This window comes from Zingiber officinale, chromosome 5A (assembly GCF_018446385.1).
Source record: "Zingiber officinale cultivar Zhangliang chromosome 5A, Zo_v1.1, whole genome shotgun sequence".
In the NCBI taxonomy this organism is placed as follows: domain Eukaryota; kingdom Viridiplantae; phylum Streptophyta; class Magnoliopsida; order Zingiberales; family Zingiberaceae; genus Zingiber; species Zingiber officinale.
Window position 1 is genome coordinate 46609486 of NC_055994.1, and position 72089 is coordinate 46681574.

Genomic DNA, 72089 nt, shown 5'->3' on the forward strand with positions numbered 1-72089 from the left:
ATTACATTCTCCCCCACTAATAAAAATTTGGTCCCCAAATTTACTACTAACTCAGGAATCCTCATCTAAGGATAACAACCAAATAACACACCCATATACTAGTCCATCATAGTGTCATGATCAAATCCTTAACCGAAATGGATGTTCCTGTGGGTTATGGACTCATCCTGCTTCCACTACGCCACTCTGATATTCTGCCATCACTTGTTGACACATAGAGAATCAGACTTCAAAGTTCACAATATCATCCTCTGCATTTTGCCTTTCCATAATTGCTACATATACAGGGAGCCTTAGACCTATGAAAGAGTAAGTCGGTCTCCTACCGATCAAACCAACGCGAGTAAATCGATACTCTATACATCGGGTCCATAAAAATATCTAGGACACTGTATACCTAAATAGTCATATCAAGGACTCCTCATGTCCGTACAACAAACATACCCAAAAATAAGATCACTGGCACAAAGTCTGTAATCTAATCTTCAACTAAAACCACCAACTCCATAAATATCAAGGCATTATACTCCTTAAGTTACTATCAACATCAAAGACTAAATAATAGACCATCAAGTCTAATATCCACTAATAGATCATCAAAAGACAACATATCACCATATCTGATCTAACCAATGACTGACACCACACAAATCATATATGGTATAAACACATGGTACAAACAACTAAACGAGTACACATGGTATAAACAACTACCCAAGTACTAATAAATTAAATATGTATGGTAACAATTTACAAACATACCTCCTATAGCTTGGAGATGTCCTGTCGTTGCCTGGTCCCAAAAGTCAAAAATCACATCGCGAAACCAACTCACGAAAATCCATAACACGAGAAACAAGGAACAGACATCGTGACCTGCTCTGATACCACTAAATTGGTATCAGATTAACTCGAAAATCGTAAATCAAAACAAGATCAAAAATCCCCAAAACACAAAACCCAACATTTGACTCGAACCATGCTTTGATACCATAAATTGTCATGCCCCAGAGGAGTCCCTGCCAGACAAAAAAATCCGACAGCATCTCCCATGTACGGGTGACAATATGAAGCAATAAATACACACAATACATCTATATAACCATCAACCCACACAGTTGGAACATACATAAAATAAAAACAGCATAACCACGCAGTTAATATACGCAGCCTACCCGGCTGGACATAAATGAATAAAACAACCACGCAGTTAATATTTAGCCCACACGGCTGTATCAAAAACGCAGTGAAAAATCGAAGAGAAAACCCACAATCCACAACTAACATTTACTAGCCAATTAGGCTTACACAACCCCAAGAACACGAAAGCAAAACACTACGAAATCAAACTCCAAACATAGGTAAATACATACAATACCAAAATTACTATATAAAAAAAATACAAATAAAGCGGAAATAAAACAGATATAACGCAGGACCCAGGACTGGCTGCTGGCATCTCTCCAAGTGTAACGACCCAATTTTCCCCATTTCAAGTTCTAAAAGTCCATAAAAATATTTGGAAATGCTTTTAAAATATTCTAGAGATTTTTAGGAATTTTTAGAGTATTTTTGCGTAATTTCTGGAGGTCGTTTAGTATTTTTACAAAACCAAAGAAGTTTAGCCAAAAAGCGTTGGAAGCGAGGTTTGAACCCGGGACCTCGGGTCAGACTGACCCAAGCCAAAACCGGCCTGACCAACTAAGCTAGGAGATTTCTGTTAACCCTATATAGAAAGAATTAAGGATATAGTATAGTTTGAAATAAAACCCTTATATATAAAAGGGAATTAGGTTTTGGATTTTCCAAAAAAACCAAACATTTTCTCCCGAATCTCCTCTCCTCTCACGCGCGGCGCGGCGATTTGCTCCTGCTCGGGCGACGGCGAAGAAAAGTCTGGGTTCCAATTTTCGGCGCCGGCGAAGCTTCCTCCCGGCTAGTTTTCATCCGCGGGTGGTTGTCTCGACAGAGGAGAACTTGGGAGCACGAAGGGATCGTCGGGAAAAGTAGCTACCCGAACCCTAGAAGCTTCCTTTCCTTCTTTCCGGTTGTAAGTGCAAGAAACCCTAAGTAAGTACTACTCACCTGCGGTAGGAGTTGCTCCGAGCTTTCGGTTTTCATTCCCTTGCTTCCGGATCTTGTTGTGCCGAGTAGAAGAATATGCTAGGGTTTTCTTCCTTGTTGAGACGCCATTCTCGGATTTAAGCCTGAGCAGTATTGAATTTTATTGTTATTTCTTTGCTGTAGATTTAAGCACGAGCAGTAGTTGAATTTGTTTCACTTTCATAGCTCGAACTTCACAGTATGCTTAGTTTTGCTATCACAGCATGTTTAAGTTGTTTTATTCCTTGCAGCATAGCCTAAGGAGCATGGTTGTGTTATGAAACCTTAGAAATTGTAGGTAGATGGAATGGTAAAGTGCCCCATTTGATCTGTTTAGGGGTTTATGAGAATGTTAGTACTATTATGTTGATTCGTTCCTTTAGTACAGATTAAAAATGTTAGTTGTAAGTGTTAGCAATATCATTCAGTTGCCTTAGGGTGCTTTGGTAATACGGCATGCTTTAAAATTAGAAATGCATGTTATATTTACTTACGTGATGTATGATTAGTAAGATTAGTTAGCTTTCTTTTGCTCTATTTTACAGCATGTTTAGAAAGTCCCAATTAGCTTTCTTTTGCTCTATTTTACAGCATGTTTAGAAAGTTCAAAGTTGCATTCTTTTGCCCTATTTTTATAGCATGATTAGTAAGCTTAAAGTAGTTCTCTTTTGCTCCATTTTGTAGCATGATTAGCAAGATCGAATTAGTTTTCTTTTGCCCTATTTTATAGCATGATTAGTGAGATTAGATTAGCTTTCTTTGCTCTTATCACAGCATGTTTTAAAAGTTCAAATTAGCTCTTTTTGCTCTATTCTATAGTATGATTAGTAAATTCAGATGTGCTTTCTTTTCCTTTATTTTACAGCATGTTTAGAAAGTCCAGATTTGCTCTTTTGTTACTTTGTTTTATAACATGCTTAGAGAGAGTTAGATTTGTTTCCCTTGTATTGTTTTTATATAGCATGCTTAGTTAATTGTAATCCTACACTTGTTAGGTATATCTAAAGGATTCCAATAAACTCTAATAAAGGATTATGAGAAAACTGAGTAAAAAGGAAAAGACCAAGGTCTAGTTAAAAAGAGATAACAAGTAAACTAAAGTAAGAGGCTAGTACCCGACTTCCGAGGTTGTCGTTAAACAAATCCAGGTGATCAATTCTGAGGTCTTGGCCCTGGTAAGACCGAGGTCTTTATCCTCATAGGGCTGGAGGCTCGCTACCCCAGTCACTATTAGAGAGCGCGCAAAACAAAGAAGAGAAGAAGAACAAGAAGAAGAAAGTGAAAGAGAAATTAAAAGATTAATTTCTAGCATAAGAAAAGAAAAAGAAAAGAAGAAGAAAGGAAAGGAGAAATTAAAAGATTAATTTCTGGTATAAAGATATAAGAAAATGAAACAAGTTTTATGCTTAGAATCAATAAAAGTTTAGTTCTTTAATTCTAAGCTTACAGTAGTTGTTTCATTACTTTCCTATCAGTTAGTGAGCATGTTTAGTATTCAGTATTATTTCTGTATACCATGAGTACATGCAGCTTTGCTTTTAGCATTTCAGTTTTAGTATTGTTGCATTCTTTTTATGCACTTCGATGTTTTTGTGAGATAGATTAGTACTTACTAAGCGTTTTCGCTTATAGATCTTTTGTTTTTTTTCCTCCTACCGCAGATAAAGGAAAAGCTAAGATATGAAAGGAAGGCGACAGGATGGTGGTGGTGATGAAGGTGTGTGATGTCTGGACTGTGGAGAGATCCAGAAGTAGCTGGCAAAATTGTCTAGACTTTCTTTTAGTCCTCTGTTAATGTTTTATTACATTTGGGATTGTAGTTGAGTTTATTTTCGCATGTCTAGCTAGTCTCTTTTATTATTTGTGGAGTGCTGTAGTCATTTCTATTGCTAGAGTAGTTTCTTTGTTTTTATTGTGATTTTTATTACTGTGTGGTTGTGGAAAATATGTTCCAGCCGTTTGTGGCTGCGTATACTATGTTTGTATTATAGATTTGGTCACCGGTACAGGGGAGACTCTGCTGAAATTTTTCGGTAGGGTTTCCATGTGATATTTAATCATACCGGTTAAGTAGAGTTAGTAGTTAAGTAACAGTCACTCTTAGAGAGTAGTAGTAGCAGTAGGAAGGGTGAGTTGTTACACCAAGCATCCATGAATCATTTACTGCTACTTGGCGAAAGAAAATCATTTTACGGGGTGGTGAGTATTGGAACTCAGCGGGTAAGGAAAGATAGTGCATGAACATAAAATAAACAAATAGAGAATGCAAAAAGGTATACAGTCTCATAAGGGAAGTAGCAGATACAAAATAAAATCATAATCAATGCTCATACCTGAAACCATATCCTAGGCTAGGTAATAGAAGGTCAGGAGTAGAACTAATCTGCTACAGTACTGCTCATAACTACAGAGAAAATGCGTAAGGTATGTAAACATTTCCAATAAATAACCCAAGGTCTAACCACCTACAACGAGAGCACATCTCAACATACGGCAGCATATCAACATAAGTGAATAACAACAAGAGGCAACGATAGCCTAAATATACCACGGCAATAGAAGTAAGCAATAACAACATATGTAAACTGTAGCAGCCAAAGCCAGTATAATAACAACATATGCATGGATGGTCACCCCGCCCACCTCTCTGCACCACGACTCCTGTATGGTCGAGAGGGCGGATCAATGACAATTGTACCACCCAAAGGCTGCTACTGCTCTCGAGTGACCGGATGGACAGGTGCTGAATAGCTAACTAGCTACACAGTGAAGGGGGTCCTTGCTGCTCGCAACTCCAGCTACCACCAACTGCAAGTGGCCGAGTGCAGCACGACAGGACAAGCGACATCAACTCCAGCTACCACTCTGTCGAGTGACCAAGGATGCGGCCCTGGTCAACGACTCTCTCGACTGTAAGGGAGAATTGGTCGTTGACATGTCTGTCATGATATGATGCATCAAATGCAACAGTTATCATATATATATAAATATAAACAAGAATCAGGTATGCTATATGAAGCCAGCATGCTCAACACAGAACAGAACTAAACAACAATCAAAACATGCAAACATGGTATCAAGTATCTGCTAAATATCATATATGACAACAAGAGACTATATGGATATAGAAACGAATAACTCAAAGGTTTGAGTGGAAGTATCAAGCGCAAGAAAATAAGAGTGGAGTCAAGGTAAAACGGTCCTTATCCAAAAATAGCTCATGCACCAAGTTCAAAGAACTAAAGAGACAAAGTAAGAAGTACCCGCCTTAATATGTAGATCGTGCTAATCGTCTGCAACAAGTCCAAAAGATCACATCCAACTCGAATCCTACAAATACAAGATACAAAGCAAAACTAAGGATCTATAATATACATACTAATCAATCTACCTATCTTCCATGACTCTACTAATTAATTAGTAGGTAACCTTTAATTGCTCCTACACCTAAGTAAATCAAATAATTCAGTTAAACTATCAAATTAATTAGGCCAACTACTTAGTTTACCTTTAGCTGATCCCCAAATCAATTAATCAATTAAACATGTTATTCAAACATTAATCCATAAATCAATATACTTACATTTACTTATATGAGTAGTTAATCAATTATTATTCAATTAACTCATCTACTGTTAATCAATTTCATCAATTCCTTATTATCATAATTAACCATATGATGAATTTATATCTCAATTAATCACTCAATTAATTAACCAATTAAACCAATTAGTTAATAACTTGCTAATTAACCGAAACATGACAACCTCTACTCCTCAACAGATCCTACATTAATAAAGCATACTTTTAATTTGACTAGTATTTCTGTTACCGTGGATTCCGATGGCAAGAGCAACGCAAGCACAAGCATTGCCTTGAACTCCTCGAAACTAATGGGTTTGTCGTCGTCGTGGTTGGATCATTCGGCGGCGCTGGGCACTGAAGGCACAGCAACACTCCATGGAGGTGGAGCACATCGGCGGCGAGGCTACTTTGACGCGAGCACGCGAGGACTACAGGATATCTGACCGCGATTGCTTGCGGCAAAGGCGTGCGTGGCAACAGCGGTGGTTGTGAGATGGCAGCAATCGCTTGCTAACAAGATGGTGTCGGGTCCTGCGGACGCGGACATCGCACAACTCGGCGGTCGTGAGGACGCGACTGTCGCGCGTAGGCAGCGACCGCGAGGAGGCGACGGTCGTGCGGAGGCGGCAGTCACACGGCTTGGTAGTCGCGAGGTTGCGGCAGTGGTCGACCGCTATCGAGCGCACATCATTGTGCGCGTCGCGAGAAGGAGGCGGCGTTGCGTGAGGACTCGGGGAGGAGTCGACTGAGGCACGTTGGAGGAGAAAACCTCCATCGGCGATGGACTCGCGAGCGACCGGTGATTGGGTGAGAAGAATCACGAGAGAGGGCTAGGGAGAGGAGATCGGCGGGGATGAGAGGAGAATTGGGAATTAGGGCATGACAATTACAAGTTTATAACTTAGGAAACTTTAAATTAAACCCTAGATTGGTTTCTCAATCAACTCCTCCTTTAAATAGGGTATTTTAAAACAGGCTTTAAATCCTACCCGTTGATCCCTATAAAATCAAAAACGTCTCATTTAAAATCTATAAAAAATTCCATAAATTTTCTAAAATTCACACGAACTTATTTCCGGATAAATTATCTAACCAATATATTTATTTTCCTTATAATAATTCAATATTGTCAACTTCCAAGTACTTACATCCTCATTTACATTTTTTTTTTTGTATATTACATCCTGCACCGTGCAACAACGAATGAAACACATTGAGTTGCTTAACCAGGTTGCACCGTGGTGTTTAAGTTTAAGTTTAGGTTTGACGAAGAAGATGCACCACCCGTCGATGTTGGTTTAGACGCACATCGAGAAGAGAAATCGATCGTCACACAGTGCTACAACGTCGGAAACACGTTGAATTGCTGCATTGTGCCTTTGAAGAAGAAGATGAACAATGCTGTGTTTAGGTTTAGGTTTGAAGAAGAAGATACACCATCATCGACCGTCGGTGTTGGTTCGGACGTACTTCGGGAAGACAAATCGCATGGTTCAGATGCACACAACAGCCAGCGTGGAAAAAGGCAGACAGAGGCAGAGCGTAAAATTGATATCAGATACATGATTTTGTCATTTTAGAAGATATGTATGTCAAATGGGTATTTGATAAACCTATATGTGCGGTTCAATAAAATGCTGAATAATTTAAAGAAACAAATACTAATTTTGCAAATTCACTTTACATAACAAAATATAAGTTGTCATCTTAGCAATTTTTCTAGGATGACACTATATATTCTAGAAGAAGATAAAATTTGAAATTTATTTAGCCTCAGTCAAATGATCTTTTTAGATATGGAGATGAAATAACTCGAAACAATATGCACACTTGGATTGTAAAAGATAGTGTTTGGTTAATGAGTTTGAGAATGAGGGAATGAAATGATAGTAAAAGATAGTGTTTGGATTGTGGGTTTGAGAATGACATTTTGGGAATGATTACTAAATTTATGGGAATCAACCAAACCCATATAACTTGATGAGTTTCATTTCCATTCCTATTCTCATTCCACCCTACTATCAAACCTATATCCATAATCATTCTCATCATTTAACCAAACATCTCCTTAAAATCATATCTCTCGACAAACTCGACCAAACTATCAACTTTACTTTATCGACAGGAACAAATTTGAAAATTCATTTTCATCAGCCAACTCAATATTTCCAAAATAAATCTATCTATCTGGAAAGAAAATCTAAAATCCATCCTACCACCCACCCCCGATTAAATATGTTATTTCACTAATAAATGCTTGGTTTGTATAATACTTCCACCTCTTTTGTCGCTATTCCGTGCCTTTTCTAGCCCCCTTTCTGAATCGGGGGAACCTCCAGTTGAACAGCGGCAAGGGCGATCCCTTTCTCCCTGTTGAACTCCGCGCTCCCACTTCCTTCGTTCCCGTCCGAACAGGCGAGAGAGGCTTAGAATCATGTCGCGAGTGAGGGCAAGACGAGGGGACCTGGCGCCGCCGCAGGAGGTTTGACGGATAATTTTCCTCTTTTTCCTGCCTTAAGAAATTTTTGATGTTTTTTTTTCCCGTATGCGCTTGATATCGAAAGAATAATCAGATTGTTTATTTCTATTTTCGCCCAAGTGCATGAATTTCATCCGCCAATCACCCGTTTGTGAAAACTCTGCAAACTAGAAACAGATCAAAGGAGAAAAAACCATAGCGTGTAGGATATATTTTAGTCTCCTTCATTATGCAACTCTGGAGATATTTTCAAGTTACTTGATCGAAAAGTTATTGTTGGTAAACTGGACGTCTCAGGACTCTAGGATTGAAAAGTTAATACTTGCTTGATGACGTCGACGGTTGATTTGTAAGGTTGAGACAGTAACATTCCAAGGTAAAATAGTTGGAGACTATGGAATCACCAACTTTATTATATGTTTTCATTTATTTGCATATTTTACTATTCTTTGCGCCCTTGTCCTACACAAGTGAGCTTATCTTTTGAACACATCTTTTATTTGTTTTCTATAAGATCTGTCATGCTTTTTTTTCCCCAGCGATAGGAGAGAGATCTCTATTTGATATCATGTTTGCATGTACTTGCAGACCATAGAGAAGCTGGAGCAAATGGTAAATGATGGTAATTTCTATGAAGCTCAGCAGATGTATAAGTCCATGAGCGCTAGGTGTGGATACATCTTATTTTTATCAGACGTTTAGTCTATCCTTTAAAGTCATTGGTGAAGTAGCTCTTGTGATTACAATGCTTGTAAAGTTCAAAGCCATTTCATTTTCATTTTGAGAGATTTCATTGATATACTTATTCATTTATGCTACTTTTGTGAAATAGTTTTTTTTTTTTTAAATAACACTTTGGCAATGCCTTCAAAGCGAAAAAGGAACTCGAGTATTAGAAACGGACTTTTAGAACTTGTCATACTACAAGGTGCAACATCTAGCATGATCAGTATATTTTCTATCTAGAGCTTGCAAACTAGTTTCACAATGTTTTCCCATATTCAACAAGTTATGGATGGTTTAGTAGTAGTTACTCCAAAACGAGTCAATTTGAAAAGCCTTGTTGGGTACATTGATTATATTATCCCAATAGTGCTTTGTTGGGTATTGGTGTTCCTAGAAATAATCATTTTCATTCTTAGTGTACATTAGACGCATATTAGATCTACAATCTATATCAGTTAATTAGTGTTCTAAATGGTGGTTGAGGCGGCCGCCTAAGCACCGCCTAAGTGGGAGGCGGACATCAATCGCACCGCCTTTGCCTGAGGCAATGCTTTAGGCGATAACTCACCTTCTTCCGTCACCACTGCGCCTAGAACCGCTGCCACAGTCGGCACCGCTGTTTCACCGCTACGACGCGTCGCCTGGGCCGCTAGGAAGCGCCGCACGAGCTCGTACATGTCGCCCGAGCTCGGTGACCGGCTCAGACGCGTCGCCCGAGCCCGACAACGCTCGAACGTGTTACCCAAGCCCGACGATGGGCTTGGACCCGTTGCTAGAGCTCTGCAATTGGCTCAGACGCGTCGTGCGAACTTAGACATGCAGCCTGAACTCGGCGACAGGCTCGTACATGTCGCCTGAGCCCGACGATAGGCTCGAACATGTTGCCTGAGCCCGACGACACATTCGGACGCTTTGCGTAGTCCCGATGACACGTCCGAACTCGTCGTGCGGTCTCGACAATGCATTAGACTCGTCGCCAAACAGGGTACGTGGGTAAGTTGTAAGTTAGGATTTAATTAAATAATTTTAGGTTAATAATTTTATTAACTCCTAGATATGATTAAGATAATTTAAATAAACTTAATTAAAGCTTAATAAAATTATCCGATTAATTTAATATATGTATATATTTTAAAAAATTATATTTTTATATTTTTAAATATTTAGATTGAAAATTTAATTTTTAATTAAAATATTTTATTAAAAATAATATTATAAAGAATAATAATTATTTATAATATTATCTATAAAAAATAGTTAAAAAAAATTCAACTGCCTAGGCGGTCGAGGTAGTAGGCGGTCATTGACCGCCCCGCCATCGCTTATCGCCTTATATAACACTGCAATTAATGCTCCTAGTCTATATAGCAATCACTATCTATTTTAGCCATCACCATCATTTTACATTTTATAAGACACAAAAGCAACAACAAGTTTTTAAAAGGTGATTTTAGATGATAGATAATCAACACAATGTGCAATAGACTGGGACATTGGAGGTAGAGTTTAAAATAATATTAAAATAAAACACACTTATAAACATTAAAAATGACTAATCTATACACACACACAAATACAACAACCAAGTTTTTATCCCACTAAGTATGGTTTGCTATGTGGATCTATGATGGATTCATATATAAAATTTGCTCATGTTTTACACTGGTTGACAACCTAATGACCCTCTTTTTTCTAGATTTGGGATCAACCATGGTGGAGTTTATTTGCCATAGGTGGAGTTTATATATATATATATACAATCACAGTCAAACATGTTGTCAATTGATAAGTAAACACATAATAATAGAACACATCATATTTTACTTTGCAACTTACAAAAAAAAAACGAAATTTAACAAAACACATAAGTACATAACAATTGATATTCAAAGGGCCTACCAATGCGGGGTCTCGGGAAGGGTCGAACCATATTAGGTCAATTGTACACAACCTTATCTTGCATTTTACAAGAGGTTTTCACAACTCAAATCCATGACACATGACAATAACTTTACCATTGAGTAACGATATTCAATCTAACATATTTTAAATAATCATAAAATCCATCTATCTTATTGATACAATTAGCACATTGGAAGAAAACATATAATAATATAATATAACAATTAATTTCATTATTTGTGTCGTACTAAAATATTAAAATTTAAATCAGTGAATCACAATAGTTATTCTAGTACTCTCTAACATTTAAATTTCATTCTAAGTCACAGTTTTGGTTTCTAGATGGAATGGAACTGAATCGATATTGTGCTGATAGCGTTGACACGTTGTGTTGGTGGCATCAGGAAAAAGAAAGAGCCAACAAAAAATTAAGAAGGACAAGCAACACCAACATTGAAGAAGGAGCTAATGTAGGTGTGTAGGCTTAAGGCATTGGAGAATTAAGAAGGGCAAGCAACAAAAATCTAGCAAGAGTTGATTGGAGAGAAACTAAGAGAGAGAATGTTGAGTGGACTATAGGGTAAGGGTGACATTATATAGACAAACTGCTGAAACTAGCCTAAAAAGCAAAATAGTTATTATTGGGGGTGCTTGTGCGCATGCAATTAATGAGCCTGATGTAGGCAGTTTGATTGTCAAAACCACCATTTAGAAATATGGCTGTCTCTCAAAATGCTTTCTCAAGCGCCATAACACTTTGGAGAGCAAATAGTGTGATAAATATGTCTAAAGTGCTTTTCCTATATGAGTGTATTTAGGAAGCTGCTTTTCTAATGCATGGGCAGCTGCAAAGATACGTACCTTAAGAAGAGATTTTTGAATATTCCAAAAGTTATTATAAAATTAAAAAAAAAATATTGTTCTTAAATATTATTATTACTATAAATTATAATATAAAGTAAAGTATATTTCCACATTATACTATAAAATATATATAACATCATCAATATTAACTAACAATTAAATTATAAAACATAAGAATATTAGTAAAAATTAGAAAATATTTTGAAATAGTGTTTGAGTTTTTTTTATAAATTAATTATCATTTATATCAAATAAATAAAAGTTAATAGTCATTTCAAAATAGTATACAGTAATCTAAACTCTAAATATTTTTTTAAGTAATTAAATAAGATCGTTAAGGTTAATTCAAATGAAGTGCATAATAAAGCAATATCAAATTTAAGTTCATAATTAAAATTAATATTTAACAACATGACTATGGATTATAACGATATCATTTTTGTATTTATTAAAATTAATTAAATTATTGAAATGCATTATTAATCAATTAGATATGTTAAAATTACTATTCCTTAATATAATCCATGTTAGTTACATATTTTGAACTTCTAAAAAATTCTGTAAATAATTAAATGAATTATCCATTAATTGTACTAGAATTGCAATAATATATAACATGATATTATTTTTAGTTAATAAATTAATATTCTTCATTATTTAAGTGGCTAGTAATTTGATAAAACTTGTTTTGGTGCAAAGGGGAAAATTTTTAAATGCACTTTTCAAATGCAAATGCAAAACCAAACACAGCCTTTAAACCTCAATAGAGTAGCTTGAAGTGTTGCTTCTCTAATCCCAAGCAAACTACACAAATATTATCCTTGTCAGAATTGTCTTTTACGCCCACATGTATAGCTTAGTGTGAGCATCATGGAGGCACCATTCTAGTTTTTGATTTTGCTATATTTTTAATACGCCTTTTGACATGATTGTTTTTCTTTTCACCACTGCTTTGTTGAACACTTTTTTTATAACTAACATTGCTGATTTAAAACAGATACACAGCCGCTGAGAAATATTCTCAAGCCTTGGATATTCTTCAGTCAGGTGCTTTAGTACAGTTGAAGCATGGGCAGGTTATTTTCTTGATTTGCCATGTTTTATTTCTCTAGGAAAAGAGAAAAAACTTTAACTTACTACCAATTGAATGCTTTAATAATTTGATAGATAAGATGAGTTACTTCATGCTTATCTGGTTGATTACCTAATCTTGTGAGAAACATGTTATTGTGTTGAATATAATGTCTAGGCATTATCTAGTATCTGCAAAAAGTTAATATATGTTCTTTTTTGAGAAAAGAAAGAATATAAACTCTAAAGTTGTAAGCATAGTACTAATTCAAACCAGCATCACATAATTTTGTCTAGACTAGTAATTTCCATTTTTATTTCTCATGTGGGTAGAAGACAATTGATGCAATTTATGTACAAGGAAACAAATAAGCATTCTGATGTAGTGACCTTTTTGCCTTTAATTTCTTTCTCTGAATGCTGAAAATATATTTAAAACAGGTCATCCACTCAGATTGCCTTGTATTGTATTCTTAAGCTCATTGGACTATTATCAATACAATTACATATTCCTTTTATAGCCCCCATGGGCTGGTGTAAATGGTTCATGCAAGTGTTGCCATGTATAAGCCCGGGGTCGATTCCCAGTAAGTGCGGAATGCTCCGCTGGTTGCCTCATTCCTCCCTACATACACTATTGTTGTTGGGCGAAATCCCTCGTGATTTACCCCATTCGAGGAAATGTGGGGCCACCCTGAAGGCCACTAAGGTGACGGTTTCACCTTTTGCCACATACATATCTCTTTTGCAGATTGTGTTCATTTGGTAATTGATAATGTTGCTAAGGAGGTTCACTAGCCTCTTAATTTTTACAATATTTTGGTCCTTCAAAATCTCTTTAATGTGATCAATGGTACTTAATTTCTACTAATCCTGAATCTTGTGATATCTTCTACCTTAAACAATTTAATTTTTGGTGTCGTCATTTAGAATGGAATATTGAAAAAAAATCTATTTTCCTTCTTGTAAAAGCTTGTCTTTCTTTCAATGAAGTAGATTGCCTCATATGCCCGGTGTTGAAGGTATATATAAGATCGACAGTGGAAAACTACTAAGTTTTTTGATAAGTTATACAATGTTCAAATGCTAAGTCTGTTCATTTTGGCATTTACTTTCTGTATTTTGGTTAAATAGCATAAGAAACGTCCGTTGCCAGATGCCATTTCTTATTTGCCTTGTGGATGCTTGGTTTCCACTTTGAAATCTACATTTATTCTCAGTTTAGTTACTATAATATGGAATACCTTTTGTTTAGCTATTATACTAGTGAAAAGCTTCACTTTGTGGCTGATTTGGAAGAAATTGAGAAGGCTCAATAAAATGTTTGGGTTAAATTGAAAGTTTAAAATGAGGGTCTCAATTGAGGTTCAAAAATAAAATTTGTGGCTGAGTTATTAACGTAATACTAATTACTAAAAATGTTTCTTTTCAGATGAGATGGTTATTTACCTTGCATTTACAATCTGCATTGTGCATTTTGTCTCCATCAGTTCAAAGTTTTTTTTGCAAGAACTTGTTTATGTCACATAATTGATCGTCATTTTTCCTCCTACCAATATCCTGATAAAATAATGCAGGTTACATGTGGAGCTGAGCTGGCAGTTTTGTATGTAGAAACACTAATCAAAGGAAGTTACCCTTATAACAACGAAACTCTTGGTTTGTCCTTTTCTTTCACTGCACTTTATAATATGATTGCTTCTCCTAATTCAATTACTAATATTTTCGAATAAATGCAACAATTTACAATCATATTTGTCAAATCCTTTGATACCCATACAATTTAATTGAGTTGGTCTGGGCATGTTGGTTGGTTTGGTTCAGCTAGGTAGGCTGATTGGTTGACCTTAGCTTGAGAAAGAAAAAAATATTTTCAACAATAAAAAATAGTTTATTTTTTTTTAAAATAAAAATAGGTTATTTTTTTTTAAAAATATTTTTCAAAAAAACTATTTTCCACAATTAAATTATTTTCCAATAGGCAATGGAGCCTATGTGTAAAAGTCCATTCCATAGGTAAATGTGTATCCCAACACACACACACACACTTAGACTTTATCCCCTCTTTAAACTTGGTTTCCCCTTTCCAACCTTTAAATCATCAATTTAATGCCCTTTTTTGAGACAAGATAGCATCATACAGCTATTAATTAAATTATTCCAAGACAATCTCATATAATCATTTAATTAAAATATTCTCCAATTATTAATCATACACAAAGAATGTATAGAAGAAATAGACAACCATCTCATTGAAGAATTCCCAATTCTCCATTACATTACCCCTAAGAACAACCCTACACTCCAAATATGAGATCTATAAAATAAGGAAAGTCTAATGGTTGACTATGATTCTGCATAATCTAACATAGATTGCAACAATAAGGAAGTTGCTCTCGAATAATAATGAGCAAAGAGGACAGATCAATTTCTTAGTCTTCCTTGACTAAACCCTAATATCCTATCAAAGAAGAGCTATCTAAGGATTTCGATGCTGATCCATGTCTCCTGAAATGATTTTTACCATTTTTCCATGGTTGATATCCTATTAGACATGAATGTCTCAACAGTTATGTGAGAATTCTATGCCAACCATTCTCTCATGCTTGTCGACATAGAGCGCGATAGTTTATGATGGGAAATCATATAGAATGAATGATTAAGGTTTTAAAATTTTGAAAACTTATAAATGTCAATCAATGAGAGAAAATGGCAATGCCGAGGACGGACGACGACTCTTGGGTTCACAACAATGATGACAACTTAGGTTGAAATGTAGTTGGTGGAAAGGAGAGATAATTGCCGACCTTAGAGGAAGTGATCACTGGTAATTGCTCCCAAATCGTGATCGCTCGACTAAATCATGATTGATAGCAGCAAGGAGGGGAATAGTGAAGAAATTAATATTTATTATATGTTATATAGATTATGTATAAATTGTAATATTTAATATATATATATTATCTAAAATATATCATATACATAAATGTAAATTGTAACTATATAAATATATATTATATAAATTACTAATTAACATGATAATTAATTAACATAATTATGATATATAAAATTATATTTTTTTATATCAAATAAAAATAGAAATAAGTTAAAAAAATAAAAATATTTGAATTGATTTTTTTTTTAAATCAATAGATGTAGTCAATTTAGTATATTTTTAATTAATTCAAATTCATCTAAATTAATTAAATTTAAAATTAATTTTAAATTAAAATTTTAAATATTTTTTTATTATGACTATGTTGTTATGTGCGATAATAATAAAAATATAAATTTATAAAATTTAATAGACATCGACATTTCATGAGAAATTATTGAAATATGAACTCAACAGTAAATAGCTAAAATATAAAATCAATAGTGAGCATTTATAACAATCAAATATTAATAATTTTTTTTTAATTAATATATGCTAATATTTAAAAAAGGAAAATTGTGTTGAAATTGTACTAGCAAGGCACAATATAATAACAATCAAATCTTTATCCCACTAAGTTGGGTCGATTATTTCCTTCTCCTACGCTATCAGGCTTGATCCTTTATTATATTCTCATCTATATTTAAATGAATTTTATTTTATTTTATAGTTGTTAACCAAGCCTTCTTTAGTCTCTATTTTTCTCGATTAATGTGCGCATTTGTATAGTCTTACATCACTTAACTGGAGTATCTATTGGTCATCTACGTATATGTTCATGCCATTTTAAACGCGTCTCTCGAAGTTTTCTCTCAATGAGGCAATCTTAGTTTTATGTTCTAATTTCTTTCTTGTCCTTCCCATCTTTGTATGTTCTCACCATGGTTTAAAATCTCATACCGTACCATGCTACACGGGCAGCATGTGTGAAACATTTTGTTCCGCCCACCAACTAGTACGACATAGAGATCGACATGCCCTACAGTCTCCACAGTCAAGTTTGATAGTATGACTTATTAATTTAATATCTCTATAGTTTGCACAATTTTAGAAGGGGAGCCTTGGAGCAACGGTAAAGTTGCCGCCTTGTGACCTAAAGGGTTTAAGTCTCTAAAACAACCGCTTGCGACTTCGTACAATTGACCATTCCTGAGACCCCGCATTGGTAAGGGTTTTGTGCAGCAGATTGTCCCTTTTTTATATATTTTTTTTCATTTTTAATATTAGGTTAAATAACTTTGTAAGCCATTCAATACCTTATTTTCTTAGGCACTTCCATACCTCTATCGAAATATTATTTGGTCCGACTACTTTTCTATTGTTTATCCCATTTAAAGCTTATTCTACTTCTGAAGTTTGAATTTTACTATAAAAATTTAAATTTTTATACTTATTTGATCTAATTAAATTACCTAAGCTAAGTTGATCATGTAAATACTCATTAAAAAGTTGATAAAATTGCCACTTTCATCGCTCTTTTATTTCCTCATCATTTAATAATACCCTATTATATCATCTTTAATGCATCTTATTTAGATAAGATCTTGTCTTCCTCTCTCTCTCATTTTAGCTATTCTGTAAATGCATTTTTCTCCTTTTATATCTAATTTTTGATAAAAGCATTTAAAAATTTCATTTTTGGCTTTATTCTATACTTTCTTTGCTACTATATACTTTTTAAAGTGTTTCTCATTCTTACAAGTGTATAATATTTTATGGGTTCTTCATTTTTCTTCACTTTCTATTGTACTTTCTTATTCTATCACCAAGATTTTTTTACTTGATGGTGCACGTCCCTTTGACACACTAAGTATACTTTTAGCTAATATTTTCAACATTAATGTCATCTTATCCCATGCTGTATTCGAGTCGCCATGTATTTCTTCTAATACTTGTACTCCTTCCATCCTCTCCTTAAATATATTTTATTTCCCATCCTTTAACTTCTAGTCGTGCACATTTTCCTTCATGCTATACTTAAGGCATATATCCAAAACTACTAATCTATGTTGGGTAGTTAAGTTTTCCCACGGGATGACGTTATAATCTTTAGAAATCTTTTTTATCCTTCTTTCTAACTATAAAAAAAATCAATTTGCAATTTATTATTCTCACTTTTGAACGTGATCAGGTATTTTTCTCTTTTCTTGAAAAACGTATTAGCTACTATAAGGTCATATGCTATCACAAAATCCAGATATAGTTTTTCCTTATTCATTTCTTATTCGAAATCCATAACCCATGTAGCCTATCACATTCCTTATTTTTTGCTCTTACATGCCCGTTTAGATCTCTGGCTATTAAAATCATATCGGTTGATAGAATGTTTTGCAATACCCCATCTAGGTCATTCCAAAATCTAAATTTGGTGTTTTCATTTAATCCTACTAGAGGTGTCTATATGCTAATTACATTAATAATTTCTTTTGCCACTAGAACTATAATCCTATCCCTCTTTCTAACTATCCTTACTAGTTCATCCTTTAGTGAACTATCTACAACAATACCTATTCCATTTCTTATTTTATTCCTTCTCGTGTACCATAGCTAAAAACTCAATTCTCTATCATCTTTGCCTTCTCTCCTATCCATTTTGTCTCTTGTATATATAAAATATTAATTCTTCTCCTAATCATCGTATCCATTACCTCATTGCTTTACCCGTTTACGTTTCTATGTTTCATGTTTCAAATCCTAGGCAATTAGTTTTCCATTTTTGCATATTTAATACTACACTCAAGTTCTCATGGAGATGTAGTGGTCCTTGCCGAGATGTTACAGTCGAACCCTGCAATATGTTTTTTCTAGGAAACAACCTAGCATTAATACAATAGTTTGATGGATCTATTCATTGAACATTTGCTGAAAGTCAATGTTGGCTGACAATCTTACGCGCAATCCTCACCATTTTTCATCCGGGTTTGGGAATGACATTGGCGGGCTTCTCTTGTTCATACAATATAATGATAAAATTGTATCATTCCAAATGGGATATAAAGTTTCAAGTTAGATATATAGTTGTGATCTTTTTTGATTTTTCATCTCCTTGGTCCTTCCTCCATCCCCTTTAATTCTCCATTGGCACTAAACATCAAAACATTAGTACGATACCAAAATAGTATCGTTCTAATCAAAGACCGAAACTCCGGCAGGGCTTGACATTTTGAACCTTTCACATAAGCCCTTTGCTTTCTTCTCACTGCTTTTGGCTATTAAGATTGCTTCTGAAGTTTCCAAATTTATGATAAAGGCAGCAGCCACAGCTGCTTCATATTCCGTGTTGAATGGGATTCCTACTGCTGTTGTAGCTGATGTTGGGATGACTTTTTGATTGTTTGTTATAATATTGCTTGGAAATTTGAGGTAGTGGTTTTCAAACCTGGTTTGGGAGATGTATAGACCTTGGTAATCTAATGGGGGACAACTTGATTTGTTGTCTGCCAAGCTATGAGTGTAGAGTCGGGCTTAGTTCCCACTTTAAAGTTACCATTGGATGCTTAGAGGATGATATGGTGCCTCGCTGATCTTTTAGATTCTTGGTCAATGATATTTGCTGGATACGAGATGAAGGTTGTGGATAAGGGGCATCATGTTAATAGGGGTTATAATTAGAAGGTTAATGTTAGACATTTATTATAGAAGGCTCTTGTTTATGAATGTGGATGTAGATTCTAATGGAAGAATTGTAACAACAAAGTTCCAGAATGTATGATTATGAATTGTGATGATAAAACAACAATTACATAGCTAGTGAGTTGTCTTTCATTTGTTCGCCAAACGTATAGAGATAGATTGCCACTTAATCCAAGATGCAGCTTGGTTGAGTAAATTTTTACTCAGATCTCTATTGATAAAAAACTTGATAATTTCACTAAGCATTTGGGAGCTCATCTTCATTAAGCTATATATATATAATAAGTTCACCATGGTCGATATATTTGTTATGTGGTGTTTGTGGTACAATATAGCTACCCTCTACTCTATTTTGACAAGGAATATGCAATATGTGGTATACAATATAACAATTTTAATTTTTAACACAATACACAGATTGTTAATTGAACATAAAATTCACTTGTTCTTTGTTTTCATGTTGATGTTCTTTATCTTTCCAAGATTTTAGCTCATCATGGTGTTGACTTCATCCAACTTAGATTATGTTAGGACAATCTACAAGGCTTTCCCAAGGATTCCTATTCCTCAAGACTTGGAAGGCGATGATGATGATGAAATGCATAAACTTTCAGAAGCTTTGGCAGCTGCTAGAGTACGTGTAGAAGGCTGCTCATCATTTTTAAGAGCTGCAATAAAGTAAGTCAAACTTTTGGATCTTTCTTGTTAATGAATATCAAGAAAATTATTTTTTCTATAGTATTGTGACTTGAAGCATTTACCATGCTGGCATGCTATATTATTCAACCTCATTAAAAGGCAAGGGAACTTTGCTTGTATGTTTAAGGAGAATAGAAATTTTACAGCTTGGGGAAAACATATAATAGCTTCTCATATCTCAACTGAATTTGACTGAATAGTTGTTGAAAACCATTTGCTACCCCTTGCGGGTTAGACCTTCCACACTCTATTACATAGTACATATGGTTGGCTAATTTCAATCTGGGTGTAGTGAATTCATTTTGAACGCTTAACACCTGGTGGAGGTTTGAGCTACTTATTCAAGCTATGTTTTATGGTTACATTGGAGCATACCACCCATAGAAGTGGTCTAAATCAAGTATCCATCCATTGACTAGGTGTTGCAAAAGGGATGATCATCTTGTCATTATCTCAACTATTTGAGATTGAGTCTATATATGAATCTTATTCCTCCATTGAGCTCTATTATATTATTAATAATATTCAAATTAATTAATAATTTTTTTTATTATTACAATGATTGATGTTTTCTTTAGGCTCCCTTTTACTCCCTTCACCTTGGATGGATTGGCTTAAATAACAAACCAAATAAATCAAATATTTGATGTATGATTAATCTATTATTTTGTTTTACTTTACTCCTGAGTGTTAATCAGATTGAGTTTTATTGTAATTTATATGGCTTAGGGATCGTATTGAAAGTAATTCATAGTTTTACAACTTGATATTTAATAAATGTTCACATTAATTTTTGAAAGATACTAGGGCATTCCCACACAAGTGATCTCAAAGCATAACCTCCATTCAATTTCCCAAAAATGTTGCCTTCTACTGCATCCTCCATCTACAACCATTAAGTTACCTCCTTAATAACATCCACCTCAAAAGGGTAGGATCCTCTAGGATAAATGGTGCTGCTCATTCACATCATCCCTCAAGTCACATCATCCTTGGCTTCTGTAAATTGCAATAAGGAAAACCAATTTGGAGACTGATTATTGCTGGACACCACTTGCAAATCCCTTCAAACGGGACCTTTCATGGTGGCTAAACCAAGTAACAAGCCTCCAATAGCCCTTATCCTAGAGTCTTTCCACCTTCATTAGCACCTTAGTCAAACTGCAACTGGTCATCCATTGCAAGCCAAACTGCAAGTATTCATCCATTGCAAGCCCGCTTTACCACTTTCTTGCCAATGCGTGGGCAATCCACTTCCATGAGAAACCAACATGCAACCTCATAGTATCGTGCTGGATAAAACAATCAAAATGTATTATTCCGATAAATTATCAAAACTCGATATTATTCAGCACTGAGATAATACCTCGTGTCGTTGTGCCAATCATGTTCCTTTAGCATGCTAAAATTGTTAGAATATTGTTATTTTTTTTTAGTTTGTCTCCTGGCAAGATAATGTGAAAACCATAGTATTCCAAATGGAAGCAAACATTGAACTTACTATATTCTTGTGTATCGTCTTTTACTTCATCATCTTTTTCCTCCTCCAATTCACCACTGGCACCATACATCAAATGATCAAAAGGTTGGCATGATAACCAGTATCGTTTTAGTAAAAAAATTGAAACACCGGCATGGTTTGAGATTTCAAACCATGTGCAGTAAGGCTACTTCTAGTCATTAAAATCACTTTCATATTTGGGGTGCCTCTAGATCCAACATATAGCTAAATTACTCCCTACCAATACACAAGCCACCTCGATAACCGCTCTTGTAACAACTCATCATAAACAACCTTACAGTAGTCAGACCTACAAGATCAACATTCTTCTAAGAAGCTCAACATCCACCTTTAACGATCTACCATAGATCTAACCATGGTACAACATATGCAAGTAAAGCATCATTGTGCATCAAGTAGATCATTAAATCCCAGGAGTTGATCATATCAAGCAAAACAACAAAAGATCATGCAAACCATAACTTAAATGGAGGAGATAGTGATCCAACATCAAATCATCAACTCTTCAAATAGATAATACTAAATCACGAGACCAACAGGGCACTGGCATCCCTTCACCATTTTGACATATTGATTTATCAAACCATCATATGCCAATCCAGATTCATCATCATCCCATCCGTTATATACAATCTATTTTTTAATCCAATCAACAGAAAAACACCACCACTGGACTTCCCATGTCTAAATCTATAAATTAGTCTATATTATTTTCCTCTTCTACAACACCATACACAGCTGCAACCGCAAGATGACCTGAGTCCCACTGACACCTCCAATCCTCTCTCGGTGGAATTAGTTTATCCAGCACAATCATCAATCACTATCAACTCTGTCACTGAAACTCCATGAGCAGAACTCTTCGATCAAAGAATCTGATTCAATTGAATCAACTTCCTCATCATCTAAGATTAAACAATTTGATATAGAAAGCAATATGTAAATCATGACCACTCTCTATCCACAGAAAATTAGCTAATACTAAAGGCCATGAACATTCTTATATTTGTGATTCAGAAAGAGAGAAAAATTCTTCCTCAACCAACCAACTTGTTTCCCAACATGCTCCTGCCAACACAATGCACCTTCCATCACTCCTAGTCCAGCAAATATAGATACAATCAGCACAACTACAATGAACCAATGAATTGATTTCAATGATTCAGTATGGTCTTTCTTTTTCATTGAAAATTTTCCTTGTCAGATCTTGATTGATCCATTTAAGGATGCTCTGGTATGGCAAATTGTTTCATCATATAATCTGAGGTGATTAAGGAATGATGAATATTACATATTACACTCCCCTTCAAGCTATTTGAATATATTTTATAAACTCAGTGTTATATATATATATATATATATAGAGAGAGAGAGAGAGAGAGAGAAATACTATGCTGCGGATAAAACCGTGCGGATCGCTGCGGATTGCCTTCCTGATCGGTCTGTAGACCGATCAGATCATTTTCTGATCGGTCTACAGACCGATCAGGAGTTTCCCTGATCGGTCAGGAGGTTCCCCGACCGATCAGGAGTTTCCCTGATCGGTCTGTAGACTGATCAGGAGGTTCCCTGATCGGTCCAGAGACCGATCAGGAATATACGTGGACTAAACCGCACCGATGCCGCAGCATAAGCACCGCAGGCTAATATTTCTGTATATATATATATATATATATGACTTTAAGCCCTTTTAACTATTTGAACAGTAAATCTAATAATTGATCATTAGAGTTAGACAAAATAAAATGATCTCCATTTTTTCTTGGATAATAATCAATTTATATATGCTTTATCCTCTTATAAATTATATGGTTTGATATTATCATGACCTAAAGGCATCCGTCCCTATATAAGTTATAGCCTCTATGCACATGACAATATGCATCACTGCATCATACAATAGAATGACACTACTAAGGGTGTACAAGATTGTAACAATGATAAATAATAATTTATTAAATAATATAAACATATGTTGACACATTGTGGCATAACTAAACCCATGCTGACTGACATAACTAGACTCATGGATTCATGCTGACAACTGAAAAATACACAAAAATTAAAGTGTATAAAATAACAATACATGCAATAAGGAAAAAGTAAGATGAATGAACTCTCTGAGCAAAATCATCATCCGGTAATACTATCTAAAGCTTGAAGTTCGTCTGAGTTTGAGAATTCTGGAGATCAAAGAGGGAGTGAGTATACAAGTGCAAAGTGGGGTAAGAGAATATGTGCATGATATCAAATCATAGAAGGCAACGATAAATCTCTATAAATTTTTGTTTTCATGTTCTTTAACATCATTACATTATCATCCCTTTCTCATTATTCTTCTTTTATTTCCTTTTTAACTGGTCTCATCATTTCTCCTCTTTGTTTTCTTTTTTACAATGCTACACATTGCTACACATTTTTTAATTTTATTTTTACACAAGCATCAATATAATATATAAATAAGGCGAATGAGCTGTAATCCATCAATTAAAAGATGCATCGTATTTAAAAGTAAACGATCTACAATCCACCTATTATAAGAATGCATTATATCTAGAATAAAAACAAAGGGTGAAGGATTTGTAATTCACCAAGTAAAGACGCATTATATATAAGAGTAAATGACTTATAATCTATTTACTATGACATACATCATATGTATGTATATACTATATATATAGGGTGAACGACTTACAATCCACTTGAAAAGCATCTCATACAACAAAGGATGAACAATTTGTAATCCACCTAATGAGTAAAACATCTCTAATTTAAGATGGCTAAAGTCTACAAATGCATAAAAAAACTCAAGAGTCCTTTTGATCGAGAAGCTAATGCTCTATAATTATAATAATTTTGTTGAAAATTATATACTATACAGGGTGAACGACTTAAATCCACTGGAACAACATCTCATACAACAAAGGATGAACAATTTGTAATCCACCTAATGAGTAAAACATCTCTAATTTAAGATGGCTGAAGCCTATAAATGTGCAAAAAAACTCAAGAGCCCTTTTGAGCGAGAAGCTAATGCTCTATAATTATAATAATTTTGTTGACAATTATATACTATACGGGTGAACGACTTACAATCCACTCGAACAACATCTCATACAACAAAGGATGAACAATTTGTAATCCACCTAATGAGTAAAACATCTCTAATTTAAGATGGCTGAAGCCTACAAATGCGCAAAAAAACTCAAGAGCCCTTTTGAGCGAGAAGCTAATGCTCTATAATTATAATAATTTTGTTGAAAATTATATACACTCCAAACTTATCTAACACATGAGATCTTGACCCCCTCTTCAATCTTCATAGATCGATAACACAACTTCCTCTTCGTCAAATAAACTTTTTCAATACAACAGCCCAGCCTTATCCCACTAAGTGGGGTTGACTATATGGATCCTTTTACGCTATTGAGCTCTATCTCCTACTATATCATCATCTATACTTAAATAAATTTTATCTTGTTTTATTATTGTTAACCAAACCTTTTTTTTATCTTTTTCTTCCTCGTTTGATATGCGTGTTTGTATTAATTTCATATCACTTAACTGGAGCATTTAATGCTCGTCTAAGTACATGCCCATACCATTTTAAACGTGTTTTTCGAAGTTTTTCCTCAATAGATGCAACTCCGACTTTCTCTTTAACGCTCTCATTTCTTATTCTGTCTATCTTCATATGACCATACATCCACCATAATATTATCATCTCTGCAACCCTCATCCTCTGCTTATGTGCTCGAGTCATAGCCCAACATTCAGTTCTATATAACATAACAGATCTAACTGCGATTTTGTAAAACTTTTCTTTACATTTTAAAGGTATTTTACGGTAACATAAACACCCAACGCTCTCCTCTATTTCAACCATCCTGTTTGTATTCGATATAAGACATCTCTCTCAATCCCTTCATCGTTTTGTAAAAATGATCCTAAATATTAAAATCTCTCGGTTCTAGGCAACTCGTTATCTCCTATCATAACGATTGTCTCATTACGTCTAATATTGCTAAATTTAAATTCTATATATTCTGTCTTTATTCTACTAAGTTTAAAACATTTCCCTTCTAGTATTTCCTGCAAGATTCTAGTTTAGCATTTATTCCTTCACGCGTTTCATCTACCAAAATAATATCATTTGCAAACAAGCACCACGGTACTATAACTTGAACGTGCGGAGTTCTTCCATAATTAGTGTAAAAAGATAGAGACTTAGAGTTGATCCTTAATGTAACCCTATATTTATTGAAAATGCTTCAGTTACTTCGCCCGAAGTCTTTATTTTGGTCGTTACATCCTCGTACATATCCTTAATTATTTTAATATATATTTTATGCTAACACTTCTCTTTTCTAGAATTCTCTATATAATTTCTCTTGGACTCTATCATAAGTTTTTTCTAAGTCAATGAATACCATGTGTAGATTTTGTTTTTGCTTCCAATATTTTTCAGTTAGTTGCCTAAGATGTATAATTTTTATTGTCGACCTTTCAGGCATGAACCCAAATTGATTTTCGGTCACCGTGTTCTCCTACCTTAATCTTTTTTCTATTATTTTTTCCCAAACTTTCATGGTATGATTCTAGTTTAATACCCCTATAGTTTGTACAATTTTGTATGTCTCCCTTGTTCTTATATAAAAAAACTAGAGTACTTATCTTTTTTTATTTTTAATATCATGTTAAATAATTTGAAAGTCATTCAATACCTTGTTTTCCTAGATACTTTCATACCTCTATCGGAATATTATTATGCATCCTATTTAAAACTTGTTGTACTTTTGAAATTTGAATTCTACGATAAAAATTTAAATTTCTACTTATTTGACCTACTTAAATTACTTAAGTTAGGTTGGTCATCTAAACTTTCATTAAAAAATTGATGAAAATACCTCTTCCACCGCTCATTTATTTCTCCATCATTTACTAGTAGCCTATTACATTCATCTTTAATATATTTTATTTAGATAAGATCTCTTGTCTTACTTTCTCTCACTTTAGTTATTCTATAAATGTCTCTTTTCATTTCTTTTGTATTCAATTTTTGATATAATTATTCAAAAGTTTCATGCTTTGCTTCATTCACTACTTTCTTAGTCTCTTTCTTGGTTATTGTATATTTTTTTAAGTTTTCCTCATTCTTATAAATATATAATTTTTTATAAGCTATTTGTTTTTCCTTCATTTTCACTTGTATTTTCTCATTCCACCACCAAGATTTCTTACTTAGTGGTGCATGTCCCTTTGACTCACCGAGTACACTCTTAGCTACTATTTTTTAACTTTGATACCATCTTATCTCATATCGTATTAGAGTCTGTATGTTTCACCTAATACTTGTACTTCTACATTCTCTTAATCATTGTATCTACTATCTCTATTAATTTACCGGTGAGAGTTCCTATATTCTATGTCCCAAATCTTAGACTATTTAGTTTTCCTATCATATTTATTCTTATCCAACTTATGGTGTGAGAACTCTTGCCTATTTAACACTACACCCAAGTTCTCATGGAGATGTAGTGGTTCTGGCTGATATGTTATAGTCAGACCCTGTAATACGAACTCTTGCATATGTAGCACTACACTTGAGTTTGAGAGATGTAACGGTTCTTGTCGAGACGTTACAGTTAGAACCTGAAACTCGTTCCTTCTGGGAACAATCTAATATTAACACAATAGTTTAATGGATCTATTCATTGAACATTTGTTATAGTTTTAACGCTGGCTGACAACCTAATGCAACCCTCCTCCTTTATTTGGGCTTGAACCGGCCGTAACTGGTTCGTCATGGGTGGAGTTAAAATAAACTTTTTCAATAATTTATAAAATTATGATCCCATGATTTAAGGAATATTTTTAGCCTAATTTTATGGATATACATGATTGCACGTCTTCCCATACTCCCTCTTAACTTGGTGAAAAATTATTTATCATTCCTAGCTTGGATATAATACTTTTAAAACACTGAGTTACTTAACACTTATCATTCCAATGTATCTTTGCTTGATTATGTTGTATTGGATTATGAAGGTGTGGAAATTTCCCCCGAAGATAAGGTGTGTTGAAGTAAGATGCTTGTTCATTAAAAGAAACATTTGTCGACATAATAATTACACTGGCACTCTTTTTGAGTTGAGGAATAATCCAACGTTCCAAGATAGTAGAGCCCATCCCATTCTTTAGTATGTTTAATCATTGAAAATACCTAAAGGCTCGTCAAGCTTACCAATAAGAGATGAACCTCTTGACCTCTTCTAACTGTGCTATAGCTCCTAAAAATCTATTGAGTGATAAGAAAGATTGACAATGTAGATTGAGCCATGGTTTGAAGTCTCGTATTATGCTAGGCAAAATAGTCAAAATGCATCGTTATAATAGAAGTACTGAAATTTGATACCTTTTGGCACTGAGACAATGTCTTTTGTGTCGTGTCAATCATGTTGACGAGTATCATTTCATGCCAACACTTGTAACCCCTTAGCATAGTAAAATTGAGATAATTTTGTTTTTTTTTGTTTTGTAGTTTGTCACCATACAAAATAATGTCAAAATTATAGCATTCTAAATGGAAAGCAAACATTGAATATAACTATATAACTTATCTTTTTCTTTTTCATCTTTTCCTCCTACCTCCAATTGACTATCAACACCATACATTAGAACCTTTGCACGATAGAAACAATATCGTTCCAATCAAAGAACACCAGCATGTCTTGAGATTTCAAACCTTGGTTTGAGCAATAGAAAAAATCCAGCTAAGACTGGTAAAAGAAAGAAAAGAGGTAATGAAGGTTGTGTAAAAGGGGAAAATTGGCTATGAAGGCCAAAAATAAAAAAGGAATCCAACTATGAAGGCTAGTAAAAGTAAAATCGTCAATGAAAGCCAAACAACAAGAAATATGAGAAACTAAAGAGCTTATCTTTTCAAACAAAGTGTGTTAAGATTAATATTTGTGCATCTTTCGCAAGAAAAGAATTATTGTTAGACATTAATAAAAGCTCCTGGATAAATGCCTTAGATTTAGGTGATGATAAAATCTCCTATCCATCTAGCTTTGAAATGTCTGAAGATAGTATGATTTCCTTGCCATTTGACGATCCAAATGCATAATGCAAACAAATTTCGAAATCTGATGATGAGAAGTCATTATGAGACATTGCTAGCAAAATTAAAGTCTCTTTAGCTAGCTTTGTTACTTTCTTGATTTGAATAAATGACTACATGGGAAGCCCAAAACCACTGGGGCAGATTATTCAAGTGCAGTGCATTACTGCTGATATCATGGTCAAGAAAATGGCTATCCATAGGTAAGTCCTCATAACTTGCATAGGAAAATATACTTCCTCCAGGTGGAAGCTATGGCATCAAGGAGTCCAACTTCAAGTTACTCATTTGCTGCAATGACCAAGGCATGTACATGATACAACACACAGATCATGACGAACATTATTGCTTCAAAATACCTATCTTCCTGACAAGATTATGGATAATGCAACAAAAGTGAACAAAAAGACGCTAACATCCCTTATGAAGCATTTGCGACCAATCTAAACATTCTTATAACAATACAAAATAAAATTATGCCAACAACAATGCAAGTGACAGGTAGATCCCCCAAGCACACTGTTGAGGCCTACTCCTAGATCCACTAAAACCCATAAACAATGCAATGTAAGCAAAGACATACGGTACACCATTACCAAGTGACAGAAGAGCAATGCAAAAATTGTTAGAGCAGATTCGACATATTTGTCAGACAAGAATAGAAGTAATCTGCAGTAGTATTGCCAAGTAGATAAAATGCCACCATCCATATACCATGACCAAGCACAACATACTTAACCGGAAAGTTTTAGCTGGTACAGTAGAAAAATTCAAGGTAATTGAAGAATTTGTCACCACATTCCACGCGTGACCTCATGTAATTGCACTTTGGCAATGAAGCCCACCTACTGAGCTATGTTGGAGCAGAGACTTGGTAGCCTCCAACTGCCTCTATCTCATCCTTGTTCTTTGAAATCAAAGACTTAATAGACAAAACCTTTTCAATTAATTAGTAAAGATGAATACCAATTTCATGACTTGATGGATAGGAAAAGTAATCCAAGCCTTGTTGGGTAAACTTATTGCTGAAGGCATCATTCCAATTGAAGAGGAAGAGCAATAGAATCAAGTAGCAGGAAACATTCAACAATGCTTGAATCCGGTAACCATGCAGAAATTTCTCTACTATCTCCACAAGCCCCGACAAAGAATACAGTGTCTAGAATTAGGAGGATCCATTGCGATTAAGATTTGAAGGAACGTCAAACTATTTGGAGGTGGTGCAACTATGGAAGGTGACGAAGAATTAATGGTGCAATTAGGGTTTGAGATTGCAGCTGTAATGTATTCGACTGCACTTTTGTCACATTCTTGATTCCGTTTTTGTTGCCCTACTTGAGAAGGAGGCTAGGGCTAACAGTCCTTCAATGGCTGCAACAGGAGTGATGGTTAAGGTTAGGAGAGACAAGGTTTGCTTTGATACTATATTGGAAATACCTCCAAACATATCTAATACATGGGATCTTAGCCTCCTAATCTCTCTTTATTGATTGATAATACAAATGGATATACAAGATTACAAAATCATGTATTCCCACAAATTTATTTGATACTTTTAGGGACATAAATAGTCACACAATTCTTATGGAGTATAGAACTGAAGCTGTGTGGTGCAAACACTAAATTTATTTCCTTGTTAATTTAGTTTATGAAATCACGCAACTAATGCAACCACATCAACCCAACTAATGGACAAGCGACCGGCTTTGAGGATCGGGAATGTGAACAACTGGGAGAAAGATTACCAGTGGTTGAGAATCGGCGGATAATTTCCTGATTCAGTAGTGTAGACAACTTGTAATTGAAGAGATTGTTGGTTAAGGAATGACTGATTTCCTGAATTGGGACTACAAACTACCTGAAATTGAAGAAAACAATGACTGCTGGTTGAGGACAGATTACGAGGCCCTAGTGGACCGCCAATGGCTAGAATCCAAATTATCTAGCAACAACAATGAGCATAGTTGAAGAGATGCAATAAGCTGCTGAAGGCAGAGCCAGAATCCAAAGTAGCTAGCAGCAACAATGAAGAGTTGAAGAGATGAGCTGCTGAAGGCAGACATATTTTGTCTGACAGCAATGATTGCCTTGTCCATGAACGCATGCCTCAGAGGTGGAAGACACAGTGCATGGGATTTTCTCTCAGAGAAGATGAAGTGGGAGTGGCATGGTGCTTGGGAATCTTGTCGCTATGAACAGCTAGAGTAGATCCCTCGTTAAAGATGTTATGAAGAAGCTATCAGCAGCTCTAATACCATGTTATGGTATGCAGGGTATGGTGGAATTATTCTATCATGCAACCCTAGGTAGTATCTTTCTACTTATGTATAAGAATTATTAAGGAATGCGTAATATTACAAATACATCCTTGCAACGCGCATTTGCATGTTAGTCCACAAGAAATTATAAACTTGAACTTTATGTTCCTTTCCAGTATCTAGATGCCCGATTCAAAAGAATAATACAAGGTTTAATAGTAAGATACATGCAGTCTTCACAAAGCATTAATGTTTTATGTTAATTATGAGTTCAATTATCATCCTCTCCCTGTTCTATAAGATTTTTTATACATGGTGAATTAATTTTTGATGCTTGCATTGCTTAGAAATCTTAGATATGCTTTACCTTGCTCAAGAAATTGCTTATAAATCTTATAATTTTTTTACATTCTATTTGATTCATGGTATTCTCATTATCCCTTTGTTTTCCCTTGTCACCTGACCTTTCTTTATGTACGCAGATCCTAGCTTACTAACCAATTTTTTTCTTCTATATTTATGGTAGTAATGAAGTTTAGCATTGTTTCTAGGTGGTCAATTGAATTCAGGGCTCCCCAAAATGGATCTCCCCAGTTGCATGATATGCTAGCAGAATACCTTTACTCTGAATCTCCTGAGATGGTATGCTAACAATCACAATTTATTAAATGATGGAATTGTGGGAAAAAAATACTTATCTTGATTTTAAAATTCCAAAAAATGTATACTGTGTTTCTTGATTTCATTTTAACAGTCACTAGCTTTAGGTTAACTTAATTAAGTTAGAATTTTTAAAAGAGTTTATACTGTAAGCATATAGTCAGAGAAAGAATCAGTATAATTCTGATATTTAATTTAAGAGAAAAATTAGAAGATATCAGAAAAAGAATAATTAAATTTCTAAGGTTGACTCAAGAGGAAGGGCACAATGCAATGGAATAGAGATAACCCTTTTTTTTATATTTTAAGAAGCTAATATATCTATTAATCTTTCATCCAACTAAGGAACTTGAAGATAAAACATGTTTATAACAAGTGAGGTTAGGATTTTAACCAAGGTTTAAAATCTTGACCTGTGCCGAGGTTTCAGTTTCAAATCGGAACGATACAGTTTCAGTATCCTATCATCTCGTGTAATACAGTTTCGGTATTTTATTTATTTATTTATATATAGTAATTATTAGATAAATATATTTATTGTGCATAATTTAAAAATAAGTTGTATATTGATTTTATATAAGTTCTCCATTAGTGAACAACTTAATATTGTTAGAAAAAATAATTAAATATAACTTTTTTTAAATAAAATTGATCTATTAATAACTCGAATTAAAATTACTATATCATAATATGTTTCCTTACTAATACCAAAAGAAGAGTTGTGAATTAGATGGAAGCATTGGTTCTTGTCACATTCTTGTCAACTTTATAGTTCTTCAACCCTCAGTTTAAATAATCATAATTATATAAATTAATACAAATATGCTATTTTATATATAATAATTATATAAATTAACTATTTGTTCATTTAATTAATTATTAATTTAAATAATATATATTTAAAATAGTAAAAAAATATTAGAATATCAATTAAACATTAAAATAGTAAAAAAATAAAAAAATATTAGAATATAAATATGCTTTATTCAATTTTTTTAGAATTTGTAAATAAAATTTAAAACTATAAAAAAATTTCAGAATATCAATTAATAAAATTTATTAATTTTTTACAACAACAACAACCAAGCCTTTTCCCACTAGGTGGGGTCGGTTATATGAATCCTTTTACGCCATTGAGCTCTATCTCCTATTATATCATCATCTATATTTAAATAAATTTTATCTTGTTTTATTGTTGCTAACCAAGTCTTTTTTGGTCTTCCTCGTTTGATATGCATGTTTATCATAGTTTCACATCGCCTAACTGGAGCATTTATTGGTCGTCTAAGTACATGTCCGTACTATCTTAAACGTGTCTCTCGAAGTTTTTCCTCAATAGATGCAACTCCGACTTTCTCTCTAATGCTCTCATTTCTTATTTTGTCCATCTTCGTATGCCCACACATCCACCTTAACATCCTCATCTCTGCTCGTGTGCTCGAGTCATAACCCAACATTCAACTCCATATAACATAGCAGGTCTAACTACGGTTTTATAGAACTTACCTTTAAGTTTAAATACATCAATAACGCTCCCCTCCATTTCACCCATCCTGCTTGTATTCTATGTAAGACATCTCTCTCAATCCCTCTATCATTTTGTAAAAGTGATCCTAAATATTTAAATCGCTCGGTTCCAGGCAATTCGTCCTCTCCTATCTTAACAATTGTTTCATTATTTCTAATATTACTAAACTTAAATTCTATATATTCTGTCTTTAATCTACTAAGCTTAAAACCTTTCCCTTCTAGTGTTTCCCTCCAAGATTTTAGCTTAGCATTTACTTTTTCACGTGTCTCATCTACCAAAATAATATCATCTGCAAACAACATGCACCACGGTACTGTGACAACATGCATCATGATTAGTGTAAAAAGATAGGGACTTAGAGCTGATCCTTGATGTAACCCTATCTTTATTGAAATGTTTGAGTCTTTACTCAAGTCGTTACATCCTCATACATATCCTTAATTAGTTCAATATATGTTACGCTAACACCTCTCTTTTCTAAAATTCGCCATATAATTTCTCTTGGGACTCTATCATACGCTTTTTCTAAGTCAATGAATACCATGTGTAGATCTTGTTTTTGCTCCTGATATTTTTCAATTAATTGTCTAAGAAGATGTATAGCTTCTATTGTCGACCTTCTAGGCATAAATCAATGTGATTTCCTTCCTTAATCTTTTTTCTATTACTTTTTCCCAAAGTTTCATAGTATGACTCATTAGTTTAATATCCCTATAGTTTGCACAATTTTGTACGTCTCCCTTATTCTTATATAAGGGAACTAGAGTACTTATCCTCCATTGATCAGACATTTTTTTTGTTTTCAATATCATGTTAAATAATTTTGTAAGCCATTCAATACCTTGTTTCCCTAAGCACTTCCATACCTCTATCGGAATATCATCTGGTCCAAAATTTATTAATTTTTAAAAATTTAAAATATATTTTTTTATATATTTTATTAGGATGATTTAATTAAAGTTTATGAAAGTCTCTTCGAAATATTACACTTAAGTTGAGAATTGTTTGAATTAATTAAATCAGTTTTAATTTTCTTCGAAATAGGAGACATTGCGCGTCGCAGGACGCCTCCAGCGTTGTCGGAGGCATCCTACGATGCCTCTGACCCACCTTTTGTCGCGCGATGCGTCCATGTGACGAACGTGAAATTGTCGTGCGTACTGTGCCAGTTTCGCTCATGTGTCAGAGCGGTAAAACCGTCCTTGCTGTCTGGCATGGAACTGTATTTCAATCACTCAAAGAGAAATAATTAGAGAGGAAAGTAAATTTTTGGTGTTGTACTATAAAAGTGAGAAACTATTGGAGAAACATCTAATGAAGAGAGAAAATGTTGAAAGAAAGAGAAAATAATTGCTCCTATAATCTTGGAGCTAACAAGGAGATGGATGAAATAAAAAATTTAATGGCCTTTTAACCATGATTTAAAATTTCGACCAATATCAGAGTTTCGGTTTATGATTGAAACGATACAATTTCGGTACCATATCACATCGATATAATTTTGATAATTTTTAAATATATAATATATTAATTAAAATTAAATTTTTTATCCAAAATAATAATAATAATTTTTAAAAGAAAAAAATGTGGGATTGTGGAGGCACCACAACGCCATGGAGGATGCCGCGAGATCGCGACCTAGCGGAGGTTGCTTTGGGATCGTGACAACCTCTGCGACACTATGGAGATCGTTGCGATCTCATGACGGCCCGCGGTGCTAGTGCCGGGTGGTGGACAAAACGACAAAATTCTGACATGTTATAAAATTTTAAACCATGCTTTTAACTTTGAATTAAGGGGAGGAGTGGAAAAATAATAGCTTCAAATTGAGATTTTCTTTGGAAGGAGAATTAACTTGGATATATTTATGCTACATGTATTTGGGGAAATTAGGGTTAGTTCTCCCTAAGTACTACCTTCTATAAACAGGTGTTTTCATAATTGGAATACTGCATTCTAACCCTATTTAATATATGTCATGTAGGTCCCTAGAATTCACATTTAGGTCTTCAAGACTCCACATAACAACAACAACAGCAAAGTCTTATCCCACTAGGTGGGGTCGGCTAAGACTCCACTTAAGCTGAATTAAATATATCATGAAATTTAGCTTGTTACAGATACACTTGATCCTAGTAGAAAATTTGATGACTTTTCATTGGAGTTGTTAAATGATATAATTTTGTTGGATTGCATCTTCTCATTAACAAAGTTACATTCAATGTTAAAGTGTTTTGTTCTCTTATTGAATATGGGATTACAAACTATGTACATGACAACTTGACTACCACAGTAAAATGTTTGACTTCTTAGGAGCATGTCCTAGTTCCGTAATTAATTCCTTAATCTAGATAAACTCATGTGTCTAGCATAACTTTATATTCTGCCTCTAAACTTGATTTGGCTAAAAAATCTCCTTGTTCTTTTAGGAAATCAGTTTACTTTCCTAAAGGGTACAGTACGATGATGTGAATCTCTTATCTATGGTAGAACTTGCCTAGTCAACATTAGTGGGATCTGAAGGTGACCTTAATCTTAATACAAGAGAGTTCTAGTCGGAGCATTCTTTAGTTATCATATAATTCTCTATGTTGCCTCTAAATGGTCATGACATCATGGCTACTCATTGCAAACATTTTGTTTGGTCTCGTATTTGTGATTTTGAGGTCGTTTAATTTTCTAAAAAGTCTTTGCACCTTAGTCAATGGCTTCTCTTGTCTTGGTATCAACTTGACATTTAAATCTATATGCATTCATATAGAGGTTCATGTTGTTGATTTGGACAAAATTGCTACATGGACACGAATTGGTCTAAGTTTACAAACCCTTTGGATCTCTCTCTCTCTCTCTCTCTCTCTCTATATATATATATATATATATATATCCAATTTAGAGTATTATAAGACCATGTAGCAGTGTTGGCTAAAACCAACCCTGAAATGGTCTAAGTTTACAAACCCTTTGGAACTCTATATGCTTTTTCAATTTAGAGTATTATAAGACCATGTAGCACTGTTGGCTAAAACTGCTATATGAACCTAACTCGTTTAAGTTCACAAATAAAAAATTCTTTGTGTTTTTAGACTCTTTAAAGACTATATGCCTTCATTTTCCAATTTAAAATAATTTACAATTATATAGCAGTTTTATCCAAAATTATTGCTCTTAAACTTTTTTAAATTAGAAAAAGATCCTTCAGAGTCACCATATATCTTTCTTTTCCAATTTAGTGTTGATGCAATTGTGTCCCAAGTGGTTCAGTGTGACGGTGGATTTTTAATGTTTGGGCTAAGTTAGCCCTTGCTTCTGTATTTGATGTATGTGTTTGAATGTGTAAGGACTTGTCGGAACACACACGGAGCTTTTGGAAAGTTCGTGACTCAATGAGGTCGAGTATATGGATATTGGATTGGCATGACCAAGGTGTCACACTCAGTGGCTTAGAGGTCTATTGAGATCGAAGAAGTATGGTATGGGACATTTGAGGGATTGCAGGATGAAGAATACTAAGGTGGTACTGGAGTAGGTTAGTAGCACGATGGCTTGAGGTTTGTAAGTGATTATTGAAGGTTGCATGAGGTAAATCGAGAGACCGTAGGATGAGAAGCATTGAGCCAATGAGGACGACAGCTAATGGAGGCGGACCATGTATGTGAAGAGGTGGAAGGATGACATGTGGAGGAGTCGATTGCTTGTCCGCATTTGAGGGATCGAGCAACTTGATACGAGATAGTGGAGGGCAAAGTTAAATTGCAAAGAGTAAGATATTGGTCAGCTGAGTGTTGAATCACTGTATCAATAGGTATGAAGAGTAGAACTCAACATAGACTGACTCAACTTTAGAAGTGGTTGTAGTTAGATATCAATGGATAGAGAAACTCAATATCCCAAAATGTTTCAAGGTTTGTAGTTTGAGTAGTTGAAGGATGATGGACATTAATCGACTGGGGTAGTCGATTGGGTCTAATGAGACAATTAATAGGCTAAATCGACTAAGTAGTCGATTGATGACAAGTAGTTGACTGATGGTAAATGATTAATCGATTAATTGTTATTATAGAAAGCAGAAAGAAGTCGTTACTGCATTACAATGGTTGACTGGTGATGTAGACTAGTTGACCATTGGGTGGCAAATAACAAGAGATGTTGAAGGATTGAAGGCTATAACAGGAGAGCTTGTTGGAAGCTTCAAGGTCTGTGAAAATAAGATTGGTCAAGTCTTGTTAGAGCTTCTCGCCTTTATTATAAGACTTCTCGTAAATCCTTGTAACTCTTGTGCTTGAAAGATGTTTCTCCACTTCTGGTACTTGACCAAGAAGGTGGAAGTGATGCTTTCTGTGAGTGATCCTCTAACAGATCATAGATCATGTAGTAGGAGCCTAACGTATTAGCGATTATTATAAGTGTGATTTTTTGAATGATTTATTTGCACAACTAATGTTTTATTTGACCTTGTTATGCTAGTTTGATAACAAGAGTAGATAGAATTGTACTTGCATGTTAAGGATCGCTATGCACCCACCTATAGCTTAGTCGTTCAATTCTAACATTTAAATCAGCTTTGGGCAATGTAAACAACTAGAAGAGAGGCGAGAGGATGGTGAATAGTCTCTCTCGCTTGCGTTGCTTACATTTGCTCGTTACCTACATTGATAGTCTATGTTGCCGAAAGAAATAATATCAGTAAATGAAGAAAAATGAAATGCAATCAGAGAACAATGAGCGATATAACCTGGTTTGACAATGCTTAGACTCTTTCTCCACGACATCTGATTCTTTAGGTGGATCACTTCTAAAAAATTCTGCTATCTTTCTCCTTGGAAGCATCGGAGGTCGAGAATCCTCTTACAAATCTTTTCCTTACAATAGATGGAGACAAGTACGAAAACGAGAAAAGTACAAAGAATAAGAAAAAGAGCTTGGGTGAGAATTCTGAAGATTGTTCACGACTGTCGTTCCGCCAAGTTTGTGTATTTATAGCTTCATCAAAATCCCAATTAGCTTGATTCTTGCACAGTTATCAATTGACTGCTACTATTCATTATTGAATGGTGAACAATATACGTTGTAAATCTAGTTGTTACAACTCGAGTTTGCCTGCTTAACAACTCCTTTCTTGTTTCCTATTATAATATTAGTCATCTGGGTTTGTCACTCCAATCGACTGTTCTCATGAGTCATATTATTTTGATCATTTATGTTTGATCTTCAGTTGACCGGTTAGTCAACTGATCATAACATCTTGTAATTGATCATCATCGAGTTACTATTCTCAAAGATGTATCACACTCTCTTCTATTTAATCCCCATCGATCATAGTATTAATTTAGTGATATAATCTTCAATACTTGAAAGTAATCAATGGAATCAATCCATAAATGTTAAAGAGGCTTTAGGGTTTGCTAGTCGACTAACTGAATCAATCAATCAACTCTACAACACCACGAATATCTGAACACTCGTTAGTGTTCTATCAGCCGATTGGATGTATCTATTAGTCGACTTGGCCAAACCACAAATCCTTAGACATGCTTTAAGATCTTGCTCATGGTTTAAAATTTTTCTTCGTGCCGGGCGTAATTTACCGCTCACCCGCTCGCTCGACACCATCATCACCACGAAGGGGACCTCTATTGGTAGCGGCGAGGCCTTCGCGGGTAGCGGCGAGGCCTCTGAGGGTAGCGGCGAGGCCTCCTTGACTTCCGCAACCTCCGCTGCGAGGCTGTTGCGACCTCCATGGGTCACGGTGAGGCCGTTGCGACCTCTAAGGGTCGTGATAGGGGACGTGCGTGGGGAAAAAAAATTAAAACTTAGGTTAGTTTCTATCAACTCCTAGTTAAATAATTAAAATCTAATAAAACTATCATATTAATTTAATATATATATTTTATTTTTTAATTTTAAAAATATATGATAAATTATTTATTTATTTACCATACGGAGGTGCCGTGATCTCGTATTTTTTTTCTTTTTTAAAAAATATTTTATTTTTTTATATTTTATATTTTAAATATTTAGATTAAAATTTTAATTTTAATTAATGTATTTTATATTTAAAAAATATTAAAAATATATCGGGACAACACCATACAGTACCAAAACTATATCATTCCAGTCATAAACTTACAGTTGGATATAACTTGAGATTTTAAACAATGATTTTGCTAGTCAATTGACTAAATCCATCAGTTGACGAGATCAAACACTAACTGAGAATAGAACTGACTTGGGGTTTGCTAGTTGACTAACTAAATTTATCTATTGACTCATCTACTAGGCGACTCATTTCCTGATAATGATCATAATAATCGAGTCCTAAACTGCACACTTACTGAAGCTTATAATTTGCCAAAAGACCTTGTTCCCTTTGGGATTTTCATGCCTAGGGACTCCTCACCTCTTAGACTTCCTTTCTTACTATTTCGACTCCATGACCAGCTAGGTCTTTATTGCCGCCAAGAATCTAGTTTTTGACCTTCCTTAATATCCAGTCTCCTCGATTGAGATTTTCAGATCACCAATAATTCGATTTTCGATTTTTTTTTTTTGACTTCCTTGCCTAGCATCGGGTCTCACTAACTTGTTGGTATCAAGTATTCAATCCACATAAACCAACTTGGATACTTGTAATAGCCGTCGTCAATTTTCCTACTCAGATACTTGATACATATGTAAGTATCTCCTAATTTAAACTTGATCCAAATATCAAAATCACATGTAATACCACAAGGTTTGGCAATGATTGCACCAATAAAACATTCCTATGTCTTCTTTTTCCATCTTATATTAGTTTAAGACTATGTAGTAGTTTTATTTAAATTGGTACATAGTCTAAAGAAGTAAAAAAATAATGAGTGAGTCAAGATCTATTTATTTTAAAATTTCATAAAAGTGCTTTTAAATGAATAACAACTTCAAAATATATATATGGAAATAGAAGAAACAAAAATGATAGTGTAGATCATAGAAGAAAGGAGAGAAGTTTATTGATGATAAAGCATCAAAGCGATGTTTGTTGGTTTAGTGGAATTAAAGGACTCCATTAATATTAGAATGTCCTTTGATTGATTATGGGGGACATATATCCAAAGAGGACCAGTCCAATTTTATTTAGTCAAGTGGGTGAAATACACTGGTCTAAATAGCTTAAGAGGGATATTGATAGTTTAGATAAAGTGGGGCATCTTCCGGTGCACTTTGATGATAAATCAAAAAGGTTAACTGTTTCAACAATTCTATGAAAAAGGGGTGCCCTTTTGATAGTGTAGAGTAGAGAAGAAAGGAGAGAAGTTTGATTATAAAGAAGCGAAGTAGCATTTGTTGGTTCGGTGGAATTGAAGAATTGCATTAATATTAAAGTGTCCTTTTGTGTATTAGGTGAGACGTAGGCTGATAGAGGATCTATCCTATTTTATTTAGGCAAGAGGGATATTGGTAATTTACATAAAGTGAGGCATCTTGGATTGCGCTTTGAAGATAAACCAAAAAGGGTCACCCTTTTGAGATTTTGTTATGAAGGGGCTACCTTTTGATAATGTAGATAAGAGAAGAAAGGAGAGAAACAAAGTGGTGTTTGTTGGTCAGTGGAATTAAAGAGCTGCAATAATATAATAGCATCCTTTGACGGATCACGTGGAACATAGGTCAAAAGAGATTTGATCTAATTTTTTTTTGTAATCCAGGTATCCAGCTCTTCGAACCGACTAATTCCGGAGGTGATCGGCCCGACTCTATGGAAGTTTCTCACTAGTCATCAGGATAAATCAGGAAGTGCTAATGGAGGCCCATTCAGACACCAACATTTGTAGGCCTGCTTCTCACTGGAGGGGAAAATTCCCAATGCGTTGCAGTTGAGATTCGAATCTAAGATCTTTGGGTTATCCGTTGGAGTCTAACCATCGCACCATTGCCCGGGGAATGATCCGATCTAATTTTATTTAGTCATGCGGGGGAGAATAAATTACTCTAAGCAGATTAAGATGATGTTGACAATTTAGATAGTGAAGCATCCTAGGGTGCACTTTGGTAATAAATAAAATGGGCCGCCCTTTTTGTTAAAAAGTGGTTCCTTTTGATTTTTGCCCTAAATTAAAAGCAAAATTAGACATTTAAAAGGAAATAAAAACTTGCTCAAATTCTTTTGCCATTGTGATAAAGCTATTGACTTTTGATGGAAAATTAAGTGTTGTGTGTATAAATGAGTGAATTTTATTAAATGTGCTTAATGGAGCTTGAGCCAAGGATCCAAGTATAAAGCTGAGTGATATCATAAATGTAATAGAAATACCTCTATAAGATTTGATCATTGAGAGAAGGCATATCTCATAGCCTGGATCTGAAGAAGATGGGTATGTTTTGTAATAGGAATTGTGATAGTAGGTTAGAGCCAAGTTTAAAAGGATGAGAGCTTGTACCATCCTAAGTAGTTGTGGCTATCTATGAAACATGAACAGTGAGTATAGGAGGCTAAGTGGATAATAATAAAAATAATAACAAACATTTTGAAAAACCTCAAATTTCCATAAGTAAATATTTGGGCCTATCCTATTTATTGGTATAACCTTGATTTTTCCAAGTGACCTCTACCACCACATGACCTAATAGTTAGAAATTGAGTGGCTGAAATATATCTATTTGATGGGTACAAGGTGCTATATATGTTGGTGCAATCGACCCATTGTGTTCAGGATTGATCATTTCGATTTTGATATTTAAGTAAATGTTTTACATTAGGATCATATTGATACTTGATATGTATATTTGAGTTGTGCAGGACTTAGAGAAATACACTTAAAGACAACTTAGTGCGATTAAGGTTGGTTGGTGACTCGAAAGCTCAAGGCTCATGAAGATTGGAGAAGAATGGCTTGAAGCATCCGAGGGACCATAGAATGAGAAATCTCGGAGTATTGCTGAGCCGGAGGAGGCGAACTGCATAGGAAAACATGAAGGGTGGTAGAGGGCCCAGGTGCATCTAAGGGATGAGTAGCCTAACGGAAAATAACTCTTGATGAGTTGAGTGTTGAGAGCACATATACTTGAGAGAGGCTAGATATCAAGATAGGTGGACCCAACCATTTTTCTTTTTTACTCATTTTTTACCATTGAACTGCACTTCCCTCTTTGCGGTCTCAGGCTGGATTGACATGTGGGTTGTGCTTGGCCTAGGTCTTTGCCATGCCTAGCTCGCCTGCGAGTTCTCGTAGCCTTCTCAGATTCAAGAAATAATGTGTTTCTATATCCTTCTAGGAAAAGACAGGTTGTTAAAGACAATCTTGTTTAATGTTATTCAACTATATCTCATAGAGAATCTTTATTATAACCATTTATGTGAGCCTGGTTCACCCCATAAGCTTCAGTTATGCACAGGAAAATGTGCCTGAACTCGAGCATATTCAGATCCTTCTTATATTATTTTTAATATATGCATGTCTTTGAACTAGCCTTTATCTAAGTAAATTGGCTATCTGATGAAAGAAACTAAGACCTGTATAAGATTTCTATAATGATATCTTCTCTTATTTCCCATGGAACTTGTTTAATCCTTTATTAGTCGTTTCAACATTTTATTATTTTATGCATAGTTACTTTATTCACACTGTTTCTTTTCATTTTTGTTCAAATGTAAACTTCTGTATTACTTTACATATCGTCCTCATCTTTTGTTCATGCAAATGGTCTACAGGACATGGCTAAGGTGTCAAGTCATTTTGTTCGAGGAGAGGATTCTACAAAGTTTGCTTCTGTGCTTGTAAATTTTATGGGTAAGGTAAGCCTTCAGAAATATTTATATTCGGAGAAATAGTCTTCCATCAGGTGAACACATGTGAAAGAAGTGCTAGTGAAATTAGGAAACATTCATGAATAATGATAGACCACAATCCCAACTTTTTTGTTTTATGGCTACAATGTCACTTTACCTAGTAGTTAACTTTAATTCTATAGAAGCCCCAAATAGTTCATTTATTTATTTTTGCTACATATATTAGTACTATAAAACTAGATTTCTTATTTCTTGGAATATCTTTTCTTTACGAATATATAGTCCTTGAACTCTATGTGGAATATATATATTTATGTTCCCTAACAAGGCATTCATCAGCCAGAGCTTATGGGTATAGTCTACAGCTGTGTTAGTTAATGCTTGAGTTCATAATTTTGAGATTGTTATAAGCTATGAATTATATGCTTAAAATCGACTAGTTGTCTGAGAATTGGGAGTACGAAATGAACATCTGCTCTTGACTTTATTAGACTCTATTCTCATTTTACACGTATGATTTTTCTTAAATCATTTTTCTGGACAGTGCTATCCTGGGGAGGATGATGTGGCAATTGCTCGTGGAGTCCTCCTGTAAGTGTTTTTTGTCATCTCAATTCATTTTTCTTTTGCTCGATGGAAAGTGTGTATTGAATCAGAGAAAATTGGATATAATCTTTCTCAAGAAAAATTCTTCATATTCTATATCAACTCATAATCCCTATAGAAGAGAACCTCAAGAGCAAAACAAACTATTCACATGCATTCTAAATGGTGTCAAAAAATTATCTTTACATCATCAGCTCATTGCAATTCAACTTCATGAGAACACAATTATGAGATTCACAATACCTAAATGAAACCCATACTACTATCTATCGAACAATTATTTATGTTTCCATCCTAAACTAGATACGCCAACCTAAAACAGAAATAAAATCAAATAAAATATTTACCACACATTTTCCCAAGTTGATGGAATAAGATAGGTGCTTTGCTGATACAAAATACTCAAGCTAATAAGACCTAAATAATGTCCTGATTAGTCCAATATAATATAATTAATTATTTTCCATTATCAGCCATACAATTAATTACCAATTTTTACATTTAATTGATTGACATAGAAGGCTTCGAAAACAAGGAAAAAGGGACCCTCTTGTCTTGCCCAAAAAGATAGCCGGCTAAATTTTGAAACATTTTGCAGAAGGAAAACTCTAACAATGTTGATAGCAGCAACCAAACCTAATATAAGAATAATGCACTACGGTCAGCAGTCAAAAGTACAAGTGCTGTTAGCAGCAGTCAGAATCCAGCCACCAACCAACCACAATAAAAAAAGTTGTAAGCGGCAGCACCCATTTTTGTTTAATTACATCAGAAATGAACCAAAAACATATTCAATTTTCCGATCCATAACCAGATTATCCATATGTTTCAGCTGGGAATGAGCCATACCCAATTCACCTAGAAACTAATCCAGCATCTGAAATCAGATTCAGATTAAAAATCCAGTATGAGATAGTATCAGTTCCAGAACAACTTTCTTATTTCAGCAAGTTTCAGAAATGGTTCCAGCTACTTCAATTTTGAGTACAGTTCATTGTTTCATCAATGATAATATAAGCAATCTTAATCACAGCCAGTATCATTGCGCAACAATTTCAGATCATTTAAATAGAAGCAGATACTACCAACTCAGATTCAAAACTTCATATCAATTCATTTTTCCTTCTCTATGATCATTCATTTCATCTTTATTTTAACAACAACAACAAGCCCTAAATATATTTTGTTATCTTTATTTTAAATTTTGTAAAATTTTAGTGGCTGCACAAGATAGAAAGAAGTTTCTCGGGCAAGTCTATACTTGGGAGTTGTATCACTGATTCAAAAAGAGATTTGAACTATGCTAATCTAAACTCATACTTGTCTATATTTTGGCGGAGTAAGGTTGATTTATTCCACTTAAATAAATAGATTGTTGTCATAATAATGTATTTGGAGGCAATTTAAATTTGTTACTGTAACTCATAAATCTATGTATTGATGTTTATCTTGAATTTCTTATTAGTGTTTCTAACATTATGCATTTTATTATTTTTTATAGATATCTGTCTCAAGGAAATCTTAAGGAAGCAAATAACCTTGTGGATAATGTTAAATTGCAATTGAATGAAAAGCAACTTGAGCTTCCAAAAACGGATTTGATCCAATTTATTGAGTATCTTCTGCAGACGTAAGTCTTCTCCATTCATGTCTCCTTTGCTGAAAACATATTTATAATCAGATATGATTGTGATAATATGCGTCTTTACAGATATTTGAAGCCATGCCTGAACCTGTGATTGCCTAGAAGAATGCTATAGCTATTTTAAAATAGTTTACTGTTTGTTCATCTTTTACACTACCAATAAATATTCATATGATAGGGCATGTGGTTCAGATTTTGTGGATAAGCAAATGCCACTTCCTTTGAGCATTCTAGATAGTAGCTTTTTAGCAAATTGACTAGTTTACTTGTTTAGGTTTGGTCTAATGTAGGAACACTGAAAATCAAGATAATTGCATTCAATTTTATTTTGCAACTTTTGTAGGAAACAACCAAATATACTTGTTAAGATGCCACTGACTATTGGAGATCATATGTCCATCCAAACATGAATGGTCACCTAACTGATTAAGGATCTTCTATCATATCTAAGCTACCTGGTATGACAGTTGTTCTTGAAGACTATGTCTTACTTTTCAGAAGAGAAATGCTCTCAGCTAACTAATTAATTCCAGCATCTAAAAGAGTTTTGCAGTTTCCCATCCCTATTTCAAAATCCACTACCACTAACCAATACTGACTTGGCTACACTATTAGCCTCAAATGCTCTCCTCCTAGATTTGTGTCACCACCTTCATCTGAATTTAATCTAACGTTGGTCTTTCACTTAGCAAGAATCTTCTTGTTTAGAGCCACTGTCAAATTATACAAGCTCCTCAACTCATTTGACTCTTGCACGTACAACTAATAAACTCTCTACTGCATTCCAACTCTATTTGATTAGTGCACAATTCAATCTTCTCTCAAGGCTGCCAACAACCCTAGAGCTTGAATCAGCTAAATGTTTTGAGGACACTATAACTTGTCACTTATCTCATTAGTGAAAGACTGACCACACTTCACCTGACAATCTGCAATTTCTAAGTCCATATTCTCTTCAATAATGCACAAAACCCAAATCTTTCTTCCAATTTGTCACCCTCGTAGTGCAACATGCAGAAAATTATATTGGACAATAATCAGAAGCAATTCTTTGCAGGTGGGTAACTATGGCATCACTGAATAACTTCAAAGCTGGCTTATTTGCATGAACCCTGCTCGATCTACCTAAGTTTTTTTCACTATCTCATCTATTGTCACTCCAAGTATCTAAGCCCAATAAATTCCAAAAAAAAAACACCTGCAATATCTATGAAATCCAGAAACCATGTCATAGATCTCCCCCCGGTTGAGCCACACACCTCCTTTCTTGTCCTTGAACTTGCAAACACAAATTAAAGTCCCTTGCGACTCGCCAGGGCACATCAACTACTTGCAATCCCTTCAACAACTTCCAGAGCATATCCCCAATATATTAGATAAACTTGCATAAACACCAGTGAACCAGGCTTTGTTTTTAGCAGAAATAATAGAAGAAAAAGCTGTCTATTCTTGTACGTAGCACCAACCTCAACTATACCCTTTGTCACACCAGAATAATTCCTTTAAACCTTCCAGTTGCAGACACCAAATCACCTTATCACATCCTAAAATTCACCTTTTGGCTGCCTCCCCCTGATGAGTTTCCTCCAAAAGAATGACCCCTATTATTGTACATAGCACTAACCATAACAATACCCTTTGCCAAATTAGAATAATGACCTTTCAGTAGTGGACACCCAATCACCTGACCACTTACTAAAAGAAGCAGAATATCCTGATGAATCAACTCAATTGGAAGACCAGGGTTGCAATCAAATGGGAATATCAACAATTTGCTCCACTATTGGCCATACACGATGTCTCTAGGAACCATGGTCCTTTTGAAAGAATCTCTGTACATTCACCATCATTATGAAAAAAGAAATCAAAGAACCTTGGTGCTAAACCCACCACCCTCAGCCCAGATCTGAGCTCTCATAACATTTGCAGAACATGCTTCACCAATTTCAATGCCGGGCTATTTATCCTCAACTGTGTCTTCTTCAAACCAACCTCTGTTATCACCACAATTCCGTAGTGGACTTTTATAGTGTCCTAATTCTATCATTCACATCCATGGCTATAGGATTGTTATCAGATTAACATGATCAAGACAAACCTACCCATGAGGACTCTTCTCTTGAAGCTGAAATTCCTTTCATACATCAACTCTGAATGCTAAATAAGAGTTAAAATCAGTTCGCACACCCTTAACAGACCCCCAAGTCCAACCATGTGCCCAGGAAACCAGCTAACTCTATCTCCAACTCCTTCAATATATCAAGGTAGATCAACACAGCCACCATCGGATCATTTTGTGGCTTCATCCCAAGCTTCATATCGTCTTCATCTTCATCGCTGATCGAGTCTTCAAGTTGTCATATCCATTCGGTCATCTTGGAAATGTATTAAGTGGTACACTATTCTTTATGCGATGATACTGGATAAACTTACTAGCCTTTATGTGATCAATCTCCATAATCTATCCTATTTGTGGTATGATAGTTTAATTAGAATAAATATAAGGACAAAAATCAAAATGTGCTCCTAATTTTTTGAAATGTCAAAAGGGCGCTCCTTGCTTTTAACATGTCAAATGGATGCTCCACGATATTTCTCATACCTAAAATGTATTTATTCTAGTGTTGTTGTAGCAGCCACTGAGTAGTTGCTACATGTAAAAATAAACTGATCAACTCGATCAAAAAATCTATATATAAAGCACTTTTATATAAAAAATACTCTTTATGAACTTGGTTAAGATTGCTTAAATTTAATCAAAATCCCTTCAAAATGGTCAAAATCTTCATAAAATTGTCGTAACAACCTAAGTGGTTGCTACAAAATTGTAGCAGTTATTTAAAGTGATTTTAACCTTTTTATGGTGATTTTGACCTTTTAAAAGTGATTTAGATCGAGATTAAGCGATATTGACCAAGTTTTGGTAAAGAGTTTTTTCCCCTTTAAAGTGCTCTTTGGATAGTATTGAATACAACAAAGCCTTATCCTAGGGTTCTCTAGATAGTATTGAATACAACAAGGCCTTATCCCACTAGGTGGGGTCGGTTACATGGATCTTTCTATGCGATTAGGCTCTATCCTCTACAATATCATTATCTATATTTAAATAAATTTTATCTTATTTTATTTTGCTAACCAAGTCTTTTTTTAGTCTACCTCTTTCTCGTTTGATATGCGTATTTGTTATAGTTTCACATTACCTAACTAGAGTATTTATTAACCGTCTAAGTACAAGTTCGTACTATCTTAAACATGTCTCTCGAAGTTTTCTCTCAATATATGCAACTCTAACTTTTTCTCTAATGCTTTCATTCTTATTCTGTCCATCGTATGTCCACACATCCACCTTAACATCCTCATCTTTGCAACTTTTATCTTCTGTTCATGTGCTTGAGTTATAACACAACATTCAGCGCCATATAATATAGCAAGTAGAACTTCCCTTTAAGTTCTAGAGGTACTTTACGATCACATAAAACACGGGACACTTTTCTTCATTTCAACCATTCTATTTGTATTCTATATAAGACATTTTTCTCAATCTCTCCATTTTGCAAAAATAATCCTAAATACTTAAAGCTTCCAGACAACTCGTAATTTCCTATCTTAACAATTGTCTTATTATGTCTGGTATTGCTAAACTTGCTAAACTTAAATTTTATATATTCTGTCTTTACTCTATTAAGCCTAAAATTTTTCATTGTGTTTTTCGTTGAGATTCTAGTTTAGCATTTATTCTTTCACGTGCCTCATCTACCAAAATAATGTTATCTGCAAATAACGCGCACTACAGTACTGTGTTTTGAATGTATCCAATGAGTTCGTCCATGATTAGTGTAAAAAGATAGATTTAGAGCTGATCCTTGATGTAACTCTATTTTTATTGGAAATGTTTCAGTTATGTTATTACATCCTCATATATATCATTAATTAGTTCAATATATATTACGATAACATCTCGCTTTTTTAGAATTCTCCATATAATTTCTCTTGTGATTCTATCATAAGTTTTTTATGTCAATTTATACCATGTTTAGATTTTCTTTTGCTTTCGATATTTTTTAATTAGTTGTTGGAAAATATGTATAACTTCTATTGCCGACTTTCCAAACATGAACCCAAATTGATTTTCGATCATAATGATCTTCTTAATTTTTTTCTATTACTCTTTCCCAAAGTTTCATGGTATGACTCATTAGTTTAATACTTTTATAGTCTGCACAATTTTGTTATTCTCTAGTTCTTATATAAGGGAACTAGAGGACTTACCCTTGATTGAAAAGATATTTTTATCGTTTTCAATATCATATTAAATAATTTTGTAAGTCATTTAATACCTTGTTTCCTTAGGCACTTCCATACCTCTATCGGAATATCATCTGGTACAACGACTTTTCCATTTTGCATCATATTTAAAGCTTGCTCGAAGGTTGAATTTTATGATAAAAATTTAAATTTCTATACTTATTTGACTTACTTAAATTACCTAAGTTAAGTTGGTCACCTAAATCATTATTAAAAAATTGATAAAAAGATTTATTCTGTTGTTTTTTATTTCTTTATCATTTACTAGTACCACATTCATCTTTAATATATCTTATTTGATAAGATCTCTTTTCTTTCTCTCTCACTTTAGCTAAATGTCTCTTTTCCCTTCTTTTATATCTAATTTTCGATATAACCGTTCAAAAGTTTTATTGTTTTGCTTCATTCATTGATTTTTTATCTTCTTTTTTGGCTATTGTATATTTTTTTAAGTTTTCCTCGTTCTTATAAATATTTAATTTTTTATAGGCTGTTTGTTTTTTCCTTCACTTTCTCTTATATTTTTCATTCCACCACCAAGATTCCTTACTTGGTGGTGCATGTCCCTTTAACTCACCAAGTATGTTCTTGGCTACTATTTTTAACATTGATACTATCTTATCTCATGTCGTATTCGACTCACAAGTATATTTCACCTAATGCTTGTACTCTTATATTCTCCTTAAATATATTTTGCTTCCCTTTTTTTAACTTCCCCTACTTAATTTTAAGAGTTGTGTATATTTTCCTTCTATTGATATTATGATTGTGGCGTATATCTGAAACTACTAACCTATGTTGGGTACTTAAGCTTTCTTTGGGGATGACTTTGTAATTTTTATAAATCTTTCTATCTCTCTTCCTAACTATTGTATTGAATGACCAAATTAAATTAAAAAAAAAATAATTTAATTTTACACATTGTAGCAGCCATTCCATGGCTACTAAAACAATATTGGAATAAGGGTATTTTCAGAATAAGGGTGTTGCTTTGATGTTTTGAAAAGGATGAGCGTTCTTTTAATTATTCTGATATCTAGGGTTGACCTTTTGATTTGAATCTTGACTGAATGATTTATTCTCATAAGATCAAGGCTTGATCAATTAAAAGCTGGATGGACAATAAATACATTATTTTTTTAGATATATTGAATCAACAAGGAGAGATTTTATTGTTTATTGAATTAAAGCTAGTGGTTAGATCAGAGAACAGATTTTTCACTTCTTTGTTTAAGTGAAAAATAATTCTATAAGTAGTTGATTGACTAGAAAACGCCTTGTATTGGAGTTGTGCGGTTTAATAAGTGTCACATAAAATTAAGTATTGAGGTCCACAAACAAAGATATACTCTTATGCAATGATTAAAGAAAAAATCCATGTGGATACTCTCAAATAATTAGAACTGCTGACTTATTATTTTTATTATCATCTGACCTTTGATTTGCTCATTCATTCATGCAAATAGTGATGAGTTTGTATGTTAACCGCCAGGATGGAAAGAGATGCTTTCCCACTGTTCAAGCTATTGAGGCAGAAATACAAGTCAAGTATAGATCGTGAGTCTTTGTTTGATGAGGTATTATTATCTTCCTGCCTTTCAATTGACTGTTCTCTTAACCTTTACATGTAATGGTGACCATCCATTGCCCTGATACTCCATGTTACTTGTAAGGTAGAACCAAAAGTAAAAGGAAACCTTATGAGATGCAACATTTCTTGGTTATTCTTCTTTGATCTGCAAAGATGGTGGGTGTTGAAGTTGTGACACCTAAAATGTTCCTTTTACTGCTCAACTTAATGTTTTTTTTTTAAAAAAAATCTGTTTTCTTCATGTTAATAGCCTTTTGTACCTCACGCTACCACTTCTTCTTTTAGACTACCCATAAATGATCTTGCTATATTCTTAATCTTATTTGTGTCCAGATTGCTGGTTTGCTAGCCATTTATGATTATTTACTTTTTACTGTTTGTAGAAAAATAGATATTGCATCAAATCATAATGCAGATGCTTGATAACTCAAAAGCATATTATAACTAAACAGAAATTTAGATGATGTGATATAGCTGACTGATACATTTGTATTGTTACTTAAATTTTTTACCTTCTTATTATTAGTTATTAGATGAAATTGCCGAGAAGTTCTATGGCGTGCAACGCAGAAATGGCCTCCAAGGCATTTTTGGTGATCTCTTTAAGGTACCAATACTCTAGTAATCTCAGAAAATACTAGTTAAGTGTTGTCTTCGACTAAGATTTGTGAACTAGATCCAGTTCTGAAGTATTAAAAGATATTTAAGAACTATGCTAACCAAGATTGCTTTGTAATCTCATATTTAATATATATATATATATATATATATAGCCGTAGTAATATAAAGTTATACACCTATGTTGAATTGTAATTTTTCATTCACAGAAGTTATGTTCCTTTTCTTAAATTTGTCCTTTTTTCCTCCTGTGCTACTGAAGAATTTTGAGTGATCGGTTTTGGTCTTGTATGAATGTCATTTGTTTTGTGCTGCTAACCTTTATTTTACTCCTATAGGTTTTAATTAATTTATGTTTACCCATTTTCAACTGTTCCACATCATTACGTTTTGACAATTTCTGTTGATGCTTCTTGAATTTGATGTTTTTACAAAATAATTCTGGAAATATGTTCATTTGCTTAACTATGGTGTGTAAGGGTGAGCAAAAGTTTGGTTAAACTAAATAAACAGATCAAATCTACCGAATTTAAAAATTCGATTTGGTTTATTCAGGAATTTATTTATTTTTTAAAAAATTGATTAATTTAGTTCGGGTTTGGTTTTGAAATTTCTTTGGTTAAACCGAATAAATTGAATTTTTAAACCAAATCAAATTTTTAGACCGAATTAAATTTTTATTAAGTCAAATCAAATTTTTAAAAAAAGTCGGGATGTTTGATTTGATTTTTATTGAAAATTCAGTTTGATTTATTCATTTTTTTTAATCAAAAATTGGTTGGTTCAGTTCGTTAAAAAAAATGGTTCGGTTTGATTAATTTAGACCGAAAACTCACCTTATGGTGTGTGCAAAAAAAAAAATTTAAAAATTATAATAATAAAAATGATGATATGATAATGGGATGATTTGCATGCAACTACGAAGTTAGAAGGTAACAATGATTTCATCTTCGTTTCACTTGCAAAATTAGTAACTATCAAAACTATTGTTGCAGATGATGTGAGTGCTTTGTTGAGCCTTAAATATGTCAAAGTGTGGGAGCCAGTTGGGGCTGAGAAATTTCTTTTCCTTTGCTTTCAAAGGAACAAAGAGTTTTTAAGCAATAAGATGCAGTAGGTTCAAATTATTTTGTTTTCGTAGATCATGTCTCCAAAATTGTATTCTCCATTGAAAAAGCTCATTTGTATCCTGTTTAATTGTCTTCTTGAATAAAATCTTTGATTTCTGTTTAAACAAAATCCTACAAGTGTTCTGACTGTCGGGTTCAAGCGAAAGTAGTCGAATTGCTGAAGAAAATCTGTTGAGTCTGAACAAGTGAAGGTGCATTATTTTTTACTTTTTACCTGATGCGCATTATTTGGGGCTATTCCGTCACAAATCTTGGAATGTTGATATCAGATACGGACTCACGTAACATTGCTAGTTTATTTTACCAACAATTTGCTAAGCTTTTAGATTAGATTTATATCATTTGCATAATAACATTTTTTGGTAAATTAAAAGGTAGAAAATTAAAAAATATTTTTGTTTATCTATATCATCGAAAGAGCATTCCTCTAAAAACTATTAAAATAGCATCCTACTGGTAATTTAATAACTGTAATATCGCTTTGCCCTCCATTTATTTTATAAATTTAGTATGTGATAATCAACTCGGTTGCTATCTAATGACTATGTATAAAATAATATTACCTTATATTGTGGCTTTGTATAAAGTAATACTACCTTAATATTGTTTTGTACAACGTAGCACTATCTTAGTTTAGGTTGTGTTGGGCTATCAAGGAATTGTGTATATTTTTCGATTAGATTGTCTGAAAACAAAGGGATATTTTAGATAAAAGAAAATTATATATGGATAAAAAGAATGTTCTTTTGATTCTTTGTCGAATAAGTTAGTCGATTGACTCCAAGTCTCAATTGGGTGCATATCCATATTGAATAGAGGCGTAATAAGTTGGAAGAGTTCCAAGCAAGATATTGTTATTATTTTACCATAGAGGCAAAATATACTACGTCTTCTAAAGCAACAAAAGAGTAGTTTTCAGTTTGGATCAAGAAGTTCATCTTTGAACTTGTAATGATTTTGACTATTGTTGAAGCATTATCTGTTTACTGTAATAATAATAGAGTCATTGCACAGGCGAAGGAACCCAGGTCTCACCAATGATCCAAACATGTGTTTTAGCATTATCATTTGATCAGAGAGAACATTAGTAGGAAAGAAATACACATAAAAAATATTTCCACTTAAAGGAACCTGACAGATCCTTTGACAAAGACTCTATTACAAAGTAAGTTTGAGAGTCACGCCCAAATCTATGGTATTAGATATCATGGCGATTGACATTAGGCCAAATAAGAGTATGTTATACTTAAGAGATGTCATAAGTTAATCATCTTATTGAATATACTATTAGATAAATAAAGATTTACTATTTGAGTATACATACTTTATGCATATTATAATTGGATCTTAAATTCATTTGCTAAATGTCTCTAATATGATTTATAGCATGAGAGAATTTATGATTGGATCACAACTAATGAGCATGTCTATATTTATAATTATGAATGTATTGAAAGATTTCCTAGTTAATGAATTGATGAGTTCAAATATCATGGATTCTAAGAAACTAGCATGTGTTATACTCGGTTTATCCAAGCGGTTGCTCCTCACTGCTGGAGATATTGGAATATCGAGAGTTAAACATTGATGTTAGTTAAGGGTAACTAGTTCATTGGAGTGACTGTTATGAGACTTCATATGGTTTTATACATATATGGATATGTCAACAAAGATCTTATTACAGCTTAAGTGTAAGTTTCATTTGACTTAAGGTATTTAGGTTACCTTGGTTATAGAGACTTATGATTTGGCATCTTAGTCAATACATCTTCATGGAGGTGTGGGTATGGGATGATTGGATATAAGTTAAAGTGCTCGAAGGTGTTTGGATAACCCACAGAGGACTTATCGCTCCTTACAAAAGGAGACATACCCTACGATCGCTTGTTAGGATTATTATTTGAAGTTTTTGACCAAAACATTATATGTTAAGAGTATAATACTCTTGGACACATGTTTAAGTAATTTGAATCCACAGGAGGAGGAAGTATGACTTGGGCTAGGTGTGATGTAGTTAGCCTAGTGGGGACCGACATTCAGATCATGTCTTGAACCAAGTAGGTATAAGACGAGTGAAAGGAACAATGCACAATTCATTGTAGTTGCTGAAGAGTTTAAAAATTGGTTTTGAGATCAACTGTTGATTTTTCGATCAATTGAAGATCATGATGTATTAATAGGTGTCATCTATTCGTAATTAATGGTTAATTATGAATGATTAACCGGGAACCTATTGAGTTACATGTATTACAAGTTTATTCGAAATACTTAAAATAAGTTTGAGAATTGGATTCTCAGATCGAGAGAGATTGCGTATGGTTGGACCAGATGAAGGGCAAATATGAAAATATTTTATCGATACGGAAGCGCGGATGCACCATGCCTTTTGAAGATGAATTGAACTCTCTTTAGTTTAATTATAAACAAATTAGTTTGATTTTAATTAAAAGAGATTTGGTTATTGAACTAAGTGGTTTGGTTTTGAACTAAGATGGTTTGGTCTTAAATCAAACTTAAGGCTAATGGTTTGGATTTTGGGTTAGTGGATACGGGTTTGGACTTGATCTAAACCTAATAGGAGATCTATATAAGATATAGATTGGAAAGAAAATAAAAACTTTGATTAAAATCTAAGTGCTAGGTTTTTATCATCTCCTCTCCTTTTCCAATCGCCGATTGAAGGGAGGTCACCCTCACCCATCGCCGGTGCCCCTTTTGTTGTCAGCCTCTCTGAATACTGCCCTCTGCTAATGGACGTCTGACGACCGTCGGTCAGCCACAATCCGAGCACGAACAACAAGTTGCTGCTGTCTTGCCACCACTGCCCAATCAGCCTCCGTTACCCCTTGTGCCATTGTAGGGCTGTACTGAACCTACTACCTCCTGCCACACCACCGATAGCAACGAGGAAGGCCTTCGAATAGTAGTAATCCGGTTGTCATTCTATTGTATTTGAGAGATATTCTAAGACATCACCTTATGTAATACACTATTTATTAGATAAATAAAGATTTACTATTTAAGTACACATTCTATGTGTTTGATTGAATCTTAAACTCATTTACTGAATATCCGTAATATGATTCATAACATGAGAGAACTTGTGATTGAATCATGAGCATCTTTACATGTGCAATTTTGAATGTATTAAAATAATCCTTAGTCGACAAATTGATGAGTTCAGACATTATCCATTCTGAGAGACTAGCACGTGTTATACTCCTTGGTTTATCCAAATAGTTGCTCCTCACTGGCTGGAGACATTGAGATGTTGAGAGTTAAATGTGGATACTAGTTATGATAACTAGTTTATTAGAGTAACTTGCTATGAGACTTCATATGATGCTCTATATATACAGATATGTCAATGAAAATCTTATTATAGCTCGAGTGTATGTTTCCTTTGACTTAAGATATTCAAGTCACGTTAGTCATAGAGACTTATACTTGACATCTTAAGCAAGCATCTCTGAGAAAGTGTGGACATGAGAGGATTGTGTATAAGTTGAAGTATCCGAAGATATTTAGATAGCCAACAGAGTTCACCGTTCCTTGAAAAAGGAGATGTATATCCTATGGTCATTTGTCAGAATTGTTACTAAAGTTTTTGGCCAAAATAATACATGTCAAGAGTATGATACTTTTGGATGCATGTTAGAGTAACTCGAATCCACAGGATAAAGGAAATATTACTTGGGCTAGGTGTAATGTAATAAGCCCAATGAGACTAACACATAGATCATGTCCCGAACCAAGTGGTTATAAGATGAGTGAAAGGAATGAGACACGACTCAATGCGACTGTTGAAGGGTTTAAAAGTGGTTCTAGAATCAACTGTGATTTTTTAGTTAATTGGGGATTATGTTGTAATACTAGGTGTCACTCATGATCGTTAATTATGCGTATCCAATATAAACCGGGAATATATAAGGTCACCCACACTGCGAGTTTATCCGAAAAACATAAAATGGGTGAGAATTTGATTCTTAAATCAGGAGAGTTTGAGTTGATTAGACTAGATAAAGGACAAATATGAAAAGAATTTGACACAATAGAAATACGGAGGAGTCATGTCTTTTGAAGACAAGATGAACCTTTTTTCGATTTAATTATGAACCATATTAGTTTGGTTCTAATTAAAGGTGGTTTGGTTGTTAAACCAAATGTTTTAATTTTAGAACCAAATTTAAGGTTAATAGATATGGTTTTGGGTCAGCGGATAGCTTTTCAAATCTGTTTGGAGGTCTATATATAGATTTGGATAGAAGAGAAAAATAACACAATTGAATCTAAAACCTAATTGTTAGGTTTTGGTTTTATTTTTTTCTCTCCTCCTGGCCATCGCCGCCCAAGAAGATGAATTCGCCGTGGCCGCCGACGAAGCGAAGATGTCACTGCTGTTCACGAATGCAATTCACGTCGAACATTAAACGTTGCTGTGAACACGTTGCTGCTGTTAACGAATTGCTTGTTCAACACGCGAAGAGCAATGGTGGCTCCTCCGACTTGAACGTTGTTGATTGGCTTTCTCCACCGTGTGAACATCACTTGGCTGCTCCAAAAAGGTTAACAGCGGCAAACGTTGCTCTTGCTCCACCGTGTGAACAGCGCTTGGCTGCTGCCGGAACTTCCAGAAGACTGAAATATGTTCAGCCGGAAGGATCTTGCAAGTGCCGGATGAATTGGTTGACCCGTCATGGATCTGCTGTCTTCGTTTGGGCAGCGAGGTTCCAACCTTCGGACAGCAGCTGTATGGCTGCCGTTCACCTTGCTTGGTACAGCTGGATTGCTTTACGCCACCGGATACCAAATCGAGCCTTGATCCTTTCTCGAATCTCTTAGTCTCCCACTTTCAGCTAGTACCGAAACAGAGACACGACTCATGACTTAGAGAAGTTGCATCGAGGATAACTCAACGTGGATACAAGTAAAGACAAGCTTCGTTAAGCTTACTTGTTGATTCTGATGGAGACTAGCTTTAGAGGCTAGCAAACACTATCTACAAGGTTTGATCAAGAACTCACAAGTATAATCAGTTGTGGTAAAATTTTTATTATACGGTTATGCCTGGCACGTGTGTATCCTAGAGGCATGTGATGTGTGTATGTAATAATTTAGAATTATTGCCTTCCGTCGTGCACATTTTGTGAAATGTCTAAAGCACGCATCACATTCGGCTCCCCAACATGTTCATCTTGCTTCATGCCATCGGGTTGCGTATGTTGCCAGGCATTGAAGCGAGTTGATTACCTTTGTATTTGGTGTTGTCGTTTTGCGAACGCCGTTGGATACCAAAAAATTGGTGCGATCTCTCTCTCAGAGAACTTGACTCTGTTCATTGGCTAGTACTAAAGATGAAATCAAGGCTCCTGGCTTTGTGAAGTCGTCTCTGTAGGATCGTAAAGTGTTAGAGCGGGGGGGAGGGATGGGGTGAATAGTGCGAGTCCCTTTTTCACTTTTTCATAAAAACACAAGACAAAGCATTGGAAAAGAATTATACAAAAAGAATACGACTAACACAAGTTTCTTTTATTTGGTTCGAAACCTTCGACAACTTTTACTCCAAGGTCCGCACTTGCTGAGTGCTTTCGTTAAGTAATCCACTATAAACTCGAATAATTACAATGATATAGAAAATTAAAGTGCAAGTAAATACAAATATACCGATGACTTTGTATTAAACCTTGGGCGTAGTCGTCGAAGTGGCGTTTCGTCATCGTAGAGAGCTTTTCGGAGCAATGTTTGAGTAAGAAAGTTATAGCAATTGATGTATTAATATTGTTGCTCAAAGCTTCTTTTATAGTCCTTTCCAGGTACTTGGACCACCGGGCACCTCCACTAAAACCTATCTGATCCTGCTTCGATGTTGAGTTATCCAACTCTGGGTGCCTGGACTACCCCTATGTGCTTGAACCGCTGCCATGGCTGCATCTCGGCGAAGCTTTATATGTGAAAGTTGATCCAACTTTGAGCGCCTGGACCGGTCTGGCTGCCTGGAACTTGACATGTGCTAGCTAATCAGATTATGCCAACTCAGCTGCATGCATGGTTGGGTTCAACCCCATCCAGGCGCTTGGACCCACTCGGGGCATTTGGACCTCCAAGCGCCTAAACCCTTCTAGGGCATCTGGACCTCTGTGCGCTTAAACTCTTTTGGGGGCGCCCAAACCTCCTTTTTCTAGCTAACTTTCAGCTTTGATTTCCTACACCACAGAGTTAGCAAAATAAATAATAATATAAAAAATAAGTATTACTATTTTGATAGTCAGGACTGTCCAGTTCTGAGTTTGAGTTTCACTAAAAATCCTAGGTCGAAGCGATGTCTACTGTTTTCTCAATGGGGAACACGCCCTCACTAGATTTTTCCTCCAGTTGCTTATCTCCACTTACCATTAGGGAACTTACTCAACTATGATCTTTTGACCTACCAGGTCTTCGTGCTAGATGCTCCATTTGGAGTTCAGCCAATTGTCAGGTCTCACAGACCTAATTGTACTTCCGACTAGATATCAACCTATCTGGTCTTCTTGTGCCAGTTATCAGTTCCTCCAAACCTAATTAGATTTTAGTCTGGTGTTAGGTCCCATCAAGTCCTTCAGTCTTGCACATTTGGTAAATTGGTTAAATCACAAGTTTAACCTTTAACTTTTGTCATATCTAAAATATCTGAGTTTGATTATTAATGTAAATTGCACTAACAATCATCATTGCTTGGCATGGATACGAATAGAGGTGAGACTTCATAGCATTGCTGGTTGATGTCATTTCCACTCTGTTGGTCCTGATGCAACCTATAAGAGGGGGTGAATTGCCTATAAAAATAAAATTAATCCTTTCCCGATCCTTTAGCACAGAATAGTAGTACAATTATAATAAATTAAATGAACAACTAATAAAATAAAAAGAGGTGGAAAATTATTTAGTGACAACCTACGCAGTTGTTAATCTAAGACAAATGAAAACACTAAAAAGTCTCCTTCGTTGAAGGCGGAGAAGCCTCTTACACTTGTTGAATGTTCAGAAATATGCTAGGAAATGAATACAAGAGTTGTTGAATATTTCTTAGCTCTAGGGGTTTTTTTATAGCACTTGGGAGATCCTATTCGTGGGTGGAAGGCGCCTTCAAAAAGGGTTCAAGGCGCCTTCAAATGGATAAAATTTTATCCACAACTCAACGGCAACAAACGATCATTTGATGCTAGTACTATTCACTGGAGACGCTTTCTAAGTCTTTGAAGGTGCATTCAATATTATTCATGGAAGGCGCCTTTGGTATTGTTTATGGAAGGCGCTTTGCAAGCCTTTGAAGGTGCCTTCAACACTATTCATCTGAAAATGATTAACTTTCCTATCCATGGGTGGAAGACGCCTTCAAAAGGGTTCAAGGTGTCTTCAAGTGGATAAAATTTTATCCACAACTCAACGGCAAGAAACAATCATTTGAGGTAGATACTATTCATTAAAGATGCCTTCCAAGTCATTGAAGGTGTCTCGACACTATTATGGAAGGCACCTTCCAAACCCTTGAAGGCGCCTTCGGTACTGTTCATGGAAGACACCTTCTAAGCCTTTGAAGGCGTCTTCGATACTGTTTATTCAAAAATGATTAACTTTCCTTGTTAACCATTTTTCACTCTGCTCGCTTGGGTGATGCTCCGGCCGTCTGAAATTGAGCTCATCCAAACTCAACTTTGGTCTTCTCCTCGAGGAGTCTTCCTCCCTGGCTTCTCATCCCTCGGACCGCCGCGTGTGTCCTTCTCATCCGTCGATTTACTCTTCCTAGCACCTCATTCTTCAGATGCATTGAGCCCGTCGACTCCATTCCCTTGCCATCCTTCTCACTAGTTATGTCTTCCACTCGACTTCTTGTGTTCCTAAGTTTCTACACACTTAGACACAAGTATCAAATATACACAGGACCTAACTAACTCTGTTAACCATATCAAAACTACCTCGGGGTAGTTACAATCTCTCACTTTTTGATGTGTATCAACCCAAGTTAGTGTTAGGGAAAAACAAGATATAAAATTTAACAAGATAAAAAAACTGGAATTTTGTTAAGTACAAAATTACAAAAGTACCCCTCCCTCCGAACTTAAGCTCTAAATACTCCCTCTTTGATCACATCAAAATAAAATCGTGGAAAGAAAATATAACAGTTAGATAAAAGTTTGAAATATTTCTAAGGGTTAAGGAAACAGAATTCAGATAAAAAATTTTTACAAAAGATTTTTCCAAAAGTCTTAATCTTCAAGATTTAATAATTATATTTGTTCAAATTTAATTAAAAAATAAATTTAATACTTCAAAAACTTTTAAAATTTTTTCTTAAAATTCAATAGTAGTATGTGAATATGGTAGAAAAAAATTTCATAAAAAATAGTTTAAAGATTTTAACAAAAATAAAATATTTAATTAAAAACATAGTTTTACAAAATAAATTTTGTCGAAAAAAATCTCTCAAAAATTTCTAATTATTGGCAACAGAAAAAAAAAATTTCAATAAAATAAGTTTTTGAGAATTTTTTATTTTAAAAATAAGTTTTCATTAAATAATCTTTAAACAATTTATTATTTATCAATAATTTTAAAAAATAATTCAATAGATAAATAATTAATTTTTTTATTACAAAAAAAATTTGAATAAGAAATTTTAAGGAAAACTTGCATGAAAAATATTTTAAGTAGACAACATTTATTTTTAAAAATAAATATTCAAAAATAGTATTTCTATCGTAAAAATTTGGCTAATTTTTCTATATGTTCATAATGTAACATAAGTCTACAAAAAATCAAGTTTTTCAAGATAAGTCTCTAAAAAAATTTTAAATTTTAAATTATGATTCTTCAATCAAGAATTAAAAGAAAATTATTTAATTAATGAAAATTTCTAAAAAATTTTTATCTGAATAGATTATGAATTGTTGCAATACGAAAAAAAAATTTATCAAAAATTATGGAAATTAAGTATACAAAATTAATTTTGTAAGCAAAATTAAAATACATGCATAATCATTTCTTTATACTAATCAAGATTTGGGAATCTAAAATAAATTTTTATCTACTGGGTTAACAAGAAATTTCTTGTGTACATATTTTTGTAATACTTTTTTAATTTGACCCTTATAAAATTTAAAGTACTAATTTAGAATTTTATAATTTCTTGAATTATTTGGATTAACACATGTAGAATTTTTTCCAATTCGGTCCTTCAAATTTTCATTTTCATCCTTTAGTTTTTCATACATTTTTAATGGACATGAGTGTGCTAAAATTACTTTCAGGCCTAAAATTTATTTTTCAAATTATTATTTTTGATTTTAATTTGCAAAATGATTTAGACATGGATTTAATACCTTCGTAAAGTTGATTTGGAGGAAGTTAGCATACCTCACTAATTACCATGTCAGCTTCAAAGTTTGACTCTCCCCCTTCACTGGTGCTTTCTTCTAAAGTGGCTCCCCATTCGTTGATGCTCTCCTCTTGGTGACTTGTCATAAGTGCTAGTCCAACATACTCTTCAATTTCGGATTCCGATGATGACTCGTCCCATGTCGCCTTTAAGTTGTTGTGCCTTGATTTGGTTGACTCTTTCTTCTTCTCCTTCATCTTCAACTTTGGGCAATTATCCTTGATGTGTCCTTCTTCATTACAATTATAGCATTGAACTCATCTTTTATTTCGTGTAGACTTCTTAGCTTGAGACTTATTGAATTTATTAGTTTTAAATTTTCTTGAGAATTTTCTTACCACATAAGCCTTTTCATCTTCGTTGAAAGAAGTGTCAGTATCTGACTTGACCCTTCTCATGTTCAGTGCGACATTGTTATTTAGCTCCTTGTTCTTTCTAATCCCTACACATCTAGATTCATGTAGTTTAAAGGTAGAAAATAAATTTTCTAAACTACTTACCTATAGGTCCTTGGATATATAGAAGGCGTCTACAATCGACGTCCATTCAACATTTCTTGGAAATGCATTCAGTGTATACCTTAATAAGTCTCAATTTGTTACCTTTTCTTCGAGATTTGTGAGTCCGGTGATTAATTCTTGAATCCTTGAGTGTAGATGTGGGACTGTTTCGCCTTTTTCCATCTGGAGGTTTGTCAGTTGGTTCCTGAGCAGGTCTTGTCTCACAAGCTTTTCTTTGGATGTTCCTTCGTGTAGCTTCAAGAACTTCTCCCAAAGTTCCTTTACTGATTTGTAATCTCTGATCCGATTGACTTCCTAGGGTGGAAGTACGCTTAGCAGGTGGAACTCATCTCATTCGTTCGCTATGAAGTAGGCTTGATCTTTTTTGGTCTACTAGTACTCTTCCTTTCGACTCTTTGTTGGTCCTTTGGGGCTACAAAACCATATTTAATTATTAAGAGTAATTCAAAATCTATTTTAAAAAATATCTCCAAGTATTTTTTCCATGTTGCACAATCCTCCTCGAACTTTGGCAGATAGATGTTCGGTCCGACCATTATTTCGGTGCTTCAGCGATTAGTCCTTCTGAGACATTCTAGCTCTGATACCACTTGTTGGTTCCAATACGACCGACAAGAGAGGAATGAATTGCCTACTAAAATAAAATTAACCATTTTCCATTCTTTCAACTCAGATTAGTAGCACAATTATAATAAATTAAATAAATAATTAATAAAATAAAAAGAGGCAGAAAATTACTTAATTACAATCTAGGTAGTTGTTAATCCAAGGCAAATGAAAGAACTAAAAATTCCCCTTCATTGAAGGCGGAGAAGCCTCTTATGCTTATTGAACACTTAGAAATATGATAGGAAATGAATACAGGAGTTGTTGAATATTTCCTAGCTCTAGGGTCTACCCCTAGGAGATCTTATCCATGGGTTGAAGGCACCTTTAAAAGGGTTCAAGGCTCCTTCAAGTGGATAAAATTTTATCCACATCTCAACGGCAACAAATGGTCATTTGAGGCTGGTAATGTTTATTGAAGGCACATTCCAAGCCATTGAAGGTGCCTCAGCACTATTTATCGAAGGTGCCTTCGGTATTGTTCATGGAAGGTGCCTTCGGTATTATTCGTGGAAGGCGCCTTCAGTATTATTCATGGAAGGCGCCTTCCAAGCTTTTGAAAGCACCTTCGACACTGTTCATCTGAAAATGATTAACTTCCCTTGCTAACCATTTTTTTCTCCGCTCTCTTGGGTGATGCTCCGACCATCCGGAATTAAGTTCACCCGAACCTAACTCTGGCCTTCTTCTCGAGTAGCCTTCCTCCCCGCTCCCTAGCTTCTTGTCCCTTGGGCTGCCGTGGGCGTCCTTCTCATCCATTGGTGTATGTACAAAGCAAAACCTAAATTCTTGTATATTGGGAACCACGAGTTAGGTCTTTATATAGAAAAGAAGATATACACCAAAAGACAAAAATACCCCTATAATTATTCTAACACTCCCCCTCAAGCTTGAGAATATAGATTATATACACGAAACTTGTTACATATGTAATCGATCCGGGGACCTCTAAGTGACTTAGTGAATATATCTGCTAGCTGATCATTTGAGTTGACAAAACTAGTAGATATTTCTCCATATATGGCTTTCTCTCTGACAAAGTGACAGTCAACTTTAATATGCTTTGTTCTCTCATGAAAGACTAGATTTGAGGCAATATGCATAGCGACTTGGTTGTCACATATGAGTGACATTTGTGTAACCTCTCCAAACCTTAGTTCCTGAAGCAACTGTTTTAACCATATAAGTTCTTGACTAGCAATAGCCATAGCTCGATATTCTGCCTCTGCACTGGATCTTGCCACAACATTCTGTTTTTTACTTTTCCAAGAAACAAGGTTACCTCCGACAAATATACAAAATCCAGAAGTGAATCTTCTATCAGAGGGAGATCCTGCCCAATCTGCATCAGAATACCCCTCGACTTGAGTATGCCCTTTGTCTTCATATAGAAGACCCTTTCCTGGTGCACCCCTGATATATCGAACAATGTGAGTCAGGACATCCCAATGTTCTTTGTATGGAGAGCTAAGAAACTGACTTACTACACTTACTGCAAATGAGATATCCGGACGAGTGACAGTAAGGTAGCTTAGTTTCCCTACCAATCGCCTGTACCGTTCAGGATCTGAAAGAGGCTCCCCCTGATTTGGTAGGAGCTTGACATTATGATTCATGGGATTGTCGACTGTCTTTGAGTTTAGCATTCCTGTTTCTTCCAGAATATCTATTGCATACTTCCTTTGGGATATAATGATCCCATCTTTAGACTGTGCCACTTCTATCCCTAGAAAATATTTGAGTTTGGCGAGATCCTTTGTCTGGAAATGTTTAAAAAGGTGTTGTTTTACTTATGAAATCCCAAGATGATCATTACCAGTGATGACGATATCATCAACATAAACCACTACATAGATGCAACTAGTAGATGAGTGACGATAAAAGACAGAATGATCAACTTCGCTTCGAGTCATGCCAAACTGTTGAATTACGATACTAAATCTACTGAACCATGCTTTCGGTGACTGCTTGAGACCATATAAAGATTTCTGCAAACGACATACAAGACCAGAAAACTTCCCCTGAGCAACAAAACACGGAGGTTGCTCCATGTAGACTTCTTCGAGTAGGTCACCATGTAAGAATGCATTTTTGATGTCCAACTGATGAAGGGGCCAATGGCGAATTGCAGCAATAGACAGAAAAAGACGCATAGAGGACATCTTGGCAACAGGAGAAAAAGTATCTCCATAATCCAATCCAAATACCTGAGTATAGCCTTTAGCGACAAGACAAGCCTTAAGTCGATCAACCGTGCCGTCTACACCAACTTTCACCGTAAACACCCATCGACAACCAACCACTGACTTCCCACGAGGTAGAGGAACGAGGTCCCAAGTCCCATTGCTATGTAAGGCACTCATTTCATCAAGCATAGCCTGTTTCCATCCTGGATGGGCAAAGGCATCACCTGCAGTCTTTGAAAGAGAAACAGACGACAAGGAAGACAGACAATAATAATAGGATGGTGAAAGACGATGATAGCTTAAAGAAATATAGTGAGGTGAAGGATTACAAGTAGAACGTATATCCTTTCGAAGTGTAATAGGAACATCAGAGTCAGGAGATGGGACCGGAGGAAATGGCGAAGGACTTGGCTCCAAATATGTGCCCACAGCAGTGTCAGTGTTGGTCGGCGGCAAAGCAGAACGAGGACGATGCTGATAAACCTGCAAAGGAGGAGACGAGGCTGGAGATGATAGAGGCGTCTCCGGAGGACAAAAGATAGTTACTGGTGCAGGTGGAGAGAGAGAAACCTTAGCCTGTGAAGTGGAAGGACCAAAAACAGAAACCGACTCAAAGAACATGACATCAGCAGAGATGAAGTACCGACGAAGAGTAGGTATCACGCCCCCAAAGGAGTCTCTGCCAGACAAAAATCCGGCAACATCTCCCCTGTACCGGTGACAATCTGAAGCATCACTACAAGCAAAATACATCAGCCACATGCGGCTGGAATATTTATATACACAACCACGCAGTTATAATGACAGCCCACACGGCTGGAATGAAACAATCAGAACCACGCAGTTATATATAAAATAACCCACACGGCTGTACCAAAACACAGCGGAAAAATGAAGGAAAGCCCACACAACACAAATAAATACAATGCATGCCGGCACGGCTTAAACACAAATACAACACCAAAATCATAGGATAGCCACATGGCTATACACAAATACAATGCCAAAAATAAGAGAAGAATATACAAAAGAAAATAAGCACGGTCTTCGGATGTGACGTAGGACCCGACAGACAGGATACTCCGAGCGACACCAACCATCTACAGGCTACCTGAAAACATAAATGTATACATGCGGTGGTGAGTATAGGTAACTCAGCGGGTAATAGAAAAGACAGTGCACGGTCTACAAATAAAACATGGAGATCAAAAGTATACAGTCTCAGTAGGGAATAAAGAACATGATCATACTATCATAATCAATGCACCTAAACATATCTGACATAATAACCTGACATATAAACTGTACAAAACAAAACTAACATAATGACAGATACATACCCAATCTGGAATCGACACATGGTACAATGATCAGTAAACTCACCGGATCTGCAACAGATATACCCGTGACACCTGTGCAATATAAGTACAACTACATATACATGTAAAATAAATGACATGTATGCAGCATGACAACCAAATGAAACAACCATATCTCAATCAAGTGCAACAACGACAATCACATGCAACTAGTATCTACTAGGCATGTATGCAAATGCAGATGCACCGCGCATCAAATGCAAGAATAATAACTGCGTATGCATGCTCCATGGTCACCCCGACACCTCTCCAGACACCACGACCCCAGTATGGTCGAGAGGCTTGGGTCCGTGACAACCGTACAAGCCTCATACTCTAAACTGCTATAAAGCAGCTGAGGCAGACGGAATGCTAATTAGTTATCTAACTACATAGCATCAGGGTCCCTGACTGCTCACAATGCCGGATCTCACCAAACCTCGTGACCGGGTGGCACGACAGGACGAGCGGCAACTGCTCCAGATACCACTACCCATGAGTGGCCGAGTGTGCGGCGCTAAACCAAACCGATGACTCTCTCAAACACAAGGGAGACAATAGTCATCAGATGCAATGAATGATGAACATGATATATATATATATAATCATCATCCATGCAACACCCCAAATCTCATAAATACCTCCAACATGAATATAATCATCATGATACCTCCACGTATCCCACCAAACATATGTACACACTACACATGTATAATCAACTAAAAATCTCCAATAATCCCACCAGACACATGTACACCAAATACAAGTACAATCAACATGTATCCTCCAATAAAAACACAACGGACATGTGTATATACTCTAAACATACAATCAACACAACTCCTCCAAAAGTACATGACAAATACGTGTGTACATACAACATGCAAATGCACGGTCAACAAGATGACTCCTATAACACATACCCACCTATGTACAATCAACATCATATACCCAATCAGCATGGTAATACCAACAACCTGACAATCCCTACAAGACATACTCTACACGTGTAATCACAACAGAGTAGATATCAAGAGTGAAGATTGTATATGAATTAAATAGATCATCATAAGGGTCAAGCATAAGTATCATGCAGGAAAAACAACTGTTGGAACCCCAAGGTATTTTGATGTGATCAAACAAGCTAAGTTAGGTCTTGCGTTTGTTTAACCCTTGTGTCTAAGTGTGCAGGAGCTTAGGAACACAGGAAGTCGAGCGGAAGACGCGACTAGCGAGAAGGACGGCACGGGAGAGAGCTGATGGGCTCGGTGCGTCCGAGGGACAAAGTGACCGCGAAAGAGTACACCGGTGGACGAGAAGAACGTGCACGGCGTTCGAGGGATGAGAAACCGGGAAGGAAGGCTGCTCGAGGAGAAGGCCGGAACATGGGTTCGGGTGAGACCTATTCCGGATAGCGGAGATCACCCAAGCTAGTGGAGTCGGAACAGACGAGCCGAACTGAGACGAGCTGAACTGGAGCAGAGAGCCTGGACCAGAGTCAACTGTGTTGACTTGACAGGTCCGGGCGCCCGAATCAATTCCGGGCGCTCGGACCTCCGGGCGCTCGGAACCATTCCGGGCGCCCGGGGGTTCATATTTGACCAGATCGAAGCTGATCGCGAGCTGATCGTTGGGGGATAAAATTTATCCCCCCGGGGGCGCCCGGAACCCCTTCCAGGCGCCCGGACCAATACTATAAATAAAGTACTGATCCGTACATTCAGAATAACTCACTTGTAATCAATTCCTTCTGTGCTTTCAATTCTGTTCTTTTCATTTGTGCTGTCAACGTTGTAAAGAGGCTACTCTGCCCAGAGGAGAATCGGATAGTGCGCTTATATTCCTTGGATTAGCAATCCCCTGATTGCAAACCAAGTAAAACTCTGGTGTCTGCTTTTCTTTACTTAGTCTCTTTTATTTATTTATTACAAGTGTTCATTATATAGTTGAAATCCGAGAAAGGTTCGAGTTTTATTTTGTAGGGCAATTCACCCCTCCCCTCTTGTCAGCCTCCAAAGGGACCAACAAGTGGTATCAGAGCCAAGGCGCTTCAGGAGGACTAACCGCCGATCGAAGCAACAAAGATGGTCGGACCAAGCATTGTTCCACCAAAATTTGAGGGGAACTTCGCAGACTGGAAGCGTCGTATGGAGGTATTCCTAAAAACAGATTTTGAAATTCGGTTTATTATGAAATATGGTATTGTACCTCCAATAGATAAAGATGGAAAAGAAAAAGAAGAGAGCGATTGGACAAAGAAGGAGCAGAATGAGTCGGTAGCAAACAGCCGTGCGGAACATCACCTGCTGAGCGTATTACCGCTTCAAGAGGTCAACCGCATCAGAAATTATTTATCTACTAAAGAACTTTGGGAGAAATTCTTGGAACTCCACGAAGGCACGTCCGAAGCGAAGCTCGCTAGAAGGGACATCCTCCGCAACAAACTGATGAACATCCGTCTGGAGAAAGGTGAGAAAGTAGCCGGTCTACATGCAAAGGTAAAAGAACTAGTTACTGGTCTCGAAAACCTTGGTGAAATGGTAACAAACCGGGACACTATACGCTACGCGCTCAATGCGTTTCCAAGAACTCCGGAGTGGACATCAATCGTCGATGCTTACTACATCTCAAAAGACCTGGAGGTAAGTACTTTAGAAGAGTTGTTTTCTACCCTTGAATTACACGAAACTAGATATACAGAGATATCAAAGGACACAACCCAGACTATGGCGCTGAACGCAACCAACAAGGATGAACCCGAGTCAGACTCCGAAGACGATCAAGAAGCGTACATGGTAAGAAACTTTAAAAAGTTTTTTAGATCTAATAAATTTAAAATGCAGAATAAAAAGAATCAAAAAGGTAGAAGAAAGGTACGGTGCTACCAGTGTCAGAAGGAGGGACACCTAAGGGAAGAATGCCCAGAACTCAAGAAAGTCAAAATGAAGACACCCAAGAAACACAACCTAAAAGCAACTTGGGACGACACTTCTTCATCCGAATCAGAAGCTCAAGAATATGCCGGGATAGCACTGATGGCAAGCTACGAAGGACAAAGTACATCAGAACCCAGCATCGATGAAGGGGGAGTGACCTCAGATGGAAGTAGTGAAGCAGGGGGAGATTCAGGCTTCAAGTCTGATATGGTAACTGAGGTATGCCTCTTACCCCCTGATGAACTTTACTTTGGTATCAAAGCTATGACTAAATCCATGTATAAATTAGAAAATAAAAATGCCAAATTAGAAAATGAAATTTTAGAAACAAAGAGAATTTTGGCAAAATCATGTCTTATAGAGGATTTTGAAAAATTGAAAATTGAAAATGAAAAACTAAAAGAAGAAATAGAAAGATTGAAAAAATCTAATGGTTCAAATATTTCTACCTTTAGAAATTATAGAGGTTTAAATTGGTATTATAGATTTCATCAAAGTCAAATTAGAAATATATCAAAAATCTATATACCTAGGAAATACTTGGTTAATCCTGTAGGTAGGAACCTCTACTGGGTTCCAAAAACCTGTTTAATTTAAAGTTAAAGTTAGACTTAGCATTTTCAGGAAGGAAATTAAACAACTAATTTCTTTATGAGGCTTTGTCTAAGGAAGTGGTTGTTGCTCCAATAACCAAGAATGCCTAGTGCCTCGCCACGACCTGGAAGCCAAGTATCGAAATGAAAAGTTTAATTGACTAACTGAAAAAGCATTAATTTAAATTACTTAATGCTTTAAAAGAGTTACTCAATTTGTGTTAGAAAATATTTAAATTTTTTTTTTTCTTAGAAATTTTTTATCTTAGAAATTTTTATAAAAATTGACTTAGAAATTTTTTTTATGAAAGTTATCTTAGAATTTTTTATGATAATATTGCCTTATAATTTTTCTTAAAATTGACTTAGAATTGTTTCTTATGAATATTAACTTAGAATTTTTTTTGGGAATGTTAAGTTTCAAACTTAAAATTTTTTTTACACTCAAAGTTTTGTTTGAATTTACCTTAGACTTGTTTATAACCCCAATTTTTATGTGATCAAAGGGGGAGAAGTATGTTAAGTCTAGGGGGAGGTAATATAATTTTTCATTGGAAAAATACTTGGACTTATTTGAATATAAATTGTTTTTATTGCATATGTTTACCCTAACTTAACTTGGGTTGCTCACATCAAAAAGGGGGAGATTGTTGGAACCCTAAGGTATTTTGATGTGATCAAACAAGCTAAGTTAAGTCCTGCGTTTGTTTAACCCTTGTGTCTAAGTGTGTAGGAGGTTAGGAACACAGGAAGTCGAGCGGAAGACGCGGCTAGCGAGAAGGACGGCACGGGAGAGAGCCGATGGGCTCGGTGCATCCGAGGGATAAAGTGACCGCGGAAGAGTACACCGGTGGACGAGAAGAACGTGCGCGGCGTTCGAGGGACGAGAAACCGGGAAGGAAGGCTGCTCGAGGAGAAGGCCGGAACATGGGTTCGGGTGAGACCTATTCCGGATAGCCGAGATCACCCAAGCTAGTGGAGCCGGAACAGACGAGCCGAACTGAGACGAGCTGAACCGGAGCAGAGAGCCTGGACCAGAGTCAACTGTGTTGACTTGACAGGTCCGGGCGCCCGGATCAATTCCGGGCGCTCGGACCTCCGGGCGCCCGGAACCATTCCGGGCGCCCGGGGGTTCATATTTGACCAGATCGAAGCTGATCGCGAGCTGATCATTGGGGGATAAAATTTATCCCCCCGGGGGCGCCCGGAACCCCTTCCAGGCGCCCGGACCAGTACTATAAATAAAGTACTGATCCGTACATTCAGAATAACTCACTTGTAATCAATTCCTTCTGTGCTTTCAATTCTGTTCTTTTCATTTGTGCTGTCAACGTTGTAAAAAGGCTACTCCGCCCAGAGGAGAATCAGATAGTGCGCTTATATTCCTTGGATTAGCAATCCCCTGATTACAAACCAAGTAAAACTCTGGTGTCTGCTTTTCTTTACTTAGTCTCTTTTATTTATTTATTACAAGTGTTCATTATATAGTTGAAATCCGAGAAAGGTTCGAGTTTTATTTTGTAGGGCAATTCACCCCTCCCCTCTTGCCGGCCTCCAAAGGGACCAACAACAACAACCGATCATGATATAAGATAAAGCAGCCTAATTCATCTAATAATAACCATGCACTAAGTACAAGAAAATCTACATAGAGGTAAAGGAAGAAATACCCGCCTTTAATCTGTCGATCATGATAAAATAAATCTCACATCGTGATGAACATCCCAC

At 35.2% G+C, this 72089-nt stretch overlaps 1 protein-coding gene across 1 annotated transcript; it reads left to right on the plus strand.

Annotated features, from left to right (window-relative positions):
- The first annotated feature begins 7960 nt into the window (after positions 1 to 7960).
- LOC121980473 (protein GET4-like) lies at positions 7961 to 52858 on the plus strand. The gene is made up of 12 exons (XM_042532537.1): positions 7961 to 8170; positions 8756 to 8835; positions 12657 to 12735; positions 14308 to 14389; positions 19820 to 19976; positions 31452 to 31542; positions 42777 to 42860; positions 43399 to 43445; positions 44962 to 45090; positions 50903 to 50987; positions 51528 to 51608; positions 52615 to 52858. The coding sequence occupies exons 1-12, from the start codon at positions 8123 to 8125 to the stop codon at positions 52621 to 52623; spliced, it is 972 nt and encodes a 323-aa protein (XP_042388471.1). The 5' UTR covers positions 7961 to 8122; the 3' UTR covers positions 52624 to 52858.
- The last annotated feature ends 19231 nt before the right edge of the window (positions 52859 to 72089 follow it).

Excerpts from the sequence above, each read along its gene's own strand:
- LOC121980473 (XM_042532537.1), top strand. The coding sequence starts at position 8,123 with ATGTCGCGAGTGAGGGCAAGACGAGGGGACCTGGCGCCGCCGCAGGAG. Across the intron at positions 8,171-8,755 it reads ACCTGGCGCCGCCGCAGGAG|ACCATAGAGAAGCTGGAGCA; the intron begins GTTTGACGGATA and ends ATGTACTTGCAG. Across the intron at positions 14,390-19,819 it reads TTATAACAACGAAACTCTTG|ATTATGTTAGGACAATCTAC; the intron begins GTTTGTCCTTTT and ends CATCCAACTTAG.